Here is a 72,089-nt window from a genome sequence, read left to right on the forward strand (position 1 = left end):
AAGTGTGTCTTCCTTGGCTATAGTTCCCTTCATAAAGGTTACAAATGTCTTCATGTTCCCACTAATCGTGTCTACATTTCTCGGGATGTCGTGTTTGATGAGCTTGTTTTTCCGTTTGCCAACCTACCTGTCTCCATAGATGCCTCTCCGTCCATGCATTCATCCTCTCTTGCCTCTGACCAATTTGATGATGTTGCATACTCTCCTGTGTTATTGCCTAACCATGGTGCAGGAACCGGACGTGGGGCTCGTTTGGAGCTTTTGGAGGATTCATCGGATATGCACGTTGATCGCACCGAGACGTTGCATGGCCTCGATCCGTGCGCCCATGCACGCTCGGCGGATGCGCCTGTGGCGCCGGCCTCGTCCTCTGATCAGCCCGGTACGCCCGCGTCGCCCGCGTCTCCAGCGGCTCAGCCTGCTATGCCAGCCTCGCCCGCGGCTCGGCCCGCTACGCCGGCATCGCCCGCGGCTCCGCCGGTTAGCCCGATGGCGGACTTAGCTCCATCGCCTGGCTCCTCGTCGCCTGGGCTCTCCATGTCCAGCTTCTCGCCGGCTGATTCTTCTTCATCATCGTCACCCAGCCCCTGGCCGACTGCTCCCTCAACCTCGACGGCTCCTGTGTTACCACCACATAGACGCAGTCGCAGTGGTATTTTTCGACCAAAGGAACGTAAGGATAGTACTGTTGCTTGGTTGGCGGCATGTCTGGCTGTTGTTGTTACGGGTCCATCTTCTGAGCCCCGCTCGTATCAGGATGCCATGCGCGTTCCTCATTGGCGAGAGGCTATGGAGCAGGAGTATCATGCTCTTCTTCGCAACCAGACATGGACTCTTGTTCCTCCCCCACCACGGGTTAATATTATTGACTCCAAGTGGGTGTTCAAAGTGAAGAAGCACAAGGATGGATCTATTGAGGGCTATAAAGCGCGCCTTGTTGCCAGAGGATTTCGGCAGCGCTATGGTCTTGATTATGAGGACACCTTCAATCCCGTCGTCAAGCCTACCACCATTCGGCTTCTTCTTTCTCTTGCCGTTACTCGTGGTTGGTCACTTCGTCAACTTGATGTGCAGAATGCCTTTCTTCATGGTTTCTTGGAGGAAGAGATTTATATGCGATAGCCGCCTGGTTTCTCTGATCCTGACCATCCTGATCACATCTGTCGTCTCACCAAAGCGCTCTATGGTCTGAAGCAAGCTCCTCGTGCCTGGCATGCCCGTGTTGCCTCAGCCCTTCGTGCTCATGGGTTTGTGTCGTCCACTGGTGACTCCTCATTATTTGTTCTCCAAAAGCCAGAAGTCACTATGTATCTTTTGGTCTATGTGGATGATATTATTCTGGTCAGTTCCTCTCGGTATGCTGCTGATGCTCTTGTTCACTCTCTTGGTGCTGATTTTGCTGTCAAAGATCTCGGGAAGCTTCACTACTTTCTTGGGGTTGAGGTTACTTCTCGTGTTGATGGTCTTGTTGTGACACAGAAGAAGTACTCCTTGGATTTGTTGCAGCGAGCTGGCATGCTTAAGTGCAAACCGACTACCACACCCATGTCGTCTACCGAGAAGATCACTGCTGTTGATGGTGAGCTTCTGCTTCTGCGGATGCCATAGAGTACAGGAGTATTGTTGGTGGGCTTCAGTACTTGACGATCACGAGACCAGATATATCTTATGTTGTCAACAGGGTTTGTCAGTATCTTCAGGCTCCTCGAGACACTCATTGGGCTGCTGTTAAGCGCATCCTGCGTTATGTCCAATTCACAGTGTATTTTGGGATGCATATTCGGACGACTTCCTCTCGGGTTCTTTCGGCCTACTCTGATGCGGATTGGGCTGGCAGCCCGGATGACAGGTGATCCACGGGGGGTTATGCTGTGTTCTTTGGCTCTAATTTGATCGCCTGGAGTGCTCGGAAACAGGCTACTGTATCACGTAGTAGTACTAAAGCTGAGTATAAGGCTGTGGCTAATGCTACTACAGAGATTATCTGGGTGCAGTCTTTGCTTCAGGAGTTCGGTATGTCTCAACCGCGGCCTCCTATCCTTTGGTGTGATAACATCGGTGCTACATACCTTTATGCAAATCCGGTATTTCATGCCCGAACGAAACACATTGAAGTTTACTATCACTTTGTATGGGAACGTGTGTCACAGAAGCAACTCCAGATCAAGTTCATTTCTTCTAAGGATCAACTTGCAGACATCTTCACTAAGCCTTTGCCTCTACCACAGTTCGAGGCATGTAGGCGCAATCTTACCCTTCTCAGTTCTTTAGAAAGTGGCTAAGATTGAGGGAGGGTGTTAGACTATGTATAGCTTCTATATTTGTGTACATATATTGTACCTATTGTAACACACCCATTATATATATGAGATAAGCCACCCCTAGAGGGTTGAGCTGGTTCCCCCAAATCATTGTCTTACATGTGTCGTTTCTTCTTTGTCTCCTGTATATCTCGTTCACTTGAACCTATCTTGCAAAAGGCTATAAAGCATTGTAGGAAAATGATATAATTAAGGTGGGGGAGTCCCCCCCCCCTGAGGGAGTCCTGGACTCAGGGGTCCTCGGGTGTCCGGCCTGTTAGCCATGGGCCGGACTGATGGGCTGTGAAGATGCGAAGACCGAAGACTACACCCGTGTCCGTATGGGACTCTCCTTGGCGTGGAAGGCAAACTTGGCGACCGAATATGTAGACTCCTTTGTATGTAACCGACTCCATGTAACCCTAGATCTCTTCGGTGTCTATATAAACCGGAGAGCATAGTCCAGATAGGCGGATACTCATTATCATAGTCATACAGGCTAGGCCTCTAGGGTTTAGCCCTTACGATCTCGTGGTAGATCAACTCTTGTAACACTCATATTCATCAAGATCAATCAAGCAGGAAGTAGGGTATTACCTCGATAGAGAGGGCCCGAACCTGGGTAAACATCGTGTCCCCTGTCTCATGTTACCATCGACCTTAGACGCACAGTTCGGGACCCCCTACCCGAGATCCGCCGGTTTTGACACCGACATTGGTGCTTTCATTGAGAGTTCCACTGTGTCATCGGTAAAGGGCTCGATGGCCCCTTCGATCGTCTATAATGACGTTGTCCAGGGAGAAACCTTCCTCCCCGGACAGATCTTCTTATTCGGCGGCTTCGTACTGTGAGCCAACTCACTTGGCCATCTGGAGCAGATCGATAGCTACGCCCCTGGCCATCAGGTCAGATTCGGAAGCTCGAACCACGTCGCGGACATCCGTGGAGACTCGATCTCTGACGGATTGGAGACCGCGGCAACCGCTCCCCTTCGCCCCGATAAGCATGGCTTAAACCTGCCATCGGGACGCATTCAGGAGATAGCTCCTATAACAACTCTGGCCTTAGACCTGGAGCAGATCGAGTCATCCGAAGACGGGAAGCTCAACCCCATCATGGAGGCTACCGATTCCGCGGCGTTGGAGCCGCACACAGATTCTACTTCATATGATATCTGCATCAACGGAACTCCGGACTCGTCTCCGGCAATAAGTTCCGAAGCCTGCGGGTCCGCGGATACCGAACTCGATCGGTTATCGATCTTCAAGTTCAGCGCCGCAGACGTCTTTCAACACTCACCTTTGGGCGATGTGCTAAACTCTTTTAAGAACCTGCCCTTGGCAGGGAACTCACAGCCGAACTATGTCCGGATCGGGCAAGGGATTGAGGAGGGAGAATTTTGTTTCCTACCCACCACCCACTTCATAGCCACCGTCAATGACTTAACCGACGTGCTTGACTACGGCTCCGAAGACACGACGGTATGGACGACGATGCCAGTCAGGAGCAGGGCCAGGACCCGCCATTTACTGGACGTTGGACGGGCACTTCCTCATACGATGTCTACATGGTAGACACGCCGAAAAATAACAGCGGCGATGACAGGGAAAATCCAGCAACGGAGGACTCCCCCCCCCCTAATGCTCTAAATCTCGCCGCAGCAGGGACAGCAATACCGGCACAGGAGACGACAACACTCCGGATGGCGCCGAAGAAACAGAAGAACCCGATGAGCAAACTATCGAACGAGACAATCGGGAGCCAGGGCAAGTCGACCCTGACGAACAGGCCACATAAGAAAACTCGGAGGACGATAGTTACCATCCGCCCTCCGAAGACGAGACGAGCCTCGGCAACGAAGACTTCATCGTGCCAGAGGACCCTCTGGAGAAGGAGCGCTTTAAGCTTCAACTCATAGCCACTGCAAGGAGCCTGAAGAAGAAACAGCAGCAGCTTCAAGCTGAACAAGATCTGCTGGTCGACAGACGGACTGATGTCCTGACAGCTGAAGAATACGGCCTTAAGCGCCCAGCCAAGAGCTACCCAAAACGCAAATTGCTACCTCAGTTCGATGAGGAGGCGCCGGAGCCCATATCTCCCTTGCGCAATACGGAACGACCACCACGAGGTCGAAACAGTGCGGCGGACCGACCACCCCGCGGTCGGGATAAAGCGGCAACTCAAGCCGAGCAGCAGCCTGCCCCACCGCCCCGCAAAAATAGAGACCGAACAACTCGAGATCACATGTACGACCTCCGGCAGACCCTGGACAGTAGAGCAGGACATACAAGATCGATCTACGGATCGCGGGGATGTGCCTGGAGACACGACAACGGCTACCTATTCGGACGTGGCAAACCTAACCACGCCCAAGCTGAATGCCACAAACGGACTCCATCAGAGCTACGTCACGATGCAGCCCGATATAGAGGCACCGCACACCCTCTCTGCTTCACAGATGAAGTACTGGATCATGAATTCCCCGAGGGGTTTAAGCCCGCAAATATTGAATCATATGACGGCACAACCGATCCCGCAGTATGGATCAAGGATTTTATTCTCCATATCCACATGGCTCGCGGAGATGATCTCCACGCAATCAAATACCTCCCACTAAAGCTCAAAGGGCCAGCTCGGCACTAGCTTAACAGCCTGCCCGAAAGTTCTATCGGCAGCTGGGAGGACTTGGAAGAAACCTTCCTGGACAACTTCCAAGGTACATATGTCCGGCCACCAGACACCGATGACTTAAGCCATATAGTTCAACAACCTGGAGAATCAGCCAGGAAGTTCTGGACTAGGTTCCTAACCAAAAAGAACCAAATGATCGACTGTCCGGATGCCGAAGCCCTAGCGGCCTTTAGACATAGCATCCGTGACGAATGGCTCACCCGCCACCTCGGCCAGGAAAAGCCAAAATCTATGGCAGCCCTCACGGCACTCATGACCCGCTTCTGCGCGGGTGAGGATAGTTGGTTGGCTCGCAGCAAAAATACAGCCAGCGAGGCAGACCCCTCCGAGGTCAAAAGCAGCAACGGCAGGCTCCAACGTAACAGGCATAAACGCCGAAACAATAGCGACAACACCGATGTCACTGCAGTCAATACAAGATTCAGTGGCTCCATGTCCGGCCAGCGGAAGAAGCCGTATAAAAGGAACAATCAGGGACCGTCCAGCTTAGACCACATACTTGATCGTCCGTGCCAGATACATGGCACCCCAGATAAACCAGCCAATCATACCAACAGGGATTGTTGGGTTTTTAAACAGGCCGGCAAGCTAAACGCCGAAAGCAAGGAAAAGGGATCACAAAGCGAGGACGATGGCGAAGAGCCCCGGCAACCGAATACAGGGGGACAGAAGAAGTCCCCCCCCCCCTCCCAGGTCAAAACGGTGAACATGATATATGCTACACACATCCCCAGAAGGGAGCGCAAGCGCGCACTCAGGGACGTCTATGTGGTAGAGCCAGTCGCCCCAAAATTTAATCCGTGGTCGTCATGCCCGATCACCTTTGATCGTCGCGATCATCCGACTAGTATTCGTCATGGCGGTTCAGCCGCACTGGTCCTCGATCCGATCATCAATGGATTCCACCTGACACGTGTCCTTATGGACGGTGGTAGCAGCCTCAACCTGCTCTATCAGGATACAGAGCGGAAAATGGGCATTAACACCTCACGGATCAGGCCCACAAAGACTACCTTTAATGGAGTCATCCCCGGCGTAGAGGCCCGTTGTACGGGCTCAATCACGCTGGAGGTTGTCTTCGGATGTCCGGACAACTTCCGTAGCGAAGAACTCATCTTCGATATCGTCCCCTTTCGCAGCGGCTATCATGCACTGCTCGGACAAACTGCATTTGATCGATTCAACGCGGTGCCACATTATGCTTATCTTAAGCTCAAGATGCTCGGTCCACGCCCTAGCAGCAGAGGTACAGAGCGGCCTTCTCAAGCAGAACCGGAATCCGGCTGCCAAGCCCCTGGACACCATCAAAAGAGTCCGAACTACGCTGCAGGAGGACAGCCTGGCTCGTCATGAGCTCGACTAGCAATCCGGCCTCCGTCCCGGTCCCGATCACATAGTGGTGCTAGTACCACGCGTACATAATTACACACTCAAAATCCCATGGGCATCGACGGAGGCATAGCTTGTGGTCCACAGTACGGCTCGACCGACCCAGGACTCACACATACTCTCACCTTTTTTTGTTTTTTTTGTTTCAGGTTCCTTTAACTGCGGGCCTGATCACCAGTCCTTTCGAAGGATCGACATACAAAGGCGGCAAGCAGCATAGGTGCGTAGGGTAACCTCTATACGTTCTTCTTGACGGTATTTCTACTTATTTCTCAGGACCCGCACGCTGCGCCCCTAGATTCCGGCATGTTAAATAGCCCAGATTCTTACCGCATTATCTGTACAAGATACGCCTTGACGTATCCATCCAGTTATAATAAAAATAGTTTGCGGCCCAGTTTCTGTGGTTTTTGCTTCTTACTGCATCTTATTTCAATTTGCTTATCAACCGCATCCGTACACTGTGGTACGCTTCATATTCGCCAGGGGCTCACGATCGCCCCATAATATGGCAGCAAAAGTCCGAACACTTCTTATAGATAAGTTCGGCACCCCGAATTTAGCATTATATGCATTGGCTCCGCATCATGTCTTTGGTCAATAGTCGGGTTGCCCGGCTCCTGTGCTTGCTACCCTATGTTCCGCTACATCGGCTAGGGTAGTAAAGGGAGAACTACTGCGATTGTGCCCTCGCCTAAACCAGATGAGCACCTCAGTAGAGAAAGCCGAAAACTGACTGTCATGATGCGACGAGAGCTGATCAGCTGTTCGGAGGTCAAAATCGTTGGAGATTTTTTTTTCCGCATTCCGCGACGGATCGGTACTTCCCGAACAGATGCCGACAGCACTCTGGTTCGTATACCAGGGGCTGCGCACATGTTTTATTATAAAACTCCTATGGCTAAGTGAGGGTGTTTAAGCCGCAAAGTCCGATTGCCTGGTTCGTTGCGCTAAACAACTCCTTCAAGGACCATATAATTGGATAAAGATTGTTTAGATTCCATCCCGAACACCTTCGTACTACCTACGTGAGGGCAGAAGCCGACGACTGGCCAACCTTGAGATTTTACACAACACGGCCGCACAGGAGGAAACAATTAAAACATAGCATTATATCACACAAACCGGCTTTTTTTATCATACAAGGCATGGACAAAACACGAGTGTATTCATTCGAATACAATGTCCTGCCTGCACTGCGCTGCTACAAGTCGAGACCCTTCTAGGACATCCGCAAAATATCGCTCGGGTGTGCGGTGCTCCTTGCCCTCTGGCGGCCCCTTGGCCACCTCGACGGTGTCCATTTTTGCCCACCACATCTTGCAGCGGGCGAAGGCCATGCGGGCACCTTCGATGCAGACTGATCGCTTGACGATGTCTAGCCGAGGACAGGCCTCTACCACCCGCTTCACGAGGCCAAAGTAACTACTGGGTATCGCCTCGGCCGGCCACAACCGGATTATCAAATCCTTCATGGCCAGTTCGGCCACCCTGTGCAGCTCGACCAGCTGCTTCAGCTGACCGGTAAAGGGCACCGGATGTTCTGGCACGGCGTACTTCGTCCAGAACAGCTTCTCCGTGGAGCTCCCTTCTTTGGCCCGGAAGAACTCCGCCGCATCGGACACACTGCGTGGTAGATCCGCAAAAGCCCCTCGGCAACTCCGAATTCGGGTTAGTAAAAAGTACTTCCTCTCCGCATACTTGCTTTGCATGTTAAATGCCTTACCCGCCGCGATCTTCTTGGCCCCCTGGACCTCTTCGAGGGCGTCCTGGCCTCCTTCCGTGCGGCCTCCGCGCTCTGACGAGTCTTGGCAAGCTCGGTCTCTCGGACCGACGCATTGCGCTCCAGGTCCTCGCACTTCTTCACCGCGTCTTGGAGCTCCTGCTGAACCTCGCCGACCCGGGCCTTGAGCTTCTTACGGGCGGCTTGCTGCTGGACAGCCTTCCTCTCGGCTTCGGCCAGGGCCTTTTTCAGGGCATCGACCTTGGTCGCCGCCCTACACATATTACGACATTCCGGTCAGTATACACCGCTTATTCTTTCCGAATACACAACAAGTGGTTACATACCTTGCTTCTCCTGGAGCTGAGTCTTCGCCTCGCCAAGCTCGTTCTCGGATCGCTCCAGCCTCTGCTTCAGTTTAGAGACTTCGGCAGTATGTGAGGTCGCGGCCAACAGCGATGCATGCATCACAATTTAATGCAAACCTCGTTAGTCCCCTGCAATACATAATCGATCCTCTGTCCGGCCTTTCTTTCCGAATACCGGACAGTGTCTCAGGGGCTACTGACTATATTGGGATTTTCTCTCTTTTTGTCGCTTAACTCGAAGCTTGTTAGCAGGTTGCGACAGGCCTCGGTCAATCGGCTTTCGACGGACTGAACCTTCTCAATCACCGTGCCCATAAGGACACGATGCTCCTCCACGATGGTGGTGCCTTGTAGCACTTCCATCAGATTAGTCAGTGCCCCTGGATGGACGGGGGTCGCCGGTGGAGCTGCGGCACCTCCCTCTTATGAAGGGAGGATGCGCTCTGGATTCCGGAACCACTTCGGTCTCTGGAACCATGTTCGGCTGAGTGCCGAACTGAGTACGGCCCCTACTTTCAGTCTCTAGGGGGCTGGAATCCCCCTGGTGCCCAGGGACGGAGGTTTCTCCTTCCGGCGCCTCCTGAGCCCCTCCCCGGCCTGGGAAGGTCCTTCGGGACCTCACCTCCTCGTCACCTTCCACCTCGGAGGAGTGAGCAGTCGGCGGTGACTCGCTGGCCATCTCCTTTGGATCCAACGAACCTCCAGATGAGGAACGCTGGATACTGGCGCGGGCAGGACTGTAACAATGCAATTGAATCACGTTAACACAATGAAGATGGGAGGCCGGATACACGGGAACGTGTGAGTCATGGAACTTACGACGCGGCTCGGGGTTTAGTGCGGAGGTGTCGCTCCGGACTGCTGGCGATGTCCCACGCGGCACTAGCCGCGATGGAGACCTTCCCCTTCTTAGGCACCCCTGCCTCCAGTTTGTTGGAGGCCGCCCTCTTCCTCTTCCCCTCCTCGGGAGGAGGATTGTTTTCCTCCTCCACTTCCTCCTCGTTGTCATCGTCCCCAGCGGCGGAGGAGGGGGTTTCCTCATCTTCGGACGGCCCGTCCAAAGCACTTTTGCGGTGGGGGCCGCTTTTTGCCCCCTTGGCCTTCTTCTCCAGCGCCTTGTATGGTGCCGGCACCAGCATCTTCGCCAGGAGCGGGATGACTGGCTCTTCGGGCAGCGGAGCTGAACTTCGAATTGCTCCGCTCTCTCCGTCCACTCCTGAAACAACATAGTAAAAAGCAGGCATCCCCCTTGGATAGGCAAGTAGAGGGTACGCCTTAAAGATGTAAAGGACTAACCACATTAGCGGGACGGGCGAGTCTATGCCCGCGGTCCGAATCCACGGCCGGTGGCTTCTCATTGCCCTTGAAGAGCAACTTCCAGGCATCTTCGTGAGTAGTTCCGAACAGCCTCTCCAGGGTTTGGTGCTTCTCCGGATCGAATTCCCATAGAGGAGAACCTCGGCTTTGGCAGGGGAGGATCCGGCGGATCAGCATCACCTGGATCACGTCGACAAGCTTGACGTTTTTACTCACCATACTCTGGATGCGCGTTTGCAGCACCAATAGTTCGTCCGACGAAGACCAGTTGGGACCTTTCTCTATCCAAGAAGTAAGCCGCATTGGAGCTTTGGACTTGAATTCCGGAGCCGCCGCCCAAGTGGCGTCGCGTGGCTCAGTGATATAGAACCACTGTTTCTGCCACTCCTTGACAGTCTCCACATAGGTGCCCTTCGGCCATGTGACGTTGGGCATCTTGCTCACCATGGCGCCGCCGCACTCTGCGTGTTGCCATCCACCACCTTCGGCTTCACATTGAAGACTTTGAGCCATAACCCGAAGTGGGGTTGGATGCGGAGGAAGGCCTCGCACATGACGATAAACGTCGAGATGTTGAGGAAGGAATTCGGGGACAGATCGTGGAAATCTATCCCGTAATAATACATCAGCCCGCGGACGAAGGGGTGGAGTTGAAACCCTAGTCCGCGGAAGAAATGAGGGAGGAATACCACCCTCTCGTTGGGCTTCGGCGTGGGAACAACTTGCCCCTGGGCTAGAAGACGGTGGGCGATTTCCTTCGCCAAGTAACCGGCCGCCCGAAGCTCGGTAATGTCCTTCTCCTTAATGGAGGAGACCATCCACCTGCCCTGGCCTCCGGATCCGGACATGGTTGCAGTGCTAGTTCAACTGGAAAGGAGATAAGAACTTGGGCGCTGGAGCTCAAGATTGGAAGGGCGGGGAAAGAGAGAAGGTGTGGGGGAAGAGGGGAATCCTTATCCCCTTGTAAAAGGTAGTGAATATCTAACGCCTCCCCATTCGCCTCGAAACTCGCCTATCCCCAAGGCCTGTGTAAACGGCACGGTTGGGTTACCCATGCCCGTATTGATGAGAATCCCACGATAAGGGGACACGATCTCTGCTTCCACAAGACGTGCCAATGAAAACCGTGTCTTCAAACACGAAGCGGCAGACGGAAACAGTTCGAAATAATGAGCCGAGCAGGCGTGATGTCACATTGCGAAAAGTTGTCAGCGGATTGGACTCGTGTAAAATTATATTCTCTCTGCGGTTGTGTGTGGTGTGTGTTGCAGGTCCGGACACATTCAATACGTCCGAAGACTATCTTGGAGTTCGGAAGGAGGAACCCGCCTTGCAATGCCGAAGACGGATCTACGCGCCGGATACCTTGTCATTGAAGCCAGGTTCAGGGGCTACTGAGGGAGTCCTGGACTAAGGGGTCCTCGGGTGTCCGGCCTGTTAGCCATGGGCCGGACTGATGGGCTGTGAAGATACGAAGACCGAAGACTGCACCCGTGTCCGTATGGGACTCTCCTTGGCGTGGAAGGCAAACTTGGCGACCGAATATGTAGACTCCTTTGTATGTAACCGACTCCATGTAACCCTAGATCTCTTCGGTGTCTATATAAACCGGAGAGCATAGTCCGGATAGGCGGATACTCATTATCATAGTCATACAGGCTAGGCCTCTAGGGTTTAGCCCTTACGATCTCGTGGTAGATCAACTCTTGTAACACTCATATTCATCAAGATCAATCAAGCAGGAAGTAGGGTATTACCTCCATAGAGAGGGCCCGAACCTGGGTAAACATCGTGTCCCCTGTCTCCTGTTACCATCGACCTTAGACGCACAGTTCGGGACCCCCTACCCGAGATCCGCCGGTTTTGACACCGACATTGGTGCTTTCATTGAGAGTTCCACTGTGTCATCGGTAAAGGGCTCGATGGCCCCTTCGATCGTCTATAATGACGTTGTCCAGGGAGAAACCTTCCTCCCCGGACAGATCTTCTTATTCGGCGGCTTCGTACTGTGAGCCAACTCACTTGGCCATCTGGAGCAGATCGATAGCTACGCCCCTGGCCATCAGGTCAGATTCGGAAGCTCGAACCACGTCGCGGACATCCGTGGAGACTCGATCTCTGACGGATTGGAGACCGCGGCAACCGCTCCCCTTCGCCCCGATAAGCATGGCTTAAACCTACCATCGGGCCGCATTCAGGAGATAGCTCCTATAAAAACTCTGGCCTTAGACCTGGAGCAGATCGAGTCATCCGAAGACGGGAAGCTCAACCCCATCATGGAGGCTACCGATTCCGCGGCGTTGGAGCCGCACACAGATTCTACTTCATATGATATCTGCATCAACGGAACTCCGGACTCGTCTCCGGCAATAAGTTCCGAAGCCTGCGGGTCCGCGGATACCGAACTCGATCGGTTATCGATCTTCAAGTTCAGCGCCGCAGACGTCTTTCAACACTCACCTTTGGGCGATGTGCTAAACTCTTTTAAGAACCTGCCCTTGGCAGGGAACTCACAGCCGAACTATGTCCGGATCGGGCAAGGGGTTGAGGAGGGAGAATTTTGTTTCCTACCCACCACCCACTTCATAGCCACCGTCAATGACTTAACCGACGTGCTTGACTACGGCTCCGAAGACACGACGGTATGGATGACGATGCCAATCAGGAGCAGGGCCAGGACCCGCCATTTACTGGACGTTGGACGGGCACTTCCTCATACGATGTCTACATGGTAGACACGCCGAAAAATAACAGCGGCGATGACAGGGAAAATCCAGCAACGGAGGACTCCCCCCCCTAATGCTCTAAATCTCGCCGCAGCAGGGACAGCAATACCGGCACAGGAGACGACAACACTCCGGATGGCGCCGAAGAAACAGAAGAACCCGATGAGCAAACTATCGAACGAGACAATCGGGAGCCAGGGCAAGTCGACCCTGACGAACAGGCCACATAAGAAAACTCGGAGGACGATAGTTACCATCCGCCCTCCGAAGACGAGACGAGCCTCGGCAACGAAGACTTCATCGTGCCAGAGGACCCTCTGGAGAAGGAGCGCTTTAAGCTTCAACTCATAGCCACTGCAAGGAGCCTGAAGAAGAAACAGCAGCAGCTTCAAGCTGAACAAGATCTGCTGGTCGACAGACGGACTGATGTCCTGACAGCTGAAGAATACGGCCTTAAGCGCCCAGCCAAGAGCTACCCAAAACGCAAATTGCTACCTCAGTTCGATGAGGAGGCGCCGGAGCCCATATCTCCCTTGCGCAATACGGAACGACCACCACGAGGTCGAAACAGTGCGGCGGACCGACCACCCCGCGGTCGGGATAAAGCGGCAACTCAAGCCGAGCAGCAGCCTGCCCCACCGCCCCGCAAAAATAGAGACCGAACAACTCGAGATCACATGTACGACCTCCGGCAGACCCTGGACAGTAGAGCAGGACATACAAGATCGATCTACGGATCGCGGGGACGTGCCTCGAGACACGACAACGGCTACCTATTCGGACGTGGCAAACCTAACCACGCCCGAGCCGAATGCCACAAACGGACTCCATCAGAGCTACGTCACGATGCAGCCCGATATAGAGGCACCGCACACCCTCTCTGCTTCACAGATGAAGTACTGGATCATGAATTCCCCGAGGGGTTTAAGCCCGCAAATATTGAATCATATGACGGCACAACCGATCCCGCAGTATGGATCAAGGATTTTATTCTCCATATCCACATGGCTCGCGGAGATGATCTCCACGCCATCAAATACCTCCCACTAAAGCTCAAAGGGCCAGCTCGGCACTAGCTTAACAGCCTGCCCGAAAGTTCTATCGGCAGCTGGGAGGACTTGGAAGAAACCTTCCTGGACAACTTCCAAGGTACATATGTCCGGCCACCAGACACCGATGACTTAAGCCATATAGTTCAACAACCTGGAGAATCAGCCAGGAAGTTCTGGACTAGGTTCCTAACCAAAAAGAACCAAATGATCGACTGTCCGGATGCCGAAGCCCTAGCGGCCTTTAGACATAGCATCCGTGACGAATGGCTCACCCGCCACCTCGGCCAGGAAAAGCCAAAATCTATGGCAGCCCTCACGGCACTCATGACCCGCTTCTGCGCGGGTGAGGATAGTTGGCTGGCTCACAGCAAAAATACAGCCAGCGAGGCAGACCCCTCCGAGGTCAAAAGCAGCAACGGCAGGATATGTAAAACAAAGATGAGTTGCCCTTGATGAAGACCTTTGAAGAGTTGCCCGAGATGAACAAAGATGAGTTTGCGGAAACAAGATGAGAGCTTACCTCGATATGTAAAACAAGTCGTTTTCTTCGCAGGTGATCACAGGGATCCAAACTTTGGCGGGCGTCGACAGAATGGCAAAGTTGGACCTTGCCAAGATGGTATATTCCGAGGACCTGGGTTGCGCTTCACTTGATAATGTGACAACATGATTCTTGTGTGGAGAGGAGATGGATAATCTCTAGGTGGATGAGACCTTTGTTGACGCTGAGGGTCGTTTTGGTTACCCATGACTTGTGACCAATGTTTTTGGGCCTTGGCGCTCTTGTATCTCGCTCAGATGACGTTCCTTGAGGTTTGTGTGTGTGCGCGTGGGCACACATGTTCGTCTAAACTCTACACCCAAGGTTTTAGCTTTCCTTTTTGTGTGTTTCTTTTTGAATGGTTTCGTCCGGTTTTCCTCAATTAACTAGGCAACTCTCTTCTTGTATGAAATGGCAGAGCTCCTGCCATTGACTCAGCAAGTTGCTCCAAATAAACAGAGGTTGCCTTTACTCCCAAATGCACGTTTTTTGACACACTTGTGTAGTCATACTATTTCATATATATGTTCAGTGAATATTATTTTAGTTTTATATTAAGGGGGCTCAACTAGTGAAGCTGAACGCTGAAAAGAAACTCAGATGCACGCCACAAATAGTTATAATAATAGCTGGATTGTGTAAAACCTGTCCCAGAAGTCACAAACAAAAAGATATAATAGTTCCAAATAGTCAAGAAATTTCCACGAGCCACATTCAGTACTTTTTAACTAGGCATGCGCCAACTTATACTCGTATAGATGGCTCTGAACAATTTTTTTAATGTATAGGGTAGGTGTCACGCCCAATATGCGATCCTATCCTAAAGGAACTCGAAGGTCCCACCAAGGATAGAAGCGCATATTGGAGACGCTTTTGCAAGGTGGATATCATTACATCGTACCATTACATAATAGTTGGGGATACATACAAAATGCATACAATGCCATATGAATACAACAACATCATACATAAGAGCAACATCCGACTACGGATGAAACACAAACAGAAACTCAACGACGTCCACCCTGCTAGTCCAGGCTGCCTACCCGGAACCTATCCCCTGAACGACGAAGCAAAAGAAGAACTCAAAGCAAGAAAGCATCGCTCTCACGTCATGATCATCGCATTACCTATACCTGCAACTGTTGTTGTAGTAATCTGTGAGCCACGAGGACTCAGCAATCCCATTACCATGGGTATCAAGACTAGCAAAGCTTAATCGGTATGGAAAGGATAAGTGGTGAGGCTGCAGCAAGCGACTAAGCATGATATGGTGGCTAACTTACGAGTACAGGAATAAGATGAGAAGCTACGCAAACGGTCGCGAACTAGTAATAATCAAGAAGTGATCCTGAACTACTTACGTTCAAAACATAACCCCACCGTGTTCTCTTCTCGAACTCACTCGAAAAGAGACCGTCACGGTTACGCACACGGTTGGTGTATTTTAATTCGAATCTGGTGTCAAGTTCTCTACAGCCGGACATTAAAAATTCCCATCTGCCACATAACCACGGGCACGGCTTTCGAAAGTTTAAACCCTGCAGGGGTGTCCCAACTTAGCCCATGATAAGCTCACAATCCGTGGAGACAATCCTCCATCGCGGGACATCCGATCAGACTCGGGGTCCCGGTGCACAAGACATTTCGACAATGGTAAAACTAATCCAGCAAAGCCTTCCGGCGTGTCGACACCCTGATAGTAGCCACGCGTATCTAGTCTCAGGACACGTCCGGATGGGAAATCCTACGAGTAAAACCAGATCCTTGGGTTGCCCCGTGGTGTCCCCGCAGTCTGCCCGTTTGGGACCAACACCATCAGCGCTGGCCCCGCCCTGTATGTAGAAAATCCTCGGGTTCATGACGCCATATGCAAATTTATTATTTAGTTTAAGTATTATTATGGCAAATGTTAAAACCAATGTTGGGCCTTGCTGCAAGAGTTTTATTCAAAGCGAACTATCAAGAGGGGCCCATAAACCCACACCGTGTTAGGGACGCAAAATCAAGGAACATAACATCGGTATGACGGAAACTAGGGCGGCAAGAGTGGAACAAAACACCAGGCATAAGGCCGAGCCTTCCACCCATAGATGCATTAATTAAATAAGAGATATTGTGATATCCCAACATAATCATGTCCAACATGGAGCAATCTTCAACTTCACCTGGAACTAACAACGGTATAAGAGGGGCTGAGCAAAAGCGGTAACATAGCCAAACAACGGTTTGCTGGAAAGGGTGAAAAAGGTTAGAGGCTGACATGGCAATTTGGGAGGCTTGATAAGCAAGTGATAGATAGCGCAACATAGCAATAGAACGAAGCAACTAGCATAACAATGATAGTAGTGAGATCCAAGGTGACGGTCATCTTGCCTGAACTCCTGCTAGGGAGAAGAACTAGTCCATGAAGAAGACGAATGGGTGAAGACGAACCAAGCGTAGTCGAACGAATCCTCACGATCGCAACGAAACAGGAACTATCGAGAAGAAGCACAACCGGAAAAAAGCAAACAACATGGTAAACACACAACACATAAACAAGACATGATGCTCAACCAAGTATGATGCATGAGAAGGCTATATGATGCTACTCATGGCAAGAGATGAAGCATACAAGAATATCACATCAAAGCAAGTGTAAATAAGGCCGGAAACAACGTATAACAAATCCGGTAAGTCCTCATATGCAACTTTCGAAATTGGTCCAGATCTGAACAAACCTTATGTTCAAGTTGTTAAACAGCAAGTTAAGATGCACCAAGATGATCTACATGAAATTCTAGTCAAGTTACATATAAGGTTCATTTAGTTCGGAGCTACGGCCTAGAAGATATGAGCAAAACCAGTTAAACATGACATTGATGCAAAAATGCATTCAAACATCAAGCAAACACTCTCAAAACATGGATACAACATGATAAGATGAAACTACATGCAAAATCAAGCAAGTTTCATATAGAGCATGCTCAAAACGGAGCAACGGTGCAACACATACACTCCAAACAAGATATAACAACAATCTGCCCAAAACAGCAAGTAGGCACTTTGCAAACATCAAAACAACATACTACAAGACACATATGAACACAAACTTGAGATGCACCTCATGTATAGATAACATATTTCAAATATCATTAAGGTTCAGGTTCATAGGCATCAATATTAAACCAATATGGTTAATGCAAAATGCAACTTTATAACACAGGAGCATATACATGAGCAGAGTTAATATGATGACAACTTGAGAGCAAGAAAGAGACAAGCTGCAGCAAGTTTATATAGCAACCAGGGGCATGGCATCAAATTAAACATAACAAAGAGCAAATAACCTCCAAGCATCACATGCATATGGCTCATGGATTAGTGGGAACCAACAAGACAAGATTGAATGTTAAAACAGTTTCAGCAAGTGTAAATCAGCAACATTATCATAGCATGTTTACAAGCATGAAACAGAGGCATATGACATCAAAAATTAACAAACATGGCATGAGAATAAAATACTCATATCATACTACCAAAAATATAATTGGAGTATCTCCATAATAGGCTGTATCAACTAATATCAAGCTCACAATAAGGCATCATGAAGTTAACAGAATTCTGGAACAGCATGTAGGCATGTTCATGGCAATGAAAACATATACTACAGGACATATATAGGGCATCCAAAGGCATGGCATGATAAATCATAACATATACATCAAAACATGTCAACTAAGCATCTTCAGAATATGCATGAATTAATTGGTAGCATCAAGCAAACATGTCATCATGATATTACAGATTCAACATTGACAGAACATTAACAGCAAGTAGTCCACTTCACAAGTTTGACGCACTCATTATAGGGCACATACAAATACACTGATGACACCACTGTAAGTATGGCATGAAAATGCCCCTAAAACATGTAGACATCATGCTCATAGGATGCACATACAAAATGCAACAAAAATGACAAATCAGCAAGTTATAGCAGTTTTTAGCAGTTAACAGCAACATGCACTTTTGCAACAGGGATTAAGATATCAAGATGCACCCTAACGTGAATGTAAAGCACACCAACATGTAGACCATGAAGATCAGAACATGTGCATATCAAGATCATCATCATAGCGTCAACAAGGACAAAGTTGTGGCACTCACAAGAAGCATACCTGATGTCAACAATCAGCAGATTCCAGCAGTTTATATCACATAGCAGTTTTGCAACGAAGATTAAGTTATCAACATGAATGGGAACATGCATGCAAACTACTCCATCATAAAAAGCACTTTTAGATGAACATTTTAACATATCATATGCACAAATCGAAGCACGGAGCACAAAGTTATGGGCATGCAAACATGGCATCATGAGATAACAATTACTGGGACTTGGCCAAAAATTGGACCTTGGGGAAGAACGGGACGAGGGGATCCCACGGGACGAAGCGGTGCAGCGGGGCCGTTTGGTTGGAGGGCTCGGACCGTCCGGGGATGACGGCGTGCAGATCTGGGGAGGCGGCCGGAGATGGGCGCGGTGGTGGCCGGCGTGGATCCGGGCCGCCGGCGAGGTCGGCGGGGTGGCGCGGGGGCTGCCGGCGACGAGGCGGGCGGAGGAGCTCGGGCGCCTGGCTGGAGGCGCGGGCGACGGGGAGGCGTGGCGCGGTGCTCCTCCGGCTAGCTCGGGTGGCCGGATGCGAGGCGCAGCCGGGCGGCGGCGGCGCGTGGCGGCGGGGAGGCGCGCCGGCGAGCAGCGGCAGAGGGCGCGGGCGCGGGGCGGCGGCAGACGCAGGGCGCCTCGGGCGCGGCAGGGCGGCTCGGCCCGGGTCTGGGCCGCGGGGCCGACCTCGGGCCCGGCGGGCCGCGGCGGGTCCGGGGATGTGGGGCGCGGCGGCGTGGGACAGGTGGCGGGGTGTGGTTGGCTGCCGCGACGGTGGAGATGGCGTGCTAGCGCATGATTCACCGGGGTGAGGTGGAGGCTGGACGTGTCCGGCGGCGGGAATCTGTCCGGGGCGCGAGGTGGAAGAAGGCTAGGGTTTCATCTGCGTTTTGGACGGGGAGGGACATATATATAGGTAGAGGGAGCTAGGAGTGTCCACATGAGGTGCGGTTTTCGCCCACACGATCGTGATCGAACAGCGGAGAGCATGGAGGGGAGTTAGATGGGCTAGCGGGCTGTTGTGGGGGGTGCTGGGCTGCAAAGAGAAGAGGGTTTCGGTTAACTCGGTTAACCGTTGGGGCATCAAACGACCTCCAAATGAAACGAAATTTGACGGGCGGTCTACCGGTGATATACCAAGGCCACTCGGCAAATCTCGGCCCATTCCGAGAACATTTTTCTCCCGCTCACGAAACAAGGTCTGAGAGGGGCGACGGGCGCGTGCGAGTGTGGTTGGGCTTAGAACGGACAACGGATAGAACCGGAGGAACCCGAACGGATGCAAGTTTTGAAAACCATGCAGATGATGACATGGCAAAAATGCAACACGCAAGCAAATGACATGGCAACGACGGCGAATAACTGAAAGACACCTGGCGCTTCGGACCCGGGGCGTTACAGTAGGCGGGATTGTTTATATGTAAACAAGGTCACAGTAGTAACATATCAATACACACAAACATCACACACCGACGGCTCAAGAACATGTATATTGTTTGGTTCACGTATAATAGGAAGCTTCCAACACCTGCCAACGCAAGATCCTGCCGAATCCTGCTGCGTAGAAATGGTCTATCTCGTGCTTAGCCGCCATTACGGATCGGCGGGCAGTTTCGCTGATTCGCAGCTGCCACAAATGATTAACAAAAAAACAAGTTAATTAGGTAGAAAGGGAGGAATGCATGATTTAATTTACTGGGAGGGTTCACATGCATGCATGGAAACATGAGCTGTGGCAGCTAGCTTACGGTTGCTGCAGATGGACGGGCCACGTTGTCCAAGGATGCCACCAACGAACACAAGCAGAACGAGGAGGATCAGCATCAGCTGAACCGAGGTCGCAGAGGAGTTCTTCTTTGCCATCCTCGATCGTTCGGCTCTTTGCTTCGTTCCTGTGTTTCTACTTGGATGTGCAATGGGTGCTCAACGGAAGCACTTATATATAGAAGTTGTGAGTATAGTTAATTTTCATGTGGAAGTAGTTCAGGTGCAAATGTGGAAGCAGAGGAGATGGTGTGGTGCTTTTGGGGATTGGTGGAAGGAGGTATGCATGCATTGCATGACTGCCGGACGAAGAAAGGTAAGGAGTATTGTATCACACAAGTTAATCAAGGATAATATGATACTCCTATGCGAGTGAGAAGTAAGAACGCACGTTGCTATACATTGACTGATGACCCCTTGCTGGAGTCTTTTTTCAGTTCTTTGTTTCTAAATACCCTCTATGCCCATGGTGGAACATCTAGTCACTGATGAGAAGGCGAAGTATGCGGACCCACACCTGGGCGCATATGGTCAGGTCAGATAAAATAGTACTTCCTTTATTTTAAAATAGATGACTCAACTTTGTACTATCTTTAATAGGGAGTATCTTCGATTCAGATGATGATTAGGATCCCAACGTATTCATGGTTGGTGGAAATAATGAAGACAAGCCTCATGTATGCATGCAAGAACTCGTGCAGATTAATTCAAAGGATGGAAGTTGGTGGTAGCTGGTTACGGAGGCCCTAAGCACACCTGGTGCAACAGTTAAGTGGTGCAACAGTTAAGTATTTCTAATCAGTACAATAAGCACAAATAGTGGAAATACGGTATTTCTAAATAGATGTATGTTGCCTTTACTTCCACATGCATGCATGCATTTGTTGGCATTCATCTGTCAAGGTCGGTCTATATATATATAATATTCTTGGTCAAGTGGCCGCCTTGGCTGTACATGTTGGAATCAAGAGAAGATTAGTGATTAATACGCTTACCTGAGCTTGTGTTGCCATCACGAAAAGGGAAAAATTTGCGAAAGTAGGTATCGCACGTCCCTATCCGCTCATTGCAGTTTCAAGATTCATGCACCAATGTGCAGTATAAAACGCCAGTCATTTTGCTTCGGTAATATACAGCAATACAATCTGTAAACGCGGTAAACAGGTCCCATCAATGTTAGCTTTTAGTCAGATAATAAATTAGTCTTGCATACATGTGATGTCCATTCTCTCTCTCCCAAGCTAATTAATCAATTTACTTGACCTTCGCTAACTTCAAATAATTCATATCTCTTAAAACAAAATTCTAATTTTAATATTATTTTTACATATTTGACTCATGGCGAAGAGACCTTTAAAAAAAGACCGACCTCGAATATATTTCGAACGAGTTTAAAAAATCGATTTCATAATAACATATTTCACTCATTTACTAATAACATATTTCTCTCATTTAGAAAAATATATATTATAATAACATATTTACTCATTTCAGAATAACATATTCCCTCATTTCATAATAACATATTTCGTCCATTTTAAAACCAATCTGACACATTCCAAAACATGTTTCACTCATTTCATATAACATATTTCACTCATTAAAAAAAACTTTACTCATTTCATCTAACATATTTCACTCATTTCAAACAAGATTTCATAATAACATATTTCAGTCATTTCAAAAAAGATTTCATAGTAACATGTTTCACTCATTTCATACTAACATATTTCACTCGTTTCAAAAAGTATTTCATAATAACATATTTCACTCATTCCACATAATCAGTTTCACAAGTTGACATTTCAGTTTATATTGTTTTCCTTTGCAGAACTTACATTTCATTTTTTGCTGGCTTGTTTTACAAAAAATGCATCTATTTCGCTGGCTTTTTTTTACATTTTTCTAGTAAAAATTGTTTTGTCATGGAATATGAAATGTCAAAAATTAAACTTGTCTCAAATGTATCCAGATTTGATCTTGTTCCAAAGGTCTTGACACCAGGAGTTCAAATATATTTGAAAATCAGAAACATAATTTTTGTTTAAGATATATGAATCATTCAAATTATGAAAGAAAATTAAACTGATGGATTTAAGAGAGGGCGAGAGCATGTGCTTGAATCAAAAAAGAGAGAAAGATGTCTATCATGCATGCATCCTTTTTTCTGACTATGATAGGACACACACAGTGACTTGACTCTGAAATACATAAAAGGCGAAATATGTGATATATCTAGGTTGGCCATAGCTCGCACGCATGTCAGAAAATGTGAGCGGTGTGAGATCTACGGTTAGGTAGCATCACCACTCAAAATGACTTTGCGAAGAAATTGCATCAATGTTGTTGTACATCGATTGACGACTCCTCGCACAAGTATCATGTGGAGTACATGCATTGGTGAACAAATTAACTTGTCTAGTGGATTTTCTAAAAAACCTAGTCATGTTCATCGATTGACGACTCCTTGCACAACTTTGCTTGTCGTGTGGAGTACATGCATTGGTGAGACGTAGGGGGTGACGCAAGGAATTAAAAACCCTAGTCATGTTCTCCAGAGAGTGTGTTCTTGCGTATAAGTGTTTGAGTACAAAGGTTTCGAACCTGTAACTAGATGCTGCGGGGATGCTTATATAAAGTTTGCTTCCCTCCTCGCATGGTATGTTGCAAAGTGAGTTAAGATAGGTAATAACACATGCCTACTTTTAACAGCAACGGACGTCTTGATGTACAAAAGTAAAGCCCTTATGACTTAATCAATGCTCCTTGCAATTGGGCTACTTCTGTCCGAGTGAAGATCATCCAAGTGGAATCATGCTCCTGTCATCCGAGTGAATCTTCATTCGGGTGCCTTACCCGAGTGAGTAAACCCCCATGATGTTGTTGGTATTCCGATACCTGGAGTATGTGGGCATGAGCCCCCATGGTCTTTTGCTAGGTTTAGACCACTATAGGCCTACCCCGTAGGAGATGACCACATCAACATCCACAAGTGACGGACAAGTCCCGGACTCCGACAAGGAGTAGGGCATGCGAGAGAGCGAGGCCTCAAGTCCCATGCTCTCAAGGAACATGCAAACAAGAAAGCATGAACAAAAAACCTGGGTACTGAAATATAGGACTTTAATCTGAGCTTTCCAAATTTTGGAATGCACAACTCTAAGATAATATGCGTGTGCGTGACAACGAAACTTTTCCAGGTGCTGGTAGCACAAATAAGTATTCGTTTTCCAAACTGTATTCGGTTACTTAAATGGAGCCACGTGCCAACATTAATCTGAAATTTTTCATTCAGTATGGTACTACACTGTTAGGAAAGTCAGGGTACTATTCTCAAGCATCTAAATTATACTTGAAGGTGCCAATTTCCGAATTGGGGGCAGCCTTGGGATTGCTGGATGACTTGAGCTGCCATCATGGAAGTCAAGAGAAGTCTTCCAAATCAGAACGCACAGGGCTCCTTGCAATCTCCCCATGCATTGACTGACTTTCGCATGCAGATGTTCGCATTATATTCATTCATCAGAGAGGGGCCAATATCAAGTTGGATTCTACATACCTCCTCCCTCTGTTTCTTTTTTGCTTCGCAAATTATCTTACCTCAAATGGTTTGAGTGAACTCAGTCAAGTAGAGTTAGGGTTCCTTTTTATAGAAAGAAAACTCGTGAAGGATTTGGTAGGGTTTTTTTTCCCAAATGGTTGAAAATAACTTGTGTGAATCTTGAAACCATCCAAATACCTGACGAAAATCTTGAAGAAGCCCTACAAATAATATGTGGTGCAGGGAATCGAACAAAAGCATCTAAATATTTTGAAGCATGTTCTGACCAGTTTTTTTTTAATGTATGGGCCATATTATTTATTTATAAACCAGGTGAAAATACAAACATACACACACCAACACCTCAAGATCATATATATTATCGTTCACATAGAATAGAAAGCTTCCTACGCCGGCCAATGCGAGATCCCACCAAATCCCGCTGCGTAGAAGTTGTCCATCTCACACTTATGAGCCACCACGGATTGGCGGGCAGCTCTGCTGAACCGGTCCAGCTGGGACAAATGATGAAACAAAACAAGTTAGATAGAAAGACAACAAAATTTTCATGTGTGTTTATGCAAATACAACAACATCGAGTGCTGGCTTACAGTCGTCGCAGGTGGACGGTCCACCTTGTTGCCCGAGGATGCCACCAATGAAAACCAGTAAAACCAGGACGACCAGCATCAGCCGAACCGAGCTGGCCGAGTACTTGTTTGCCATCAAGGTTCTGCCGACGAGATGGATGTTTGCTTTCTTGTTGAATTTGGAGTGGCAAGCTAACAGTTTGTGCAGTGGGTGCTCAACTCAAGCAGCGCTTATATAGAGTAGGTGCGTAGCTTCCATGAAATAAATGGCTAGCTAGGTGGAAATGAGGGGTTGGTGGAAGGAAGTATGCATGACTCTGCCGGGCAATGAAGGAGTATGAACGCACGTCCTATACATGCACTGACTGGCTCCTTGCACAAGTCTTTATCGGTTCTTTGTAAATGCCCTTCATCGTGGAACGTCTAGTCATTTTTGTTGGCATTCATCTGAGAAGAAGGGCCGAGTAGCCAAGTGTGCTGACCAATTTTGTTTGTTTGTTTGTTTGTGCTCTTGTATGCTTCTACACAGATGGCCGTATGCATCATTCTGATGCAAAGGCCGGGGAGATCCCCTTTTTCGAAAAAAAAATGCTTCTACACAAGCATTACAGCTCATTTCATTCAAGCAGTGACATCAAACATTTGAGTACAAAGTACATAAGCATCAACTAATCTCGAGTATACGGAAAGCAACACTAACCTTTCTTGATATCTACATATAAATTTTTGGACAAAGAGTGGAATTTATTGACTCAAAATGAAGCATCAAAAAAAATAACATAATGAGCACACACCCGGCCTCTACATAGCTAGGATGCACACAACCAATACCAACTCACACACACGAAAACACGTCGACAACTACCAAAGTCATATAAGACCAAAGCTACATGTAGGTGAGAAAAAAATCCCTAAAATGATCATATCTGCGATCAGCATACTACAGTAATGGCCATTTCCGCACCAATTATCTCATGACACCGCATGGACGATGAGGTTCTTTAACGGCAACGCCTTCAGTAACGGAGTGACACTCGAATGCCGCCGTCACTGGATCCAACCAAAAGGCCAGAATCTAGGTTTTCACCCTGAAGAATCAGTCCAAGCATATGCGAGCAATGTCTTCAACAAGGTAACGATGTAAGAAAAACATCATCATTGCGAGGTATAGCCATTCGGGCATGACCTAGGCTTTTGCGCCGGAGCTCGATGCCAGGTGCTCGAGTAGTACCATCATCGAAATCTCTCATGTGTTATTGCCACCACTTCTCCGCGAATCCAGCAGTTACATGCGATGCGACTGCTGCCACTGCACAACCATTCCTCTACGTGAAGTCTTCTTCCATAGTTTGTATCGCACCGCCGAAGTCAATCACCAGATCAAAAGAGATGAACACTCACAAAGATCTTTCGATGACCACCGTCGTCGTAGAGCCGTAGGAAGTTGCTGCAGTGCTTTGCAGTCACCAACATCGGGCTGATCAGATCTGAATCACCACGGCTTTGTTGGCCGGAGCGGAAGGTCAGCACCTCGCTGCTGCAGACTCGTACGGGCCAACCCGCACAGCTGCAAGGTGTGTTCCCACTGCGCCACTGCTCCGGTGCCGCAGCATCACGTAGCCACAAGGCCGACAAGGAATGAGGCTAGAACCCCACGGAGCTCCCGATCTGAGCGCGATGCCGCGAGACGAGATGCAGCTCCGATTCCCAGCAGACAGTGGCCTCCGAATCCGCCGCATCTCCGCATCACAAGACGCTCGCCGGAGAGCAGTTTAGATCCATCACCACAGGGCACTTCCTACTCCTCCCGCTTGCCAAGACGCTACACCAGGAGCAGCCTTGTGGACCAGCCACCGCCACTCCAGATCTGCATCGCGCCTGCAGCCTGCTAAGAGCCCACCAGGCCGTATCCTTTGGAGAGCAGCAGGCCCCGCCGCCGCCGCCTGCGACGGCGGCAAGAACCACCGAGGAGAAGGGCTCCTGGAGAAAGGGATTTGGGCACCCCGGTGCCGCCACTGGGGGCGACACGGGAGCGAGGGCTAAAAGCCCATCCTTGATCCTCTATCTGTAAATTTGGTACTTCCTCCGTTCTAATTATAAGTCTTTTTAGAAATTCCACTGCAAACTACGTATGACGTATATAGACACATTTTAGAGTATAGATTCACTCATTTTGCTCCGTATATAGTCTATAGTGGAATCTCTATAAAAACTTATATTTAGAAACGAAGGGAGTATCACACTTTCATTAACGCGCATTTGAAACTTTATTGATATCTATCTATAAATTTGGCATATACGCTGTGAATTAGACATGGTAGGTAGAGATCAACAAGCAGATCCTTCCGAAGCTATGAATCTTGTTCGTTTATTTCTTACATGCAGCCTGATCTCTATGCTACCACTCGTACAGCCATAAAGTAGACTGGAATTTTGAACCTGTCTTATATTTCTTTTCGTTACCCAAAATTAAACTTCTTTTCCTGTCGCAAAAAAATGACCTTCTTTTTTGGGAGCAATTAATCAAGGGATACCTCTTGATGGGCTCTAGCAGCGGTCACTTTCTTGGCCCGGGAGGGTGCCAAGTACATATGTGCTTCTATATGTGCTTCCTAAAAATGAAAAAGCACGGTCCGTACTTGTGCTAGAAGCACAACTGTGCGCCCCGAAAAGGTAAGGAACAACTTCCAAAAAGAGTGAAAAGTACAGTTGTGCTTCCTAGTTTCGTGTTCTCTTGGGTTAATTTTTTTTATTGCTTTCTGGTTTTTATGTTTTTATTAAAAAACATTTCATAAAAACATATCATCATGAGATCTAGCTAGTTTTAAATATCCTGATGTGAGAAATTCAATGATGAAGACGGTTCGTGATTTGAACGCACCGTTGAAGATATAAAATGTCCCCCTAAAAAAAGGAGATAAAACATTTTGAAAAAATAAATCTGCAAAAAAATTGCAAAACTCCCAGGTTTCACCATCAAAGATGACCTTTGCAAAGCGTACTGAATTTTTTTCTGAGAGCAGAAAAAGCTACCCCAAATTATACAGGCTTGAGATTCAGCCCGAGGCCCAGCCCAGTAGTACGTCACCGAGGTCCGAAGGCGCAGAGGCACTCGCTGGTCTGGTTACTGGTTAGACTCGATTCGATCCCTCCTCTGCCCCAGCCGCCGCCGCGGCGTTGCCAGCCACCTCTGCTGCCGGCCTGCTCCGCCAAAATCTCCCCGGGTCTCAGCGGAGGAACGCTGGTTGGGTCGAGCTCGCCTGCTCCGTTGCTCCTGCTTCTCTCGAAATGGATCGGGTAATTTCTAATCCAGCTACTGAGTGCTAACTTAAATGAGTGCATAGACAGAGTGCCTGACTCTCACTGCACTCCACCCCTATAGTTTATCTCAACTAATTTGCCTGAAGCTGAATCCGGAACAGCCAAATCTGCCAGAGCAATGAATGCGGCATTCCTATGCCTGATGCTAGACAAGAGATCTCTCACGGAACAATTCACACCGTAGCATCATGCGCGCAATCAGAGGACAAGTGCTACTGATAGTATATATTGGGCAGTAGGCGTCGACATAGTTCCTCTTGTAATATAACACAACACATTCAGACTTTCAGAGTACATCAGACAGTCAGCCTTGACATCCCTATGCTGCAGCCTGACAACATGTTTTCTTCCGCACTTTTATCACGCGGTGGATCAGTATTTCCCTTGATGAAATATCACTACCAGAACAAAATGTACACCATTCCCTCGCCCTGCCTGATCTTTTGAGGGTGCTCGTCGTCTTGTAAGACTTTATGTGTGTGTACGCTGCCTGTTGTGGGCTTTATTCAGTTAAAGCCGGACGCTTCAAGCGTCTTCGTTCTAAAAAAACAAAATGTACACCATAGAATCCTACATTTCAAGAGGCTTTTCAGGAACATATCTTTCAGTCACTTGAGCAAAATAAGCATAGACTACAGCTCACCCGTAAGTAACATACATGCGAGCAAAAACAAAATGTCCTATTCCTTGACACGCAGCGCACAGTATTCTCGTTTGACTGCGGAGATTTCTGCGTAGACGTCCGGCATTGTCGGCCAATCTTTTGGTGTCTCCGTGGAGCATGAGAGACCAAGCTGAGCAAGCTGCATAATGCAGCTCAGCATTCCCACCATTGCATGGTTTCCTTGGTCTAGGTTTCTGTCCACGCCTTCGTCTCCGAAATTTTGGATGATGACATTAGGATCAAGTATCTCGTGGATCTTTGTAGGAAATGCATTTCCCACAAATTTCTGAAGGCTCAGACCATTCTTGAACAACTCATCTGTTGGGCGTTTCCCAGTGAGCATTTCTAGGATGATAATTCGATAGCTATATACATCGCCCGCTGTTGAGATCTTGTTCCCGATGCCATACTCTGCATTGTTGATCATTGAGTTGTCTTAGGACATTGATTATTGAAAACCATAAAAGTACTTGAATGATATTAGGGAGTAAACATAATAATACTAATATAGAAAATGTATACCTGGTGCAATGTATCCAATTGATCCTCTCAGTCCTGCTAAGCTCGTAGAAGTAACAGTACTTGAAGAGTTGTGATTTTGAAGGAACTTAGCTAACCCAAAGTTACTGAGACGGGCACCCATGACATCATCTAGTAGCACATTGCTAGGCTTCAAATCACAATGGACTATAGGGGGCATGCAACTGTTATGTAAATAACCCAGTGCAGCAGCCATATCCACTGTGATTGTTACTCTGGAGCCCAAACTCAACGGTCTTCTCGTTTCCGAATAAATCCAGCTCTCTAGGGTACCGTGAGCCATGTATTCAATAATAAGAGCCTTGAAATCATTCCCTTTGTGGTCCCATGTTGAGCAGGCAGAAATCACCCTTACGAGATTATGATGACGAGTGTTTCTAAAGGCCTCGCACTCGGCAGCAAAGCTTTTTGGTGCTCCAAGTTGATCAAGCTTGAAAACTTTTACAGCAATCATTCCATTTGTTTCAGACTCAAGGACACCCTTGTATACTGATCCATATGCCCCTCAACCAACCAAGTTATCTAGAGAGAAACCGTTCGTCGCTTTGGCTAAGTCAGCATATGAGAAGCTCTTCATCTCCGTATATGATGGATGATCTGAATGTTTAGATCTCTTACTCCTCCTCTTCAAGAGAATAAATACTACACATGACATACATACCAAAGCAAGAGCCGCCACACTGATCCCAGTTATCTTTAGAGTACGCCAAGTGTGCCTGTGTCTGGATGACACGGAGCAAAGTGGCAGTTGTAGCATCAAGGAACTAGAGCACAACATACTATTCCCTTGGACAAATACCTCACTAGAATTTTCAAATATGCCCCCTTGTGGCATTTGACCATCAAGGTCGTTGAAGGACAAGTTGAGAAGCTTCAGAGATTTGAAGGACTGGAACAAGTTTGGAATTTCACCACTCAAGTTGTTTCGAGAGAGATCTATCTCAGAAGTACCTCTCAAATTGACGAAAGAGTGAGGAATACGGCCGTCAAGAAAATTACCCTCCAAGTGAAGGGACTCTAAGTGGACATAAGCACCTAGAGTAGTTGGAATGCGACCGGAAAGGCGGTTGTTGGAAAATTCAGTGGGCCTATATTGATCAAGCCACCAATTTCCTGTGGAATCTGTCTAGAAAGCTGGTTGTGGGACAAATCCAAACCTGCAGATAAAGAGTCAAGAAAGAAGAGCTCTCTTGGTATGCTCTCACTCAACGCGTTACACGAAAGGTCGAGAGTGATTAAACTCTGGCAATCACCTAGCTCCCTAGGAATGGGTCCACTGAAATTGTTATCTTGCAAGGATAGCTTGGTCAGTTGACGGAGTTTGCCTATCCAACGTGGAATCTGTCCAGAAAGTCTATTCTGTGACAAGTCTACGGAACTCAAGTTGGCAAGGTTTCCAATTGCGTTGGGGAGATCACCAGCAAACAGATTCTGCTCCATTCTAAGAAATGAGAGGTTTGTGAGGTTCCCTAGCTCTGGTGGTATGCTACCGGACATCTTATTTGCGTGCAGAACCAAAGCCCGTAGGCTATTTGCAAGCCTACCAACTGAACTCGGAAGATTACCTTGCATCATGTTGGTTCCCAAAGACAAGACCTGCAGCTGCGTGCAATTTGCCAACGAGGAGAGGAATGACCAGTCTCCAGCTTCTAGCTGATTACTTGCCAGAATTAGCTCTTCTAGGTTAGAAAGAGACCCAAAAGAAGGGATAGTACCATAGAATGCATTGGCCCCAAGGTTAATGGACAGGAAATTGGTTGCGTTGGCTAGCGATGCAGGGATTTTTCCTCCAACCTTATTTTGTTGCAGTATGAATGTTTGGATGCTTGGAAGTGTATATCCGATGTCAAATGGAAGTTCCCCAACAAAATTATTGACGGCTAAACTAAGGTAGGTGACTGAAGACATGTTGAATATGGGGGTTGGGACAGTCCCCGACAGAAGGTTGTAAGAAATATCTAGTTCTTGCAAGTTTGGGATTTTTGCTATACTCACTGGGATACTTCCTTTGAAACTGTTGGCCGCAAGCAGAAGGATCCGAAGGGAAGAAAAATTACCCAGAGTCGACGGTATGGTGCCTGCAAGACTATTCACCGACAATATAAGAGCTTGCGAGGGTGAATTGAAATTTGGAACGACCGCAGGTATTTACCCAGAAAAGTTGTTCCATCCAAGGGCTAATCTTTGAAGCGATGTGCTGTTGAAAAGAGCAGGAGGTATCTCTCCATCAAGGTTGTTTCTTACCAAGTTCAACACCTGAAGAGATGAACTGTGAGCAAGGGCCGACGGAATGGGTCCTGTGAGGGAGTTGTTTGCGAGGATGACAGAAACAAGGGAGTTAGAGCTGTTGCTTCCAAGTGAAAGAGGAATGTGGCCTGTCAAGCTGTTACGAGCAAGGCGTAAAACCGAGAGATTGCGGAGCATCCCGATGCTTTTCGGGATATCTCCACTAAGCTTGTTATTCCCAAGATCAATCACCTGGAGGGATGTGGAGGACAGGGTGTTGGGGATGGAACCAATAAGGCTGCTGGAGCTGAGGTTAAGGTAGCTCCACCTGCTCAGCTGCCCGAGTTGCGATGGGATGTGGCTGCTCAAAAGATTGCCCGGGAAGTGGATTCTTGAGAGGAGGGTGAGGTTGGCGATGCAGGGCGGTATCTGGCCATCGAGGCCAGAGTTCTCGAGGTCCAGCGCGACAACGCGAGATGCGTTGCAAGTGAGACCGAGCCAGCTGCAGAAAGGGAGGGAGTTGTTCTGCACCCATGAGCCAAGGACGGAACTGGGGCTGCTGGAGAGGTGGAGCTTCAAACAAAGGAGGGTTTCAAAGTCGGTGGTGTTAGATGAAGAAGAAGAAGCAGCGGCAGCGAGGCTCAGAAGAGAGGTTACAACAGCAATGGCTAGGAGCCTTCCTGGTCTGACGTCACACATGTGCTTCTTCAGTAAGCTGCGTGTATCTTTGTACTATTGATATGCTGCACTTATACAAGGAGGACAGGTGAGCTGCAAGCTCCTTCCTTGCACATACCCTGGCTCTTTGCAAAGTAGTAATTGCCATTTCTGTCATGTGAGCCGCTAAATTCTTCTTCCACATCTGCACCTAACATACTTTCTTGCTATTTCTGCCATGTGAGAAATTCAACTCTTCTCGGTCCTAATTTCAGACTACCTCTGTCTGTCTTGGTCCTCAATCACCACATAATTATCTTTTGGACTACCTCTGTCTGTCTCAGATGCCAAAAAGAATGTATATATGTACACTTGGCCACTTGGCCACTTGGCTGTTATCGGAACCCAACTCGATCTTTCCATATGATCTAGAACATAAATACCGTTTAAGATAACTAATTGATAAGATCTTTGAGGTGGCAGTTTGACTAGCAATTTATATCTAAAATATATTATTTCAAATAAAAAATATTACATGATATTTTCTTATTTAGTGATGGTCAAAACTGTAGAAGTTTGACCGGCGGTAATTGTAAAATACCGACTTGTATATTTTCTGCAATTACCAACAAATTAGAAAACTGACTGGACAAATTACTCTGTACTCCACATGATACTCGTGCAAGGAGTCGTCGGTCAATGTACACCAGCTCTTCATGCAGTTTCTCCCCTTTTCATGCGATGGCAACTGAAGTGGAGGTAAGCATATGATTCCCAACCATCTCTTGATCCCAACACGTACAGCCAAGGTGACCACTTGGCCAATAATATAATATATATGGACCCACCTTCACAGATGAGTACCAACAGATGCGTTCATCTGGCTTCTCATTTGTGCTATCTGCGCCTGAAATTTCTCATCTAGAGCTGCGCATTTCGTTTTAGAATTTTTGAAATAAGCTCTGATGAATTTCCATCATTATTTGTGCTTCTTGCACTGATTAATTACAAGTAATTGTGTTGTTGCAGCAGATGTGCTACCACTCGCTCTGGGCCTCCCTTTACATCTAGCACCCAAGTACCCAACCACCATCAGCTAGCCCCCTCCAGTCCAGGTACCAACTTCCATCCTTGGAATCAATCAGCACGAGTACTATGTATCCTTTGTTTCTTGCGTGCTGCTACTTGAGGCTTGACTTGCTTTTTTGCCACCAACCAGCCATTGCCAATTTGCCACCCTCAATCATCACTTGAATCCAAGATTCTGGTTTGGTTTTCAATTTCACCACATGTATGTACAGAGGCGGGTCCGCACACTCGGCCCTTGAATTCTCAGATGAATGCCGATAAAAATGACTAGATGTTCCACCAGAGAGGATTAAAAGCATTTTAGAAAGAAAGAAAGAAAGAAGAATCGACAAGGACTTGTGTATTGAGTCATCATTCAATGTATAGCAACGTGCATTATTAGAGTATATCCTTTGATTAACTTACTCCTTCCTTCCTCGTCCGGCACATGTGTACTTCCTTCTTTCTCTTCTTTGCACCTAACCTAATTTCACATGGAAACTATACGTACATAAGTACTCTATATATATAACCCATTGAACAAATTGTTAGGTTGCCACTCCAAATAGAAATACAGGAACAAAGCAAAATTGGCATCCATCTCGTCAGCCGAACGAGGATGTATATGGCAAAGAACAACTTTGCGACCTCGGTTCGGCTGATGCTGATCCTCCTTGTTCTGCTGGTTTTCGTCGGTTGCATCGTCGGACGAGGTGGGCCGTCCACCTGCGACCATCGTAAGCTAGCTACCACTGCTGCTGTTTCATACATGTGAACCCTCCCAGCAAATTAAATCATGCACTCCTTTCTTTCTAGATGATTGACTTGTTTTTTGTTCGTCATTTGTGGCAGCTGCAGCTCAGCAAAACTGCCCGCCGATCCCTGGTGGCGACTCATAAGCATGAAAAGTTCGGTAGGATCTTGCGTTGGCAGGCGTAGGAAGCTTCTTATTGAAAAACTGTTTGATGTATATGCGAACCGGACAACATTGTTCTTGAGGTGTCGATTCCGTGACGTTTCTTCGTATTGATATGTTTGTAATGTGACCTGGTTTACATATAAATAATTCAAAAGCAGTCTAATTGGCGCATGCATAGTTAAAATGTTCAGAGCCATCGAGGATTATAAGTTGGCGCATGCATAGTTAAAAAGTACTGAATGTGGGTCGTGGACTGAGAATATCTAATTTCCAGGGGAATTTCTTGACTAATTACTGGGTCTACCCTCAGGGCGCCCTATAACTTATGCTAGGGTGCCAGGGAAGAAAAGAAAGGAAAACGGTCTTCTTTTATATAGGCTTTAAGGAAAAAGGCAAGTAAGTTGTAAGCCAAAAATCAAGGCTTTTAAGGATCTTCGACAACTTATAAATAAGCTAATAACAAATTTTTTTGTGTCTTTCGAGATAACAAAGATATGACCATATTCTAGATCTATTTTCAACAGACGAGATCGGATAGTAGAATAGAGTGGAGGATTTGCTGCTTTCTTAAAATGATAAAGAGTCAGGAGAGGGTCTATGTTAATAGAGCTCTTTAGATATTTGTGACTTCTTGGACTGGTTTCACATGACCGTATAGATATATTTTTATGTGAGACATATAGTGAAGAACTAGTTAGTGAAGCTGATCATGAAAAATAAACTCAGATGCTCATCACAGATAGTTATAAAAATAGTTGGATCATGTGAAACCAGTCCCAGAAGTAAAAAAAAAAATCGAAATAGTTAAGAAATTTCTTGGGAATTCATTCTTAGTCCATGGCCCACATTCAGTAATGGATCTAAACAGTACTTTTTAATGCAAGGGGTAGGCGGGATTATTTATACGTAAACAAGGTCACAGTATAAACCATGGTTTTTGAGTTGCTGTATAGTCGCCGACTAATCGCCAAGTCATTTTCCAAAAATCAAGGCGACTCGCGACTATACAGCGACTTATGGCGACTATACAGCGACTTCCGTCGACTAATCGCCTAGCCGCAGGGCTCGCGGCGACTCGCCAAGTCGGGACTCAAAAACCTTTGTACAAACATATCAATACAAACAAACATATAACACACGGACAACCTCAAGAACTTGTATATTGTTTGGTTCGCAGATAACAGGAAGCTTCCAACGCCTGCCAACACAAGATCCTACCGAATCCTGCTACGCGGAAATGGTTCATCTCTTGCTTATGAGCCGCCATTAGGGATCCGCGGGCAGTCTCGCTGAGCCGCAGCTGCCACAAATGATTAAGAAAAAACAAGTTAATTAGTTAGAAAGAAAAGAGTACATGATTTAATTTACTGGGAAACATCAGCTGTGGTGGCTAATTAACTTACGGTTGCTGCATTTGGACGGCCCACTATTTGCCAGGATACCACCAACGAAAACCAGCAGAACGAGGAGGATCAGCATCAGCCGAACCGAGGTCGCAGAGGAGTTGTTGTTCACCATCCTCGATCTTTCGTCTCTTTGCTCCTTCCTGTGTTTCTATTCTACTTGGATTGGCGACCTGGCTCACAATTTGTGCAATGGGTGCTCGACTAGAGCACTTATATATAGAGTAGTACGTATAGTTTCCATGTGTGAAAGTAGGGTAGGTGCAGATGCGGAAGATGAAGAAAAATGGTGTGGTGCTTCTGGGGGTTTGTGGAAGGAGTAGTATTGTAGTACAAGTTGATCAAATTAAAGGATATGATACTCCTATCCTATGGCAAAGGCTAGTGTTCTTGGATTTCACAAAACAGACTTGAATAACATGTAATCTTTTTTTATTTGAAACAATTTATTTTAAATTTAAATTGCTAGTCAAAGTGCCACCTAGAAGATCTTATCAATTAGTTATCTCAAACGATATTTATATTCTAGATCACAGGGAGTATATCCAAGGGGGAACGATCGAGTTGGGTTCCTATCACAGCCAAGTGGCCCAAGTGGCCCAAGTGTACACACATTCTTTTTGGCCTTCATGCATCTGAGAGAGGTAGCAAAATCAACTTGGGTAGTCCAAAAGATAATCTTTCAATTCTTCATGGAAAGGTAGTCTGAAACTAGGACCGGGATAACTGGAAGGAGACTTGAATTGCTCACATAGAATAGAGAGGAGGATTTTGCTTAAAATGATAAGAGTCAGGAGAGGGTCTATGTTAATAGAGCTCTTTAGATGTTTGTGACTTGTGGGACTGGTTTCACATGACCCAGATATTTTTATTACTTTCTGTGATATGCATCTCAGTTGTTCAACTTGACTAACTAGTTCTTCAATACGTACCACATAGAAGTTTGTATTGATGTCTATACCACTATATAGTATACCAATATCACGGCATATGAACTGTTGGATGTTTAATCGATTGGAGCATGTTAAATGGATTTCTTTCTGGAGCAGTGTGGACATACATGCACCGTTTGACTTGTCAATCTAACGGCCCAAGTTACAGGTAACAATACACTGACCTCCGGTGAATATGGGCCGTCCGTCGGACCGGATTATATGGTCCGATGTATAGTCACACCTTCAATTATTTATCAAGGGCTCCACATATTTCATAGAACAATTATTTTACGAGATGTACTGATTCAAACGAAACTCTATAAGCTTCAACTATGACTTGCTTAGCACATGCCACAGTGCTAGTAGAAAATAGTTCTTCAAAGAAATTCATTAATCATATATAGTCTACTGCTCATGAGAGTGGCAATTTGGCACATGGGAGCGCGCCCTCCTAGTTTTTAAAATGTGTTTTAAACATATTTTGAAATGTCAAAAAATTCCAAATAAAACTTGGCACGTACATCTCTATATTGTACATGCTCACAAAGTCGTTCCGCGAAAAACTGACAACTTATTTGTCGCATGTGAAAAAGATAAAATCCGGTGTTAAAAAAATGTTTTTCACAAGACATCCTTTTGTCTTTTTTACACAAGTCACAAAAAATGTTGGTTTTCCGTGAAACTTGACGTGCACACATATAATGTCGAGATGTATGCGCCGAATTTTCGTTTGGAATTTTTTCACACTTTGAAAAAAAAAATCACGTGCAGGAGCGCGCGCTCCCGGGAGCACCAACGGATTTCCGACTGCTCATTTACTACTACATGTTATTAGCTACAATTACCTATAATTACAATGGATTTACTTATTCATCCTATGCCCTTTTGACGATAACCGTCGTCATTGCTACCATCATGGCCAACTCTACATCATATCCGCTCTCCTAGCTCATTGCCAAGTCACATAGTTGAAGAGACACAAAATACAAGTTATAAGGTTACATACATAGTTACAAAGACACAAAATATAAGTTACAAGAAACTGTAATTGCCATCTTTGCCCTTCATGCATAGCTGTTAGGATCATACTGGATCGGCGGTCTAACAGGAAAAAAGGAACCAAGGCGTTAACCGATCCAACCAAACGATCAGGTGTGCAATTGGGATCAAACTGAAAAAAACCGATAACTCATGACCCCCGATAACTCAGGACCGTCCCTAATTGTATCTAGTAACATGTAGTAGTGAATGAGCAATCGACAATGTATATGATCTAATCCCCGCAAAAAAAAAACGTCTATGATCCAATAAATGTCTTTGAAGAACTGCTATACTAGCATGCTGGCACATGCAAAGCACGTCCATAGCTGAAGTGTATATAATTTCAACTGAATCGGTACATCTTATAAATATATTTTGTGTGAAATATGGGGCCTTTGAAAAATCTACCATGTAGTCCCTTTTGATTTTAAATAATTGACGGTGTGGCTGTCCATACCAAAGTTGCCACCTATAACCTGGGCCATTAGATTGGCAAATCAAAAGGTGCATTTTGGTCCACATTGTTGCAGAAAGAAATCCATTTGACATGATCCATTTGATTAAAGATCTAATGGTTCATATGGTAATACTTAGTAGTATAGATATAGATATGTGAGAGCCTAGAGCTTAATCGGCACTAATCTCCTGTGAAAAACAATAGAAAGACAATGACCAAACACTTCAAAAAAAATCAGCACGAATCTTGCGCATAATCCCGTGGCTACAGCATCTACTGAGCTGTATATATTTCTCAATCGATTGAGAAATTGCAAACTGTATAAATATATTTTTATGTGAGATATATACCGAAGAACTAGTTAGTGAAGCTGAACATGAAAAATAAACTCAGATGCTCATCACAGATAATTATAAAAATAGTTGGATCATGTGAAACCAGTCCCAGAAATCAAAAACAAAAATATCTAATAATTCGAAACAGTCAAGAAATTTCTTGGGAATTCATTCTTAGCCCATGGCCCACATTCAGTAGTAGATCTGAACAGTACTTTTTAATGTACGGGGTAGGCCATATTATTTATATGTAAACCATGTCACAGTACAAACATATCAATACGAACAAACATCACAGATCACACACCAACACCTCAAGAACATGTATATTGTTTTTTTCGCATGTATAATAGGAAGCTTCCAACGCCTGCCAACACAAGATCCTACCGAATCCTGCCACGCGGAAATGGTCCATCTCGTGCTTATGAGCCGCCATTAGGGATCCGCGGGCAGTCTCGCTGAGCCGCAGCTGCCACAAATGATTAAGGAAAAACAAGTTAATTGGGTAGAAAGACAGGAGTAGATGATTTAATTTACTGGGAGAGGGTTCACATGCATATGCATGGAAGGAAACAGGAGCTGTGGTAGCGTGCTTACGGTTGCTGCATTTGGACGGCCCACTATTTGCCAGGATGCCACCAACGAAAACCAGCAGAACGAGGAGGATCAGCATCAGCCGAACCGAGGTCGCAGAGGAGTTGTTCTTCACCATCCTCGATCGTTCGTCTCTATTCTACTTCCTGTGTTTCTATTCTACTTGGATTGGCGACCTGGCTCACAGTTTGTGCAATGGATGCTCGACTCGAGCACTTATATATAGAGAGAACGTTGTCTTTGGATTTTGCCTTGTTTGGCAGTAGATGCTTTCTCCCTTTCGGCAGGTTTGATACAGTTTGGCTTGCGAGCATTTAGGCCGTAGTTCTACTTTTCATATTCTCCGGTCTGCTACTTCGGGTAGACCTGATTGCTTGTAACAGTCATGGTGACTTGCGTTTGCTCCGTTTTTAATAAAAATGGGGCGGGGGGAAACCCCTTTTGATCAAAAAAAATATAGAGAGAGAGAACGTATAGTTTCCATGTGAAAGTAGGGGAGGCGCAGATGCGGAGGAAGAAGATGAAAAATGGTGTTTGGGGGTTGGTGGAAGGAGGCTAGTATGCCGGACAATTGAGGAAGGAAGGAGTATTGTAGTACAAGTTGATCAAATCAAAGGATATGATACTCCTATCCTATGCGAGTAGGAACATTGACTGATGACCCCATGCTGGAGTCTTTTTCGAATTCTTTGTTTGTAAAGTGCCCTCCATGGTGGAACGTCTAGTCATTTTTGTGTGCGGGCCCACACCTCTGCACATGCGGAACACAATCTTGGATTCAAACGATGATTGAGGATGGCAACGTACGCATATCCGTGTCCATGATTGGGGATTCAGAGTTCTAGAGAGAATATGCGTGTCCATGAAAAATTTCAGGTTCAGGTAACACAAATAAGCAAATAAATCAAACTGTCTGACAATTGTAGTACTAGGAAATTCAGGGCATCTGCATATCACCGCCCTGAAAAGAAAAGAAAGGAAAAAAGGCATCTGCATATGAACGCACGCCTGTCAAGTTGGGTTCAGGGAAAAAACTTGCCCAAGTGGCCACGTGCGTGAATTGCATGTACATTGAGAAGCAGAGGTTACAATTACTGTCGGTCAAAATTAGTTTGACCATCACTAAATAAAATAATATCATGTAGATTGAGAAGCAGAGGTTAGTGTTCCTGGATTTTCACAAAAAAAAAGACTTAAATAACATGTATTCTTTTATATTCTAGATCACAGGGAGCATATATATCCAAGGGGGAAAGATCGAGTTGGCTTCCTACAACAGCCAAGTGGTCAAGTATACATACATTCTTTTTCGCATTCATGCATCTAGCTGACTGAGGACCAAGATAGCTGGTGGGAAAGGTAGTCTGAAACTAGGACGGAGATAACTGGAAGAAGACTTGAATTCCTCACATGGCAGAAATGGCAAGAAAGTAGGTTAGGTGCAAATATGGAAGAAGAAATTAGCGGCTCACGTGACAGAAATCTTGCAGCTCACCTGTCCTCCTTGTATAAGTGCAGCATATCACTAGCACAAAAAAACACGCAGCTTACTGAAGAGGCACAACATGTCTGACAGACCAAGAAGGCTCCTAGCCATTGTTCTTGTAACCTCTCTTCTGAGCTTCGCTGCTGCTGCTTCTTCTTCATCTTCCAACGCCACCGACTTCGAAACCCTCCTTTGCTTGAAGCTCCACCTCGCCAGCAGCCCCAACTCCCTCCTTGGCTCATGGGTGCAGAACAACTCCCTCCCTTTCTGCAGCTGGCTCGGTCTCACTTGCAACGCATCTCGCGTCGCTGCGCTGGACCTCGAGAACTCTGGCCTCGATGGCCAGATACCGCCCTGCATCGCCAACCTCACCCTCCTCTCAAGAATCCACTTCCCGGGCAATCTTTTGAGCAGCCACATCCCATCGCAACTCGGGCAGCTGAGCAGGTTGACCTACCTTAACCTCAGCTCCAACAGCCTTACTGGTTCGATTCCCAACACTCTGTCCTCCACATCCCTCCAGGTGATTGATCTTGGGAACAACAAGCTTAGTGGAGATATCCCAGAAAGCCTCGGGACGCTCCGCAGTCTCTCGGTTTTACGCCTTGCTCGCAACAGCTTGACGGGCAGCATTCCGCTTTCACTTGGAAGCAGCAGCTCTAACTCCCTTGTTTCGGTCATCCTCGCAAACAATTCCCTCACGGGACCCATTCCGTCGGCCCTTGCTCACAGTTCATCTCTTCAGGTGTTGAACTTGGTGAGAAACAACCTCGATGGAGAGATCCCTCCTGCCCTTTTCAACAGCACATCGCTTGTGAGATTAGCCCTTGGGTGGAACAACTTCGCTGGGTCCATACCAGCTGTCGTTCCAAACTTCAATTCACCTTTACAATCTCTTATATTGTCGGTGAATAGTCTTGCAGGCACCATACCGTCGACTCTGGGTAATTTTTCTTCCCTTCGGATCCTTCTGCTTGCGGCCAACAGTTTCAAAGGAAGTATCCCAGTGAGTATAGCAAAAATCCCAAACTTGCAAGAACTAGATATTTCTTACAACATTCTGTCAGGGACTGTCCCATTCTCCATATTCAACATGTCTTCACTCACCTACCTTAGTTTAGCGGTTAACAATTTTGTTGGGGAACTTCCATTTGACATCGGATATACACTTCCAAGCATCCAAACATTCATATTGCAACAAAATAAGGTTGGAGGAAAAATCCCTGCATCGCTAGCCAACGCAACCAATTTCCTGTCCATTAACCTAGGGGCTAATGCATTCTATGGCATTATCCCTTCTTTTGGGTCTCTTTCTAACCTAGAAGAGCTAATTCTGGCAAGTAATCAGCTAGAAGCTGGAGACTGGTCATTCCTCTCCTCGTTGGCAAATTGCACGCAGCTGCAGGTCTTGTCTTTGGGAACCAACATGATGCAAGGAAATCTGCCGAGTTCAGTTGGTAGTCTTGCAACTAGCCTAGGGGCTTTGGTTCTGCATGCAAATAAGATGTCTGGTAGCATACCACCGGAGCTAGGGAACCTCACAAACCTCTCATTTCTTAGAATGGAGCAGAATCAGTTTGCTGGCGATCTACCCAGCACAATCGGAAACCTCGCAAGCTTGACATACGTAGACTTGTCACGGAACAGACTTTCCGGACAGGTTCCAAGTTCGATAGGCAAACTCCGTCAACTGAACAACCTCTTCTTGCAAGAAAATAATTTCAGTGGACCCATTCCTAGAACGCTAGGTGATTGCCGAAGTTTGATCACTCTCAACCTTTCATGTAACTCCTTCAGCGAGAGCATACCAAGAGAGCTCTTCTTTCTTGACTCCTTATCAGCAGGTTTGGATTTGTCCCACAACCAGCTTTCTGGACAGATTCCACGGGAGATTGGTGGCTTGATTAATATAGGGCCACTGAATTTTTCCAACAACCGTCTTTCCGGGCATATTCCAACTGCTCTAGGTGCTTGTATTCGCCTGGAGTCCCTTCGCTTGCAGGGTAACCTACTTGATGGTAGAATTCCTGAGTCTTTCTCCAATTTGAGAGGCATTGCCGAGATTGATCTCTCTCGAAACAACTTGAGCGGTGAAATCCCAAACTTTTTCCAGTCCTTCAATTCTCTGAAGCTTCTCAACTTGTCCTTCAATGACCTCGAGGGTCAAATGCCACAAGGGGGGATATTTCAAAATTCTAGTGAGGTGTCTGTCCAAGGGAACAGTATGTTATGTTCTAGTTCCCCAATGCTACAACTGCCACTTTGCTTTGCATCATCCAGACACCGGCGCACTTGGCGAACTCTAAAGATAACTGGGATCAGTGTGGCGGCTCTTGCTTTGGTCTGTTTGTCATGTGTAGTATTTATTCTCTTGAAGAGGAGGAGTAAGAGATCTAAACAGTCAGATCAACCATCATACACTGAGATGAAGAGCTTCTCATATGCTGATCTAGCCAAAGCGACAAATGGTTTCTCTCCAGACAATTTGGTTGGCTCAGGGGCTTACGGATCAGTATACAAGGGTGTACTTGAGTCTGAAGCAAATGGAATGATTGCTGTCAAAGTTTTCAAGCTTGACCAACTTGGAGCACCAAAAAGCTTTGTTGCCGAGTGTGAGGCCTTCAGAAACACTCGTCATCATAATCTTGTAAGGGTGATTTCTGCATGCTCAACATGGGACAATAAAGGGAATGATTTCAAGGCTCTTATTATTGAATACATGGCTAACGGCACCCTAGAGAGCTGGATTTATTCGGAAACGAGAAGACCGTTGAGTTTGGGCTCCAGAGTAACAATCGCAGTGGATATGGCTGCTGCATTGGATTATTTACATAACAGTTGCATGCCCCCTATAGTACATTGTGATTTGAAGCCTAGCAATGTGCTACTAGATGATGCCATGGGTGCCCGTCTCAGTGATTTTGGGTTAGCTAAGTTCCTCCAAAGTCATGACTCTTCAAGTACTATTACTTCTACGAGCTTAGCAGGGCCGAGAGGATCAATTGGATACATTGCACCAGGTAAACATTTACTATATTATTATTATTATCTTTACTCCCTAATATGATTCAAGTTTCCCTTTTCCTTTATTCAAAAGATAACTAAAATTTAAACAATGCAGAGTATGGCATTGGGAACAAGATCTCAACAGCGGGCGATGTCTATAGCTATGGAATTATCATCCTAGAAATGCTCACGGGCAAACGCCCAACAGATGTGTTGTTCAAGAATGGCCTGAGCCTTCAGAAATTTGTGGGAAATGCATTCCCCGAAAAGATCCGTGAGATACTTGATCCTAATATCATTGGAGACGAAGTTGTGGACCATGGAAACCATGCAATGGTGGGGATGCTGAGCTGCATTACGCAGCTTGTTCGGCTTGGTCTCTCATGCTCCACGGAGACACCAAAAGATCGACCGACAATGCCGGACGTTTATGCAGAAGTCTCTGCAATCAAACGAGAATATTCAGCATTGCGTGTCAAGGAATAGGACACTTTTGTTTTGTTCGTTTGTATGTTACAAGTGAGTTGTAGTCTATGCTTAGTTTGCTCAGGTGACTGGAAGATATCTTCTTGAGAGCCTTTATGTTGGGCTTCTTTGAATTTTTGTTGTACTGCTGACACTTCATCAAGAGAAATAATACTGATCCACTACATGATGAAGTGCGGAAGAAAACATGTTCTCAGTCTGCAGCATAAGGATGACGTTGTCTGATTTATTCAGAATATGTTTTACTATACAAGAGTAACTATGTTCAGACACCTGCAGCTCATTGTTCCTAGAGTTAAAATGGTGGCACTCTGTGGTTAAATCTGATGACTGCATTCAGAATTGTCATTGGCAGTTTTCCTCTGATTACAGTCATGATATTACAGTGTGAATATTGCTCTGTGAGAAATCTGTTTTTTCTGGCATCAGGCCATAGGAACATATTCATTAGTGCCAAAAAGAATCATATTCATTAGCCTGGCGGGTTCTGAATTTCTGAGGGCAATGATGGTAGATTTGGCAAATGGGAACATGCTGCTGTTTCAGGTGGCAAATGGAGACAAGATTTACCAGTGTTGCTTGTGGCTTAAAGGGGTGGGTAGTATGTGGTAGTGCCAGATGTTAGCATTGAAGAGTGCCAGGCACTCTGTCTATGCATCAATTTAAGCCCAATTCAACAAGGTACCGTGATTTAAAGGGGCGTTTGACGATGCCCATGTGTCATAGCCACACCCAGTAAATTAGTTCAGATATTGAAATCCAAAAGACAAAATAGGAGGAGAGTGCAGACAGAGTTAGGCATTCTGTCAGTTTATTAAGTTCAATTCAACACGTACATTTATCAGGACCCAGAAGCTAAATTTAGAGCTTACCCGATCGATTCGGAGAGGAACAAGAGCACCGGAGCAGCTGAGCAGTGCGAGCAGGGAGCTCGACCCAGCGTTCCTCCCCAGCTCAGGCAGGGGCCGCAGGTCGGAGGGGGGGGGGGGGGGGGGGGGGGGGTACTCACGCCTGCTCGCACCGCCCAGGACAAGAGGTGCCCTGGACTGCGCGGTTGCGCGGAGGCCGAGCGGGTCAGCAGCAGAGGTGGCGGCCTGGCGGCCGTGCAGCGGGGCGCCGGTCGGGGACTCGGCGGGCGATCTGCACGCTCACGCTCGGGGTAAGCAGCAAGGACGCAAAGGCTATATCTTGCTTATAGCGAGCGTTACTTCGAAAGTGTCCTTCTCCTCCGAGCTCAAATGATCTTGGTGAACAGTAAAATAAAAAATCGAGCAAATTTCAGAAATTTCTGAATTTTTCTTGTGACAAATATTGACAAAAGTTTCAACTGCTTGCAAAAAAAGCGTCATGAAATCATATTCCTGTAAGGCGTGGCAAAAAAACACAAAATCAGTGCTTCAAAATGCTTTTGAAAGTATCATTTTCAGAGTACCGATTTTGTATTTTTTTTGCCACATTTTCTACAAATGTGATTCCATGAGGACATTTTGCAAGCACTTTAAACTTTTCTCAATGATTGTCAAAACAAAATTAGGATTTTTTATTTTGTTTTTATTTTTTTTGTATTTTACTGTGCACCCAAGCTCATTTGAACTCAGACTGAGAAACTCCGCGTCCGTGTTACTCTTGAAACATTTCCAACCCCGCCACAGCAATGGGCCACGCTGTTTCGTCTGTTTTTTTTTGTTCGCTGTTTTCGAGCAATAAGATAGCTATAGTGGTGGTTGATGTACTGGTTTCTTGAGGCGCTTTTTAAGTTTTCCTTTATTTATTTTTCTTCTGGTTTTCTTTATTTCTTCATTGGTTTTCTTTCTATTATAAGTTTCTCCTTTTCACCAGTTTTCTTTCTTTCTTTCACGGTTTTCATTGGTTTTCTTTCTTTTTTTTCATCGTCTTTCTTTGTTTCTTTCATGGGTTTCACTGTTCTTTATTCTTTCGTCTTTCTTTATTTTTTTTTTCTTTTCGTGGGTTTTCTGCTTTTTTATTTCCTTTCTTTGATTTTCTAGTTTTCTTTTCTTGGTTAGCATAGGTTTTCTTATTTTTCTTTGTTTTTCTCAGTTTTTTAGTACAGGGTCAATATTTTTATATAAACATTTTTAAAAACTATTTCATTGATTTATTAATATTTTCAAATAAAAATTATATTGTTTTCAATACATGATAAAAAAGACTTTTTATACATATTTTTAGCATTTTTAAATACTTGATTAACATTTTCTGAATATGTATTAACATTTTTAATGCATGGTCCACATTTTTCTATGCACATTTAACATTTTTTAAAGGTTTGATGAACACTTATTCAAATACAAGACTAACTATATTTTATATACATGGTTAATATATTTTTTGTATATATTTAACATTTTTCTAATGGTTGATTAACATTTTTGAAATACAATTTTTAACTTTTTCTGAATAAATTAAATATAAAGTTTTTTAATACATGGTCAACATTTTTATTTAACATTCACATTTTTAAATTGCTTGATTAATATTTCTCAAATACTCCCTCTGTAGATTAATCTGAAAGCAATGTGCTCTCTTAGTGTACGATGGGCCACATCATAAATTCAGCGGTACATGTTCTAGCCCTTGTCTATCGTATGCATTTGTTGACCTTGGCGCCTCGAACTCGAAGCAGGCCGCATCCTCTCGTGTTTTCATAAGCAGAGGATGCCTTCAACTTGGTCTGCTGATAGTTCATTCAGAGAAATACCAACCCACCACTGTGATAAAGCGTGGGAGAAAACATGTTGTCAGTCTGCAGCGCAAAAATCTCCAGGATGACGTTGTCTTGTCTGATTTACTCCGAATGCATTGTACTGTATGATACAAGAAGAGAAACTATGATGTTGGGCACCTGCGCATTGTTTTGTTCCACAAAAAAAAAATGGTGGCACCGAGCTCCTGCTGCCGCCGTTGGAGGGCTGGAGGCTCCCGTCCCGTGCTCCCTGGGGTGCTCTGAGCTCCTGCTGCCACCTCCTCTGTAAGCACCAATTGACTCTCTCTCGATTATAGTATCTCAATTGCTTACAGATCCGATTCGAATCAGAGGAGGGGAAGAACAGGAGAAGAACGCACGCCAGTCACACGCTATCCTAGCCAGCCGGCCGAAGCCGTTCCGTCCGCCCACACGTTACAAGTGTCACTGGTTCACTTATACACTTGTCTACTAGACCCATTCCGGCCCAAATGACCGAGCAGGCTGTTTCTGGCTCCTCTTGGTCCTGGCCTTGTCGTTGCTTGCCGGTTCGCCCTATAGCAATTGTCGCCTTGTCGTTGTAGTGGCAATAGAGTTGCTGACAATCCCCCCTGAATAGAAGCGGCTTGCCCCCAAACCGGTGCCCAAGGAAAGTTTTGCCTGAGCATCTCTTGATCCTCCCAGGTAGCCATGGATTCAGGCGAACGGCTCCACTTGATCAAGACTTGAGCGATTGATTTGTTTCCTCGCTAAACCAGGCGACGGTCGAGGATTCGAGCGGAACCTGCAAAAGTGCATCAGGGGACGGTAGCATAGGAAGTACCTCTTGATCAGCTTTGATGTGCTATTTAAGCAAGGAAACATGGAAGACCGGATGAACGTGGCAATTTTCAGGCAGAGCTAGTTTGTAAGCCACTGCACCAATCTTCTCTGTAATTGGAAACGGACCGAAGTACTTGAAGGCCAATTTATGATTTGCCCTCGGAGCGATGGAAGATTGAATGTAGGGTTGCATCTTTAGGAAAACAGAGTCACCCACTTCAAATGACCTCTCAGTACGATGCATTGCTACGGGCAAAATACAGAAAAACGGATCAAATTGATGACTAAGTGACACGAGTGAAATCTTTCCATGTATATATCACCTTTTATCAATTACTTTAACAGATACTATGAGAGCATGATCATCCTCCTTCCGCCCCAGAGTCCATCCTCCGACACCGGTAACGGTCGATGTCGATGTCGTGTGTCGCCCTGACCGAGCTGCCTTCTCCCTCGATCCACCTTTACCCCTATCCACCCTTTCGTCGTGACCAGTGCTGACGTCGCGTGTCGCCCTGCCCGAGCCGCCTTCTACGTACCTCGATCCACCGTTGCCCCCAATCCACCCTCTGGTCGCAATCAGTGCCGCGCTGCCCGAGCCGGCTTCCCGTAGGTTCAGCGTTGCCCCTGACCATCCTCTATTCCCTCCCCATCTTCTAAAATTCCATGCTCATTGCCATCTTCTTCCTTTAAGACACAGATACCACATAATGCAATGGCTATACTCTAGAGCCATTTGATAATATAGACAAATACGTAAAGAATAATGCAAAGCAGCACATATATTGATCTTCTAGGCCCTTATATAAGCACCAAACACACCTCTGTATCTTCTTGGAAGTCCATAGTTTCATGTAGCAAGCACAAGCTCCTGACAAGGTGTGCACAAACAATAGACATCTATTTGAAAACTCAACATGAGTGAAATTATAAGCTATCCAAAGAGACTGCGGTATAATTCTCACATTGTCACAAGGGACGAATGAAAATAGGAGTCTGCTTGACAATTCTCATAACATCACATGGCACTACTTGCAGATGGCCAAGGTCGAAACTTCAGCATCAAGATCGAGCGGACAGGAGCCAGCCGCTCGTTCTGCCCAAATAGTGCGTAATCACTTTTTAGATTTTAGGAAATATTAATTAATGTGATTGAGCGATTTATGGTAAGAATAATTAATTTAAATTTCGTCTTTATAGAATGACCGTGATTGATTGATTTTTTCACATAAAAACATTACTAAATAACTTGCACCCGCATGGAAAGTTCAGATCAGTTTAGATTTTCTCCCATTGTGTAAGAGGTGAGGCGAAAATAAACCAGTGGAAGGGACGAGGGGAGATGGACAAAAATAAACCAGCATACCAGGCTACCAACTCCTAGTAGAGATATACTCGAATTAATGGGATAGTTAGGACTAGCAAACATGCCCGTGCGTTGCAACGGGAGAGAAAAATTTACACGCTAGCCAAATAAGTTTGACTCAATACCCTGACATATGAGCGTTCTCTATTTTAACACAGTGACTCGCGATGTTGCGAACATGTTTTATAATTTGCGAACAGTTTTGTAAAATCTAATATTTATTGAAACTGCGAAAATTTTATGATTTCCGACACATTTCTGAATTCACAAACATTTAATGATTTCTCAAACATGTTTTTCAAAATTTGCAATGTTTTGAAATTTGGAAATATCAAATTAATTTAAAGAAGGAGAAAACAAAAAAAAGAAATGAGAAAATAAAAGAAAAAGATGAAAGATGAAATGCAAAAAATAGGGGAGTCACGCCCTGCATGCCGGCCCATGAACACGCACTGGGGGAGGGGAGGTGCATCACAAAAAGAGGGGAAAATCTGCAGAACCTGAGGATAAAGAATTACACTCTAGCTAAATAAGTATGACTCAATACCCTGACATATGAGCGTCCTCTATTTTGACACAGTGACTCGCCATGTTGCAACTTATCTTTCTTTCAACCCTCGCTGATGATAGATGCGATATCCACGTGATCGCGATGTAGTCGACATGGTAAATCCCAAGGCAATGAGCTTGCCATTGCACGACACACTTTTTAACTTTTAAAACAAATCTCATCGACCACAAACTTGCAATTTTTTTGAGTTTTTCAATATTTTCTAAAATTTCGTGGACATTTTTTTCATATTCACGAATTTGTTTTGAATACGCGATTATTTTTCAAAATCATGAACATATTTTTATTTCCTGTCATTTTTTTCCAAATTTTGATTTTTTTAATAATTTGCAAACACTGTTCTAAAATCACTAATATTTTTAAAACTGCGAATTTTTTATGATGTCCCACACATTTTTGAAATCACAAATATTTTATGATTTCTCGAACATGATTTAAAGAAATTGCAATGTTTTGACATTTGGAAATCTCAAATTAATTTAAAGAAGGAAAAACGCAAAAAAAAAAAAGAAATGAGGAAAAAAAAAGAGAAAAGACGAAATGCAAAAAGAAAAGAAAAAACATAGGCGTCACGCCCTGCCGGCCGGCCCATGAACGCGCACTGGGTGGGGAGGGGAGGTGCGTGACAAAAATGGTGTGGGACAGAAAGGCTTGAGCCACTGCGCCATCTCCGGGTTTCTATTACAGGTGCAGTATCACCTTTATATAAGAACTGAGTACGACGACGAATTTGGAAAAAAATGAATCGTTTTTTTATTTAACTTACGGGTGGCAGTGGTGGATAATTCTTGCCAACTTCGAGGGTATTTTTTATGACGTACGACCAGAAACTTAATTTGCTTTATTATTAGGTAGATAGAAGAGATAGTGTTTCGCCGAGATCGAATCGATTAAGAGCTAGCTTCTACCGTCGCGTACGCACGTGACGACGTGAGGTACCGGCTAGACGTGCGTGGACTGTTCCAGGCAAAATCAATGGAGCTGCTAGCTTGCATCCTTCTTGTGCTAGCTTTGCACGTACTCATGCGTGAGCAACCGGGTGATTTGGTCAAGGATTTTAAAAGCCAACTGCAGGTCACGGGGCGTGGTGACTCAGAACCGGATGCATGCTGTGTTGTGCTCTCGCAGAGCGCTGGTGCAACACTTTCATACATTCATGCTAGATAAATCCCCGCGCGTTGCTGCAGGAACTCATAGCAATGTATTGGATCAATTTACATGTAGTGAATAAGAGTAGTTCGACTAACAATATGATAGGTTAAATATAAAAATCGACGAGGGATTTAATTCACATCAATTTCTGCATAGTACGAATGTTTTCCGAATTAGGGGGCATTTTTTGGGGTCATGTTAGGTAGTATCCTAGGTAACTAATGTGGTTTATTGATTAGGGTAGAAGCAATATGCAAAAAAAAAGTGCTGCGAACCACTTAAATAGAGATATTTTTCCATCCATACCACCGGTATCAGCCATAAGTAGCCAATCGCAAAAATTTGCTTGGGAGGCGAAGCATATTCAATTTCTGATAATTGTGGTCACCATGGATTACTCGTGGTCACATATTCCTGTTTTTTTTGCGGGTGACATATTACTATATTAGGCAGGTTAAAACTCTACTAAATAGCAATAGCTAATAGCTAAGAGGGTGCTTGGATCCAAGGGACTTATTTTAGTCTGACTAAAAATAGTCTCTTTAAGAGGCTAAAGTTCCAAGCACCCCTGACTAAAGAGGGGCTAAAATTAGTCTTGAGACTAAATTTTTTTAGTCAGGGGTACCCCTACTAAAATGTGGATTAGTCCTTTCTCTTCTCATTTAACTCCTCTCCTTTAACACACACGAGTTCTGGATTGGAGGGTTTGGAGAATAATAAATGCTCATTAACTTGATTTTAGTCTCTTTAGTATTTGGATCCAAGCATGGGTGAGGCTAGCAAATTTTAGTCCCAGTACTTTTAGTCATGAGACTAAAACGTATCCAAGCACCCTCTAACTCATATAACATTCTAGGGAAGGGAGTAATATATAAATCTAATTACTTCCTAAGAAATTTCTTAGGTTGTCGAGGCATTGTGCTAGCATCTAATTAGCAGGCAGTCTTGCTTGTTGAATAAAATAAAATTGTACAACAGAACGCATCGGCTGCTAATTTTTCAAAACAAAACACCGGAGGTCAGTGTAATTAAGCACATGCAGAACCTTGATGTAAAAAAAAGCACATGCACAACCTTTGTTTGATTTTTCTCCATTGACAGACCCAGATGTAGCATGCATATGGATATAATGTCAAAAAAAGAGGGGAAAAGCATATGAAGGAGCCATATGCGCTGCACATAGATGGGTATTGATGGAGAAGAAACATCTGCTGCCATGGTGGAGGGAGGCAAAAGGGGCAATGTCGATGGGGTTTGGTCTACAACATCATAGAGGATCCATCATGATTGGGGGCATCGATTGCTCCTTCTCACGGAAACTATGAAATGGATCCGAGACGAACGCCAACACAGGGAGGATTGCAAGAGCTCTGGCCTGCCTACAATCATGAGGAGACACCAACAATAGAAGGAATGGAGGCAGTGATCAGATCTTGTGAGGGAGGAGGCATGGGAGGGACATGGAGAGAAAGTGAACATATATACACATGGAAGGGAAGTGGGTCGAGAATGGAAGGGGAGAAGACACCCTCAATCTGTGGAGGAGGCCAACCTGTTCGTCTGTCTTCTGAATTATTCAAGGCCTAATTAGTGCCCGGTTACTCACCCTTGATTATTGCTTAGTTTATTCACCTCCCCATGAAGCCAACGGGCTGAGAGGAATGGACTCTCCCTTGATGCGTGAAATCAGCCAACTAACTCCCATAATTATTGCCTCGTTTATTTACCTCCCCATGCAGCCGTGCTGGGAGGAGTAGACTCTCCATATAATATGCTTAAAATTAGCCAACTATTAACTCACGTAAATATTGCCCGTTTATTCACCTCCCATGCAGCCAACGGCCCGAGAGAATAGACTTCGTGGGATTATACGTACATGCATGGGCTTCTGATGTGGATAATGTGCATGTAAGAGAAATACTATAATGGAAATCATCTCCTCCACCTCGCCGCAAGGGTATGTTCAGTATAGCCTCGGCATAAGGAGCAATGAAGGTTTCCCGGACCAGATCCCTACGCCATGACCAATTCGAAGTATCAATTAAGTCACTAACAGTGTGAACTGTTGTGTTGTCTGGCCGTAGTAAGGGAGACATGGTGTTGGTGGAGGATATCCACTTGTCCTCCCACACCCGAGTAGATGTACCATCACCCACTCGCTTCACAAGCCCTGCGCTTAGTGCTTTCGTCCTGCCACTATCGCTCTCCAGATAGCTGAAGAAGATTTCGGAACAGTAGCTTGCATGAATTCCTAGCATGGGCACATGAGAAATCAGGCATCTACTCTGTTAAATCGGCGTATCGAGCTCTGGTGAATCAGAAAGAGCGACTAGCTCTAGAAGAGGGGCAGATTACCGGCACTTCAGTGAACCAACAACAGATGTGGAAAGATGTTTGGAAGCTCAATGTAGTCCCAAAAGTACGAGTCTTCTGGTGGCATGTTTTGAGGGGGATTTTGCCAGATGAAAGCACCCTGAAGCATCGCCATATCCGAGAGATCAGTACCTGCAAGGTATGTCTTGCCATGGATGAAGACATGGAGCACGCACTCCTGCTGTGCTCCCACGCACGCCGCTTCTGGGAGGAAGTTCGGCTGCTTTTTGACATAAACGTCCCACGGTTGCATCCCCACACATGGGCCAGGGACATTTTATGCGACCAACGATTCTCCAAGAAAGAGCAGGAGATCATTATTACCATAATGTGGGCCATCTGGACGTCTCAGAATCACCTGACACACGACAGAGAAGGGGCTGATCCAGCTAGCTCCATTCGGAAGATCAGAGAAGACCTTGCCATTCTCGATCTCCCGCGACAGCAAAAAACGGTGCTACCTGGTTATGGCTGGCAATCACCAGAGAACGCCACCATCAAGATCAACACTGACGCAGCAACACACCTTGATGATGGTCATGCGGGAGCTGGTGGAGTTGCTCGATCTATATCGGTTCTTAAAGGTGCATGGTGCAAGCCAATTCCCGATGTTACGGATCCTCTCATCGCGGAGGCCATAGCTCTCAAGGAAGGAGTGTTATTTGCTACTTTACGCGGCTACATGCATGTCATCATGGAGACCGACTGTCTAGAGGATTGCACCTATCCTAGCAGAAGTTGAAGAGCTAGCTCTTAGTTTTAATTCCTTTACCATTCAACATGTAATGAGATCAGCAAACGGTCCCGCACATCTTTGTGCTAAGCGAGGTTGTTCGCTTAATGTGACTGAAAGCTGGTTGGACTCTACCCCTAGCTTCCTGATCAGCAGCCTCCTGACTGACTGCTCGGCGAATGCGTTTGTTGAATAAAGCTCTCAAATTCCCTCGCAAAAAAAAGAGAAATACTATAATGGGGATGACGTGGCACATCGCTGATGTGGACAGTGCGCATGGTGAAAGAATAGGGAGTAGTGGGGAGCAACTTCTTAAGAATGGTAGATTCACGCTTCTTCTCTTCCCTTTTTTGGTGACAATACTACCACCAAAGGTAAAATTGTCTTTGTAAGTAGTTAACATCTTTGGATGAAGAAGTAGATGAAAGTGTCACGTAGGGAACAAAATGAAGTTTAAGTGTCAAAAAAGAAAGACAGAAGTTTTTTGGGCCAAAAAAGGAAGCAAATTTTAAGAAAGGACCGAATAAGGAATTCTCTCTTAAAATTGACATAGTGTTCGATTCAGATTGCTTTGAGTACTTTAATTGCCTTGTTATTGGCTTCATATTTCTTGAGTACACAGTAATTGGCCTAGTATTGAATTCAGCTTGTTTGAGTACACATTAGTTGGTGTGGTAATTATATTCAGATCTCATGCATATGTATTAAGTAATGCTACTGATCCAACAGATGACTGAACGACCAACCCCTGTTCTTATGCATGCCAATTTTGACCTATGACATTGTTAGTAATGTTCGTCATGTGTTACGCTGTAGTCTATTGTCTGTTTGTCTTACTCTTGTATGACAGTTATTTTAGTGCTTAAATGGCAGGTCTGGCAAAGTATGCCTCATATGGCATTTTCATGGAATTAATGCCCTTTCAGTGTTTGCCAATTCAGGAATGGTTTTATTGGAAGTTGGTCTTGCAGCGTTTCTACTTCAAGGAAATGAAGCCAGTGATTATGATCCCTTTGGCGTGCAACTTAATTTGTTATCTCCGGAGCTATAAGAGCAACTCCACCGCAGAGACCCAAAAGGACGCGGATTTTGTCCGCATTTTGTTTGTTTGGATCGGCCGAGCAAACATCCGTGACTGCCTTTTCATTTGCGTCGGCCGGCGTGCCCAACGCGGGGCTGACGCATTTTGGACATGACCATGCCGGCATTTCGTCGAACACCTGATGGGCCGCCGATCTCCCGCGCCGCATCCCTGCCCGCAGAAGAGGTCGACACCAGCCCCGAGCACCCGCCGCGCCCGCTTCACGTCGCTTGCCTGCGCGCGTCCTACCGCGGCCGCGGCCCGCCGCCCGTCGTTGCGCGAACCGCCTGCGGCGGCCGTAGCCCCCCGCTCGCCTGCTCGCGCCAGCTTGCAGCGGCCGCCGTGCCCGCGCCCGCCTGCTCGCGCCAGCTCGCCTCGGCCGCTCGTGCGCCTCGTCATTCGCCCCACAGCTCGCCTCCGCGGCCGCTGCTCTACCCGTGCCCCGCCCGCGCGCGCCGCACCCCGCGAGTAGGAGGTGGTCGAGTGGGGCGGCGAGAGCGTCAGAGCTGTGCACCAGAGGCGTGCCTCGGCGACGGCGCGGAGGAGAAGAGAGGTGGGGTGGGGGTGGGCACGGCCGGTGCACGTTGACCATGGCCGGGATGAGCTGCACCCATGCGGGCGCATACGAAGGGCGCCTAGAGGCGGCACCACCTGCTTGAGTTCGGGCGCGGGGAGGCGAGGCGAGGCCGGGTGCGGGTGCGAGGCGAGGTCGACGGCTGTATCAGCACCGGCCAGGCGCGGCGTGAGGCGAGGCACAGCGAGCACGGCGCGGCACAGTGAGCATAGCGATGCTGAGGAGCAAGCCGACGCGTTGGATGCTGGTCGGATGCTGGTCGGGAGCAGATCGGATGCTTGCCCTTGCATACGGGCTAGCTAGCTAGGCGCCGCCGTTGGCCGAACTGGTCGCTGTGTATGTGCTAGCCAGCTAGCTATCCACGCCCTGCACAGGTGCAGGTGTGCTATCCAGCCAGCCAGTGGCCGCGTACGTGTGCTAGAGCAGCCTCGAGCAGCACCAGCTCGGCCCTGACGGCACCAGCGAGCAGGCCGAAGTGCCTAGCTGCTGCTGCACCCCCAGCGGCGGCCCACCTCCTGGCGTGGCGGCACAGATCTCCGGTGGCGCAGTTGTGCACATCCGCTGCGGCGCGGTGGTGCACGTCTCCGGCGCACGGCGATGCCACGGTTGGCATTTGGCAAAGCGGCTTGATGGGTGGGCGAGTGGTGGGCCAGAGAGAGAGAAAAAGAGAATGGATGGGTGAATGCCAGGTGGGCTAGAGAGCACGTGCAGCGGGCCGAGGCGGACGAAGAGGACGCAACAAGGCTTTGTGTTCGCTTTAGATCCAAATCAATCTCAAATTTGAGCCGGAAATGGATCCGCACGGTCACAAAATGGATAGAAAATGAAAATAAGTATATACATTGGGCATCGATTTTTGTCCGCGCGGACCCAAAGAAACGCATGCGGACGATTTGGATCAGTGCGCTGGAGTTGCTCTAACCAGTGTTGATGTAATGCTCAAGGCATATATGTTTACTGCTCAGTATTTATGATGTAGCCAGTTTTTCATAAATTTGTCATATCCTTTCATGCTTCATTCTTAATTAAGATATACCATCGATTTGTAGAAAGAGGCCTGGCGTTAAATTAAGGAGGACAACTGCTTTGTTAATTGTAGTGCCGTTGTCCATTTATTCTGAATGTGCTATATTATACTCCCTCTATAAAGAATATTCCGAATGTTTTATATTTTATTTTCTCTATAAAGAAATATAAGAGAGTTTAGATCACTATATTTCTTTACGGAGGGAGTACAAGAGTAAGTAAGTTGAGACACCTGCTCATTGTTCCTAAATTTAAAATGATGGCACTCTTTTTCGTTAAAGGGTGAATTTTATTAGCTTAAAATGGAGCATCAAGAAGATATAAACATAAAGAGCATACACCCGACCTCTGCATAGCTATTCAGGAAAAATCAAAACACACACAAAACACACGGGTAAATAATAAAGCCATATAAGATCAAAGCTATGCTCTAGCGAGAGAAAAAACCCGATAAATTCCATGGTCGGCAAAACTACAACCACGACCATATCTGCACTAATAATCTCATGACACTACATGGTTGATGATGTTCTTCGACAACAACGCTTTCAGGAAGGGAGCGGCGCTCAATCGCCTCCGTCACCGGATCCAACCACGCAAGGCCAGAATCTAGATTTCACACTGAAGAACCAATCCAAACATATCCGAGCAATGCCTTCAACATGGTAACGACATAAAAACATCTCCATTGCGAGGTATAAACAGACCTAGGCTTTCACCCCGGAGCTCGAGACCGAGCGCTGGAGTGGCACAACCATTGACGCCACTTTTGTGTCGTCGCGCCATTTTTTCGCAATCCCAGTAGCTATATGTGATGTGTGACCGTCGTCACTGCACAACCACCCCTCTGCATCAAGTTGTCGTCGGTAGTTTGTATCTCAACGTCGAAGTCAACCACCGAGTCTGAAGAGGCTCACTCACGAAGACCTTCCAGTGGCCATCATAATCCGCAGAGTACCAACACCGATGGCGGAGTACATCACCGCTGAGTACCACGTCGACAAAGAGCCTTGTTCGGTCCCGTCGACCGGAGCTGGATGACAGAAACAACCTGCTGCGTAGGCAAGTCCGTGACAACGAGACCCACCGGAGGCCACTCGTCCTTGAGCTTCCAGACGCTGAGCGCCCTCTACGTCGCCATGCAACCACCACCCGTGAACGGATTGCAAACCAGGACCAACAAGTTAGATTTTTTTTCTTTTTGAAAAAAGAGGAAGACTCCCCGCCCCTGCATCTGTGCGATGCATGTAGCCACAACCAACAAGCTAGATGGATTCATCATTCAAGAAACAAGCCGCCATAAGAGAGGAGCGCACCGCTGGGAGGAAGCACTGCGTCCAAGGGGCAAGCCCCGCCGCCACCGCAGCAAGCGCCGGCGGTGCGTGTGGCTTCGATGAGAAGGGAAACCTGGGGGCGGCGATTTGATCTCCCGGGTCGCCCCTCCCGAGCGACACAGTCAGTTGCCCACTCTCGACGTCAAATGGTGGCACCCTGTTGATAAATCTGATGATTACATTCTGAATCGTCATTAGCAGTTGCCCTCTGATTACACAAACGTTATATTGTGAACCGCCGGTGCCTCCTCTGCAGTTGTCTCACAGAATATGAACAGCAAGACGTGCTCTGCTTTCTTGCTTACTGCCACAGTTTTCATATGGTCTGCACCGATGTCTTGCCATAGCAGCGCTCAACATGTCCACAGCTATTGTGTTTGCTGATCCGGTTTTCTGTTCTAGGCTGTACAACTGGTGTTATTTAGTCCATTATGTCACAGTATCTGAAAGTTATAGAAATAAATGGACAAGATCTGTACCTAGTGTATAACTTAGAACGTGTCGAGAAAGATTAGTGTTGCTCTCTGTAATGCTCAAGATGAATGCTAATGTTCCTTCTATACTCAATTGTTTGATCACTAGTAGAAAAAGGGTCAAATGTGAGACACATTAGTCCCGGTTTGAATTTAAGCCGGCACTAATGTGTCCATTAGTGCCGGTTCCAACGGCTAGGTGGAAGAAGATCTTTAGTACCGGTTCGTAGCAAACCTTTTGTACCGGTTCACAGCACGAACCGGTTCTAAAGAGGCAGTTGTCAGGCTGAGGGCCCGGCCAGCCCCTTTAGTACCGGTTCGTAGCATGAACCGGTAGTAAAGAGATTGTCGCAGAATGTTTTTAGTCCCACCTTGCTCCCCTAGCAGGATTTTACCATCTTAAATATGTTACTTCTCAAATTATCACAAGCACTTGGTCTTCATTGAACTCTATGTGTAGAATTTGTGGTCGCAATATGAGTCTTCACCGGTTTCTAAACCGTTGAGGACTCATATTGACAATTCAGATTGTACACAAAAAGATCATTGATAATCAATGAATTTTTGATATATATTTTTAATGTAAAACTCATCTGTTACACGGGCATTTCATTTTTTTAAACTTATTTTAACTCCAGACTTTTCTTGCGTTCCGTATGCACCATTCAAAGCGACGTCATCAATTTTCAACACTTTCTAACATCATTTGCTATTTTTCAGTCATTTACCGATTTGTTTAGAGAGCTAAATGACCGTGAAATTGATAATCACTACAAAATGAACTCTGAAAATGTTGAAACTTGGCATGGTATCATCATTTCACCCACATAGCAGGTACAAAAGAGTAGAGAGGGTTATGGCAAAAATTGGACGCACTTCGTGTACAAACTGGACAATCTCTTTCGGAGTATCAGGGTTTCGGACGAGAACTCATCTGTTACACGGACACTTCATTTTTTTAAACTTATTTGAACTCCAGACTTTTCTCGCGTTCCGTATGCACCATTCAAAGCGACGTCATCAATTTTCAACACTTTCTGACATCATTTGCTATTTTTCAGTCATTTACCGATTTGTTTAGAGAGCTAAATGACCGTGAAATTGAAAATCACTACAAAATGAACTCTGAAAATGTTGAAACTTAGCATGGTATCATCATTTCACCCACATAGCAGGTGCAAAAGAGTAGAGTGGGTTACGGCAAAAACTGGACGCACTTCGTGTACAAACTGGACAATCTCTTTCGGAGTATCAGGGTTTCGGACGAGAACTCATCTGTTACACGGGCACTTCATTTTTTTAAACTTATTTGAGCTCGAGACTTTTCTTGCGTTCCGTATGCACCATTCAAAGCGACGTCATCAATTTTCAACACTTTCTGACATCATTTGCTATTTTTCAGTTATTTACCGATTTGTTTAGAGAGCTAAATGACCGTGAAATTAAAAATCACTACATTTTTTTTAAACTCATCTGTTACACGGGCACTTCATTTTTTTAAACTCATCTGTTTCACGGGAACTTCATTTTTTTAAACTTATTTACCGATTTTTTTAAACTGGACGCACTTCGTGTACAAACTAGACGCGTTCCGTATGCACCATTCAAAGAAACTAAATACAGCAAAAAAAACGACTCCGAAATAAATAAAAGAAAATACTATATAAAAAATATATTTGCACGCTACCCTGTGGGCCTGCTCGGCCTTGGGCATGGATATGCAGGCCCATAAGGCCAGGCAGGCTCATAGGGCAGCGTGCAAAGTTAGGCCCAGAAGCCTACTTTAGAGAGAAGCTCGAAAGAGCAGCCGCGGCTGGGTTTATAAACCAGTGCGGCTGCCCTTCGCTCAGCGAGGTGGGACTAAACTTTATGCACCGCGGGTGGCAGCGCAACACCTTTTGTACCGGTTCGTAGCTCCAACCGGTACTAATGAGGGGGTCCTTTGGTACCCGTTGGTGCCAAGAACCGGTACTAAAGGGGGCCGCTTCCCGCCCCTTGACCTAGCCAAAATTGGCCTTTAGTACCGGTTGGTGGCTCCAACCGGTACTAAAGGCCCCTCCTATATATATGGCACTAACGAAAATTCAGTTTCATCGACCACCATTTCTTCTTCAACTGCTTCGCGTGACATCATCGCCGCCGCCGCCGCGCCGTCGACCACCACTTCTTTTGTGTCTCGCCCTCGCCGCCCCAGCCGCGCGCCGTCGGCCCCGCCGCCCGTCGTCGCCGTCCCCGTTGTCGCCGTCTCGCGCCGTCGCCCCCGGCCCACCGCCCGTCGTCGCCGTCCCCGTCATCGCCGCCGCCCCGTACGTCGCCGTCTCGCGCCGTGGCCCCCGGCCTGCCGCTCGTACGCCGCCGCCCCGCTCGTACACACACATACACACACATACACACACAGAGAGACACACACACACACACACACATTTTTTTTACTTATTTTCTGTTTTCTGTTGTTTAGATTAATGCATATCAAATTGTTAATTAGATGATTGAATTAGGTGAATTACGTAGATAAGAATGTTAGAATGTTAATGTTAGATGAATTAGATAGAAAAGTTAAATATTAATGTAAATTGTTAGATGAATTAGCTAGATATTAATTAGGTATATGAGATTTGACTAGCTGAATTAATATAACTAGTTTATTTTTAGTAAGAAAATTAATAGAACTAGTTTATTTTTAGTAAGAAAATTTAGGTATATGAGATTATTTGAACTAGTTGAATTAATATAACTAGTTTATTTTTAGTAAATGCTTAGTTGAACTAGTTGAATTAATAGAACTAGTTTATTTTTAGTAAGAAAATTTAGGTATATGAGATTTGATGATCTAATTAAAATATTACTATATATAGCTACTTTATATATTTTAGTAAGAAAATTAATAGAACTAGTTTATTTTTAGTAAATTCTTAGTTGAATTTGTTGAATTAATAGAACTAGTTTATTTTTAGTAAGAAAATTTAGGTATCTGAGATTTGATGATCTAATTAAAATATTACTATATAGAACTAGCTACTTTATTTTAGTAAGAAAATTAATAGAACTAGTTTATTTTTAGTAAATGCTTAGTTGAATTAGTTGAATTAATAGAACTAGTTGAATTAATAGAAGTAGTTGAATTAGTTGAATTAATAGAACTAGTAAGTGTTTAATATTTCACCTATATGAACATATATAGGAAATGTCGTCTGACGACGAAAAAGATTTCATTAAGTGCGAATACTGTGAAGACCAGCACGGCCTGTGCGACAGAAATTTCCTTGTTGATGATAGGCGCTTCAGCATCAAGCTGGATGAGACCTTCGAAGTGGATACAGTAAGTCACAACGACAAGTCTTTTTTCATAATTAAGCATGACTTATGCTTCATTTGCTTCAACTTATAATTTTAATTTTTCACTATTCTACTAGTGCATCCCCTGCCATGCAAGAATTTTTGTCTTGGATAAGATAGGTTTCAGTGCTATGGAAACTATGGAGGTAAAGAGAGTTTACCTGAAGACCGAGAATGGTTATACTTTCAACGTCAAATTATACAATGCAGACACATACACCTATTTTGAATGCAAAACTTGGCAAGCACTATGCAAGGCTTATGCATTTGAGCCTGATATGGTTATCACCTTTGATATTCGTCCGGAAGATGATATTGAAGGTAATAGAGACATCTGGGTCGATGTGCAGACGCCTCCAGTTCTACCATTATGTGAGCTTCTCAACCATATTTATGTCTTCGATATTGTTTATTCAAAAATAGTTGACAACTAATTTCTATTGACAACTTATTTCCATTCAAGCAAACATGTCCGACGCTTGGTAGACAGGACCGTCCACTGTCCCGGGGCTGAACTAAACTGCGAGGAGATAAGTCATTATGTTTCATGGCTTGAGGATCTTGATGCTGTCAAGGGAAATTATTTTCCTGAATTTGAAAATCTTAGTACTCAAAACGTGCGACCAATAGTGATCGTATTGAACTACGGTCACATCTATTTAGGAAAGATGGTAAGATTTCTACTATTAGTCCTCAATGCATCTTTTGCATAAATTATTTTTCAAGCTAAACTTTCATTGCTATGTATATTAATTACTATACGACGTTCTTCAACAGGGACTCCCGATGACAGTTGTGCCTCAGTGGATCGAGACTAAAGGTCGCATGTCAATTGTTAGCTTACGGCCAAGATATCCTACATTGCACATGAGTGCATTCAGGATTTCTGAAAGCGATGAATGCTTAATAGTGAAAGATTGGAGCAAAATTGTTAACGATCGCAGAGAAGTACTAGGGGGCAGCAATCAGAAGCGCAGCCCACGATTAGGAGACAGGTTCATCTGCATGCTCCAATATGATGAATCAGGAGAGCTATACATGTTCTATGCTATTTTACCTGAGAGAGAGCAGCAGGAGTGATTTAGCTAGTTCATGCTCTTAGTACTTGTCCTCTCATGTCCGTGTTCTTCGTCCTGAACTTAATCTCAAAGTGATTTGCTTTTGTGGTGTTATGAATGCTTATAATATCATGACCATGTTGAACTCGATGATATCTTTGCTTCTGGTACCAGTGAATGTTTCTTCTTTAAGCTAGTGTTGGTGGTGATTAGATAGCGGTAATGACTATGATGATTAAATAGTGGTGATGACGACTATGATGAATTTTAGCTAGCTAGTATAGACTGTTGTTTGTGATGATATGATCGATGCAAGAGTTTTTATATTAATATGATGATGATGATGAGTTATTATATCATTTATGAAAGAAACCGCATATTAGTTTCAACTGGATGGATCCTAGCTAAGTGATCAAGTATATGCCATATCCATATTACTTGATCACCTAATTAAGTGATCAAGTAATATGGATATGGCATATACTTGATCACTTAGCTATAGGATCCACATGCGCATCCAGTCGAAACTAATCTGCGATACTTTCACCTAATGATATAACAACTCATTATAATGTAAAACAATCACTAAATTAAATTGAAAACACAAAATTAAAGGAAAAATAAAAAATAAAACCAAAACACCCCCAAACATTTAGTACCAGTTGGTGTTACCAACCGGTACTAATGTCCTACACGCACCCGGTGTTGGGGATATAACTACTGGTATGACCCGCCCAGGAGGGGCCGGGTTATACCTATGAGTGTACTCGAAGCCCAAGACCAAGGTTGAAGATGGCGGCTCAGTCAAGGGCCCAAAGCCCAGAGGCGACTTAAGGCCCGTAGTGATAAACCGCCATATGTACATGACTTGTATTGTAAGGCAAGAATAGTTAAGAAACCCAGCCGGACACTGTTTATGAGCCGACCGGGACTCTGAGAGCCGCTGGGCGTGAACCTCTGTATATAAAGGGACGACCCGGCAGCGGCTCAGGGCAAGTAACATCAGATCGAGAGCTAGGTCAAGCGATTCACTCCCTGGTTATCGAGACATAAGCAATCCCACTCCAAACTGGATCGTAGGCTTTTACCTTCACCGTAAGGGGCCGAACCAGTATAATCCTCGTGTCCTTTGTCCCGATTTAACCCCTTTAAGCTTCCTAGTTGCGATGGCTCCACGACTAAGTCCTTTCACGAGGATATCTGCCGTGACAATTCCACGACAGTTGGCGCCCACCGTGGGGCCGGCGCATGGTGGATTTGAGTTCTTGAAGGGCAGCTTCGAAGGGCTCAAGGGATACGCTGTGGGCCGGATGACCAAGAGTCATCGTGGCAAGCTCTACATCGATGATGCAGGCTGGGGCCCCGACGCCGACTCAATTGAGTACGGGTACCGGGTCCCCTTCGGCGGAATCCACGTTTTCATCGGCAAGATCGGTGAGCCGGGTCCTGAGCCAGAAATCTGCACCGACCTCGTCGAGATGGCTCAGTGTGCGAGACCCGCCTGGACTCTGCCTGCCATGAAGCATGCCTTCGTGGGATGCATCCACGGAGGACTCTCTGAAGGATCTGCATCTGGCGGTGAGACGGCCATCTATTCTGATGGTGAGTCATCCACAGGTGAGACGGACTCGTTGTATCAACTTCAAGACGGTGGGCTTGGGGGCTGTTCCGATGGCAACAGTATTCCTGACCCCTTTGAGCCGCCGAGCCGGGTTGGAATCTTCATGGCCGGCACACAGCCTATTCAAGACTCCACAGCTGCGGCAGCAATGATCTCCGGGTCAGCAGCAGCCGGGGCAGGAGGCCCTGTGCATTCGCCGGCTCAGGTGCTAATGGATCTCACGGATAAGATGACCACCCTGTTAACCGCCACGGTCATCCCAGCGGATCAAGCTCAACATGATGCAGAAGTGGCACAGTTAAAGCTGGATATAGTGCAGGCCAAGGAAGATCTGGCAGCGGAAGGAGTCAGGATGGCTGCAGAGCGGGCGACTCTGGACACCCAGACTCAGCTGATTCAGGCGCAGTCTTTCCGGCTCACAGTGGATCAGAATGCATCCAATGAGGTCATGAGAAGGAGATATCAGAAGGCTCAATCTTGGCTCCCTCCGGCTTATGATCCTCGAAACCTCTTCAACACACCCGATGCAGGGCCCAGTAACCCGCCAGAGATGAATCGGGTCGCGGCACCCGGGGTTGGAATGCTAGTTCAGCCACAAGTGATGGGGCCTCCCCGTGTGAATACTGCTCCACCTCAATATGTACCAACACCTCCGGGTCATTATTCTAACCCATTGGAAAACATGATCGCTGCGGCGGCACGACTGGCGGCTCTCCCGGTCGAGGGCGATTCTCCAACGGCGATCGAAACCCGCAGGGTCAGAGAACTTCTTCAGATGGCTTTGGCGCAACAGGAGGCATATTCATATAGCTGGGACAGGATTCATTCAACCCCTCGTCCAAGCCGGAGTCCGAGTTATAGCAGGCACATGGTTTCGGCGTCCGGCTCAAGCAACGCCCGGCGCCGTGACCAGCCAGGTGGGCATGGCCCGATGCACAACGGAGCCTTTAACACGGTAGATCAAGACAGAGCACGTCAAGACGCTGAGCAGGCGGCTCAGCTGACAGCTTACCAGCCTCTTCCAGTTTACCCGACGGCTTCTATCGAGGCAGGCATAGCTACAAGGACCGGAGGTGTCCCTTGTCTGGTGTCGGCTCTCCGTAACGAACGTTTGCCCAAAGATTTCAAAGGACCTAGGAAGGTACCTAATTACACGGCTGACTTACAGCCCGGAGCATGGATTGAAAGCTACGAGATGGCTATGGAGTTGCTGGAGGTCAGTGACGCTGCGATGGCCAAATACTTCACCATGATGTTGGATGGGACTGCCCGCACTTGGTTGAAGGGACTGCCACCTAATTCCATCGGGTCATGGGCAGAGCTGAAAGCCCGGTTCATCCAAAACTTCAAGGATACATGCAAGCAGCCTATGTCAATTGTGGATTTGACTAGTTGCAAGCAGGAAGAAGGCGAGTCTACAACCCATTGGGTGCGCCGGGTCAAGGAAATAATACATTCGTCTGATAAGATGGATGCCGGCTCTACAGTCTTAATGTTGGAGAAAAATTGCCGTTTTTTGCCTCTGAAGATGAAGCTTGGGCGGCTCAAGGGCGATTGCAATGATATGGGTACGCTGATGGCGGCTCTGGTCAAGTACGCCGACTCTAATAGTACCAAGGATCCCGCATCTGATGATGAAAAGACAGGGAAGGGAAAGAAGAATGGCAACGGCAAGGGCCCTCAGCATAACCCGGCGAATCAAGGAGGTAACAAACGTAAGGCTGATGATAGTTTGGAATTTGTGGCTAACACCAACGCGCAGGGTAACAATCAACGACGTAAGGGGAGACCACCTCCCCGGTCTGGCGGGTCAGGCCCAACGCTTGAGCAGTTGTTGAATGAGCCCTGTCCAAGGCATGGCACTAGGGAGAAGCCGGCCACTCATCTATGGAAAGACTGTACGATCATGAAGGCTTTCAAGAATTCCAACATGTTTGACGGTAATAATGGGTAGGGCGGCGGCTCAGGTGGCGGCGGCTTTCATGGCCTGGGCGGCGGTTCAAATTCCAATTTTCAGAATTCCCAAGGTAATCAAGGTGGTTTTAACCAGCAATCTGGCCAGGGTAATCAGCAGCAGCAGCAAGGGGGATACCAGACCCATCCAAAGCAGCTCAATAGTGGACAGTATCATGTGTTTACTACCAGTTTGTGCAAGCGAGACCAGAAGCTTCATAAGAGGGTTGTGAACGCTGTTGAGCCGGCAGTTCCACGTTACTTGCGATGGTCTGAGCAGGCTATTGTATGGAGTAGGGAAGATCACCCTCCCCGGGTTGATAATCCGGGTCACCTGGCCCTGGTGGTGGCTCCTCAGGTTGGTGGGTATAAATTCACTAATGTGCTCATGGATGGAGGCAGTAGCATCAACATCCTCTATTATGAGACCTTCCGTCGCATGGGATTAACTAATAAAAACCTCAAGCAGTCCAATACTGTTTTCCATGGCGTGGTGCCCGGTAAGTCGGCATATCCAGTTGGCAAGATCGAGCTGGAGGTAGACTTTGGAGATGAGTACAACTCTAGGGCGGAAAAATTGACTTTTGAGGTGGTCAAGATCAGAAGCCCGTACCATGCTCTGTTTGGGCGGCCGGCTTACGCCAAGTTCATGGCACGGCCGTGTTACGTGTATTTACAGCTCAAGATGCTGGGTCACAAAGGGATCATTACGGTTCATGGCAGGATAGCTTTGGAATGCGAGGAAGGTGACGCTGCTTACGCCGAATCTGTTTGCGCAGTAGAGGAATTGAAGTTTTACAAGGATAATGTTGACCCGGCAGATATGACGTCTTTGAAAAAACCAACCACAGAGCATGAGCCGGTAATGAAATTTACGTCGGCCGATGAGACTAAGCTTGTTGACTTTGTTCCAGGCGATTCATCTAAGCAGTTCAGCATCAGTGCCAATCTGGATCCTAACTAGGAAAGCGCGCTCATCGAGTTCATCCGTGAGAACCGGGACATCTTTGCTGGAAACCTTCTGACATGCCGGATCCAAAATTTAAGCCAGTCAAGCAGTTTCTTCGGCGGTTTAATGAGGAGAGGCGTAAAGCCATTGGTGAGGAAGTAGCCCAGCTCTTGGCGGCCGGGTTCATCGTTGAAGTCTTTCATCCAGAGTGGTTGGCTAACCCGGTGCTCGTGCTCAAGAAGAATGGCACTTGGCGTATGTGTGTGGATTATACGGATTTAAACAAAGCTTGTCCGACTGATCCCTTCGCTCTCCCTCGTATTGATCAAATTATTGATGCTACGGCGGGTTGTGAGCGTTTGAGTTTTTTGGATGCTTACTCTGGTTATCATCAGATCAAAATGGCAGTTAAGGAACAGGAGAAGACGGCGTTCATTACTCCATTTAGAGCCTTCTGTTATGTGTCTATGCCTTTTGGGCTCAAGAGTGCCCAGGCGACTTACCAGCGGTGTGTGCAAAATTGTCTTCATGATCAGATTGGGCGCAATGTTCATGCCTATGTGGATGACATTGTGGTGAAATCCAGAGAAAAGGAGACCTTGATAGACGATCTGAAGGAGACCTTTGATAATCTCCAGATCTACAAGATGATGCTTAACCCGGCCAAATGTGTTTTTGGCGTTCCTGTAGGCAAGCTCTTGGGTTTTCTGGTTTCTAACAGGGCCATTGAAGCTAACCCGGAGAAGATCAAGGCAATCACCTCTCTGGCAAAACCGGCGTGCATAAATGATGTTCAGCGTTTGGCAGGTCGTATCGCTGCTTTAAGCCGGTTCATAAGCCGGTTGGGCGAGAAGGCTATACCACTGTATCAGATGATGAAGAAAACAGATAACTTCGTCTGGAGTGATGCTGCCAATGCTGCTTTTGAAGATTTGAAGAGACAGTTAGCTGAGCCGCCGGTTCTTGCTGCTCCTATTGATAAAGAGCCCTTATTGTTATATGTGGCCGCTAACACACGTGCTGTCAGCGTGGCCATCGTGGTGGAGCGCAAGGAGGCGGGTAAGGAACATCCGGTTCAGCGGCCGGTTTACTACGTCAGTGAAGTACTTCTTGAGTCCAAACAACGGTATCCACATTGGCAGAAGCTCATTTATGGGGTGTTCATGGCAAGCCGGAAGCTTAAGCAATATTTCCAGGGCCACCCTATCACTGTGGTTAGTTCTGCTCCTTTAGGAGATATCATCCAAAACAGAGAAGCCACAGGACGAGTCGCTAAGTGGGCCATTGAACTTGGGCCTCATGGTCTAAAATATGTGCCACGCACTGCTATCAAATCTCAAGCATTGGTGGATTTCATCAATGATTAGACAGAGCTGCAGATGCCTGAAGAGAAGCCGGATAACACATACTGGACAATTCACTTTGACGGGTCTAGGCAATTGGAGGGCTCGGGGGCTGGAGTCGTGTTAGCTTCCCCTCGAGGTGACAAATTTTGTTATGTGCTACGGTTGATGTTTCCCTGTACTAACAATGCAGTTGAGTATGAGGCCTTACTCCATGGTCTTCGGATGGCTAAGGAGATGAATTTAAGCTGGGTAAGGTGCTTTGGTGACTCAGATTTGGTGGCTCAACAAGTATCAGGAAAGTGGGATTCCCAGGATCCCCTCATGGCGGCTTATCGCCGTGAAGTTGATGCCATTGCTAGACACTTCAAGGGTTACCAAGTGGAGCACATTGACTGCAGAAAGAATGAGGCGGATGATGCCTTAAGCCGGCTAGGCTCTCGGCGTAAGCCGGTGCTGCCTAATACTTTCTTGGATATTCTGCATAACCCTTCTGTCAAGTTACCAACAGAGGAAGACTTGGCCGTTCTTGACCCGGAAGTACAGTTGGTGGCGGCTCTTCACGTCATCCCAGATTGGACAGTGCCATATTTGGCTTATATGACCTGGGGAGAATTGCCCGAGGATGAAACTTTGGCCAGACAAATAACCCGGTGGTCTAAGTCAATAACAATTGCCAATGGCGAGTTGCACCATCGCAGTGTCACTGGGGCGTTTCAGCGTTGTGTTTCCCCTGAAGAAGGTCAAGAAATTTTGCGTGAGATTCACGAGGGGGATTGTGGCCATCATGCCGGCTCAAAATCCCTTGTGGCCAAGGCTTTCCGTCATGGTTTTTATTAGCTGACGGCTCATGCTGATGCAGAGGACTTAGTCAGTAAATGTGACGGTTGTCAGAAGTTCTCAAGACGTGCTCACGTGCCGGCTCAAGAGTTGAGGATGATTCCAATTACTTGGCCGTTTGTAGTCTGGGGGCTTGATATGGTTGGGCCTTTCAAAAGGTCCAAAGATAAGAAGACCCACCTCTTGGTGGCGGTTGACAAGTTCACAAAATGGGTTGAGGCGGAGCCAGTTAGTAAGTGTGATGCAGCCACGGCGGTTCAGTTCATGAAAAAGGTGATATTTCGCTTTGGTTTTCCACACAGCATTATAACTGACAATGGTACTAATCTGTCTAAAGGCGCCATAGAAGAATTTTGTCAACGAGAGCATATTCGGCTTGATGTTTCATCAGTGGATCACCCCCAATCCAAAGGTCAAGTTGAGAGAGCCAATCAGGAAATCTTGAAAGGCATCAAGCCCCGGCTTTTGGTTCCTTTGCAGCGGACGCCGGGTTGTTGGTTGGAGGAATTACCCTTTGTGATATGGAGCATCAATACTACTTCTAACAGGTCTACGGGTTATACGCCCTTCTTCATGGTTTACGGAGCCGAGGCGGTTCTCCCTAGTGACATCTGTCATGACTCGCCCTGCGTGGCGGCTTATGTTGAGGCGGACAATGAACAAGCGCGTCAGGATGCACTTGACTTGTTGGATGAACAGCGACGTAGCAGCAGCTCGCTCGGCGATTTAACAACAAGACCTGCGCCGCTATCATAGCCGCCGGGTTAAGTCTAGAACCTTTCAGGAAGGTGATTTGGTGCTCCGGCTCATCCAGGATCAAACTGATGCACACAAGTTATCCCCACCTTGGGAAGGGCCCTTTGTGGTCAGCAAGAACTTGAACAACGGGTCATACTACCTTATCGATGTTCGAGAACACAAAGATTCACATAAGTTGGAGGAGGAGACCCGCCGGCCGTGGAATATCACTCATCTTCAGCCTTACTACACTTGAGCTGCCGGCTCTCATGATGTACATATTTTTGACAATGTATATATTATGATAAATAATAAAGCAGGACCTCTGTCCTTTTTCCTCCTCAAAGGTAAATGTGTCATTGTTGTTATCATTGTCATCTCACATGATCACTTGGGGCCTGGTCGTATTCGAATCTCGCTTGACCCGTCTGATCCGGCTTATGATCGTATTCGAATCTAGCTGTTAAACATTATGATCACTAGGGGTCTTCCTGTTCAAACATAGGTCGTATTCGAACCAAAGAGAACATAGCCGTCGGTACCCTTTTTGATTGGCACACTGCCGAGCCCACTAGGGGGCTTCTTGATTGTATTCGAATCATAGCTCAACCCCTTTTGGGAACCGACTTTGATCGTATTCGAATCAGAGTCGTTAAAAAAACTCTCAAGGTCATTAGGGGGCTTCCTGTTCAAACATAGGTCATATTTGAACCAAAGAGAACATAGCTGTCGGTACCCTCTTGATCGGCGCAATGCCAAAGCCACTGGAGGCTACATGATCGCATTGCTTTTATTTGACTTGAGACTTTTTGAGGTTTCAAAAATACAAGTGTGGTTAAATTTAACCCGGCTTGATGTTGGCTGATAAGTCGCCAAAATATAAGAATCATCATACCTTTGGAAATACAGGTTTCCGAAGCTTGGGTTTTCACCCTCATTATGCGGGTTATATAGGCCGGTACTACAAATTTAGAAAGATTACGGATATACGATTACAGCTATGTTTCAACATCATATGTTACAACAGGCTCATTCATGTTTTCTTTTTTCTATCTTAATGTTTCAAGTTATTATGACCCACCTGGCGGTTAAGCCGTCAAGTGATCTGGTGATCTATTTTTCTATGCAGGACAGTGGAAAGACTTGGTCGAAGCATCAGGAAAGCAGATGACAAGTATAACACGGGTTAATGTAATATGGCGGCATAATAGTGCTCAGCGCCAAAAACGTGCACGATGGCACCACCACATCAAAGTTATTTCTATTCTATTACATAACTCCCCGAGTCCCAAAAATTCATATTGTTTTCTTAGCACACCACAGGTATGAGCCGCCACGGCAGACTAGCTCTCATGTTGGCCTGAAGCATCCGGGTTAGCCCTCTCCGCTTCTTCGCCCTGTTCCCTTTCCTGGAAGGTTGACGATGACCAGTCAATGTTGTTCAAAGCTTCAAATTCAGCTTCATCGTCTACTAGTCCAGCCGGGTCAACTTCAGGGGCAAAGGTATGCTTACGAATTGGGGGGATCATGCTGATCACTTTATAATGCGGCGTTGGAATTCTCCGGTTCTCTTTGTCATAGCCCGCCTGGTACTTGGTGAGATCCACTTCGTCAGCTATAAGGGTGGCCACGGGGCGTACTTCTTTCACACAAGCGGTAAAGTCTTCTTGTTCAAACGAAGTACCATCCTCCTTTAAGCTTGGATAACCGATAGCAATGTCGGCCGGGTCTAACTCTGGTAGCCAAGCTTTAGCCCGGCTTAAAGCATTCACCGCTCCGGCTCTCGCCGTTGACCGCCTTAGTTCATTGAACCGTCCGGGTAGTACAGACAGCTTCTTCAGTACATCCGCCAAAAGGGTAGGCACTTCATTTGATAAGTCCACTGTGGCTAAGGCACGCTGAGAGCCGGTATACAGTTGCTCCACTAGTGTATAGACTGCCTTCAGTTTGATCAGCATATCTTGGTTCAGATTTGAACTCCTAGGGCCTGCAAAGATATTATAAGGTGAGTTAAATCCACTTTGTATGATAAGTTTAAAGTTGCAAGAATTTAACATTTGCAGGGCGACTTACCAAAGATCGCAGAGACCATCTAAGAGATGTGGCATTTTAAGCCGGATAGTTCATCAGTTGCTTCCTTAAGAGCCGCCTCTGCTTTCTCAGCTCGGTTCATCAGTGCAATCCTTTCATCAGCCCATGCCTTCTTCTCCTTTTCAAATTCTTTCTTCAGTTTTTCTTGTTTAGAAACGCTGAATTTAAACTTGGAATCAGCTCTTTGAGTTTTTGTCTCTTGGACCTCCAGGCGGTTCTTCAGATCAGACACTTTTGATTCAAGCTGACTTACGGTGACCTGTACAAAGACCGGGTCAAAAATTAGGTTGTTCATGATGCAATATTAAGTCCCAAGCCTTTTGCAAGCAACAACACTTGGCACTTGGGGGCTAATGCATATTGTTGTTCAAAGTCTTACAAGCATTTTTATAATCATATGAAGGACCGGTTCAACCATGCTGTTTAAGCCGCCCCTTGGGGACTACAGTGTAAGCCGGATTTCTAACATATTTTATCCATTTATGTTAATGTTGTTAAGTTGTCTTCTAAGTCTACAACATATTTATCATAAGCAATAGACTTGGGGGCTGTCATGAGTAAAGATAAGTAAGTGCAGAGAGAGGGTTGTACCTCAAATTTCTGGTGCATCTGCTTTACCAGATTAATTTCAGTGTCATGGCTGCTGTGCACTTGACTCAT

General features: G+C 46.2%; 1 protein-coding gene, 2 long non-coding RNA genes and 1 pseudogene across 3 annotated transcripts; 1 reads left to right on the forward strand and 3 right to left on the reverse strand.

Annotated features, from left to right (window-relative positions):
- Positions 1-27,795: 27,795 nt before the first annotated feature.
- On the reverse strand, positions 27,796-31,881 carry LOC123123844 (probable LRR receptor-like serine/threonine-protein kinase At3g47570; annotated as a pseudogene).
- A 2,538-nt stretch (positions 31,882-34,419) lies between these two features.
- On the reverse strand, positions 34,420-35,243 carry LOC123126210 (uncharacterized). The gene is made up of 2 exons (XR_006461604.1): positions 34,952-35,243; positions 34,420-34,848 (listed from the first exon to the last, which is right to left on the reverse strand). It is a non-coding gene; the product is annotated as an uncharacterized lncRNA (long non-coding RNA).
- A 2,700-nt stretch (positions 35,244-37,943) lies between these two features.
- Positions 37,944-38,494, reverse strand: LOC123126211 (uncharacterized). The gene is made up of 2 exons (XR_006461606.1): positions 38,317-38,494; positions 37,944-38,188 (listed from the first exon to the last, which is right to left on the reverse strand). It is a non-coding gene; the product is annotated as an uncharacterized lncRNA (long non-coding RNA).
- Positions 38,495-39,859: 1,365 nt separating this feature from the next.
- Positions 39,860-43,539, forward strand: LOC123123845 (probable LRR receptor-like serine/threonine-protein kinase At3g47570). The gene is made up of 2 exons (XM_044544478.1): positions 39,860-42,819; positions 42,921-43,539. The coding sequence occupies exons 1-2, from the start codon at positions 39,879-39,881 to the stop codon at positions 43,289-43,291; spliced, it is 3,312 nt and encodes a 1,103-aa protein (XP_044400413.1). The 5' UTR covers positions 39,860-39,878; the 3' UTR covers positions 43,292-43,539.
- Positions 43,540-72,089: the final 28,550 nt, after the last annotated feature.

Source organism: Triticum aestivum, chromosome 5D (genome assembly GCF_018294505.1).
Source record: "Triticum aestivum cultivar Chinese Spring chromosome 5D, IWGSC CS RefSeq v2.1, whole genome shotgun sequence".
NCBI classification, from domain to species: domain Eukaryota; kingdom Viridiplantae; phylum Streptophyta; class Magnoliopsida; order Poales; family Poaceae; genus Triticum; species Triticum aestivum.

Bases quoted from the DNA above. Each gene is read 5' to 3' on its own strand.
- LOC123123845 (XM_044544478.1), top strand. From the start codon at position 39,879: ATGTCTGACAGACCAAGAAGGCTCCTAGCCATTGTTCTTGTAACCTCT. The intron at 42,820-42,920 runs GTAAACATTTAC...TAAACAATGCAG, and splicing joins AATTGGATACATTGCACCAG to AGTATGGCATTGGGAACAAG.